The sequence below is a fragment of the Cupressus sempervirens genome, chromosome 9 (genome assembly GCF_028749045.1).
Source record: "Cupressus sempervirens isolate cs-2001-9-10 chromosome 9, ASM2874904v1, whole genome shotgun sequence".
NCBI classification, from domain to species: domain Eukaryota; kingdom Viridiplantae; phylum Streptophyta; class Pinopsida; order Cupressales; family Cupressaceae; genus Cupressus; species Cupressus sempervirens.
In genome coordinates this window covers 45,619,667-45,691,755 of record NC_143126.1, presented here as the reverse complement: position 1 = coordinate 45,691,755, position 72,089 = coordinate 45,619,667, and positions in this window count along the sequence as shown.

Here is a 72,089-nt window from a genome sequence, read left to right as displayed (position 1 = left end):
AATATGGGCTAGAAAAGCGGTGATGGATGCGGAGGGAAGTGCATAATTCTTCCATGTTGAGATTTTCAAAATTACCTCCGTGGTCAGTGAAGATGGTGGATGGGATGCCAAAGCGGCAAACAATGTGGTACAAGATGAACTTGGAGACTTGAACTCCTATAGCTGAGACTAGGGGAACTGCTTCCACCCACTTAGTGAAATAGTCTGTAGCTGTTATTATCCATTTATGTCCATCAGATGAGAGAGGTGTGATAGTTCCAACTAGATCAAGGCCCCAACAAGCAAAAGGCCAACGTGGTGCAATAGGTTGTAGATCCTGTGCTGGAGCGTGCACAAGATTTGAATGCTGCTGACATGGGAGACACTTTCTAACAAAGTCACAAGAGTCTTCTTCAATGGTAGGCCAATAGTAGCCTGCTCTAAGGATTTGTCGTGCTAGGACAATACCACTCGTGTGGGCACCGCAAAGTCCAGAATGTACTTCTTTTAATGCCATCGTAGCCTCATTTTCATCTAAACATCGAGAGAGAGTATCGTGATAACCTCGACAATATAGGGTATTGGCTATGATAACATAGCGGGATGATTTTCGGATAAGGTTCTGGCATTGGGTGCGTGTGAGGTGAGGGGATATGATACCATCGTTAAGGTAAGTGTGAATTTCATGGTACCAAGGGGATTGGGGACCAACCAAGATACAAACATGGTTTGAATCCTCATTCGCATAAGCGGGTGTGAGGAGCTGCTCAACTAAAAATTCATACTGCGTAGCATCTTGGGGAATTTCCAAGAGCGAGCCGATAGTGGCCATGGCATCTGCTGCCTTATTCTGCATTCGAGGTACTTGTGTAAACTGAAGCTTTGTAAAATGCTGGGTCAGCTGATCAACTAGCTCTTTGTAGGGTAATAGCTTTTCATCTTTGGTTTGATATTCATTTAAGACTTGTTTGATGATGAGCTGGGAATCGCCAAAGATTTCTAACTCAGTGATATTCCATTCTGCAGCTATCTTTAATCCTGCTACAAGAGCTTCATATTTTGCTATATTTTTGGTGCTAGGGAATTGTAGCTTGAAGGCTTTTGGAATGTAATCTCCTTGAGGTGTAACTAATAATATTCCTGCCCTTGATCCATGAGAGGTGTATGAGCCATCAAAATAAAGCTTCCATGGGGGCTGTTCTTCAATTAGGCAGATATGCTCATTTGGAAATTCTGTGAGCAAAGGATATGCATCTACTTGAGGTGCATCAGCTAGGTGATCTACTATAGCTTGCCCTTTGATTGCTTTTCTGTCCACATACTGGATGTCAAACTCACTTAGTAGCATAACCCATTTGGCCAAATGGCCTGTAAGTGCTATTCTGGAGAGCATATACTTGAGAGGGTCAATCTTGGAGACTAGTTGGATGGTATGACTTAGCATGTAGTGGCAAAGCTTTTGAGTTGAGAAAACAACTGCCAAACAAGCTTTTTCCATAGGAGTGTAATTGAGTTCATAACCAACTAGGGTTCTCCTGATATAGTAGATGGCTCTCTCTCTGCTATAATCATCATGTTGTGCTAAAAGTGCCCCTAGAGCAGTAGGTCTTGCTGATATATACAAGATCAAGGGACGACCAGGAATTGTTGGAACCAAGATAGGGGGATTGGTGAGATACTGCTTGAGCTGATCGAAGCTGCGCTGACATAAAAGATCCCACTTGAAGTTCTCATTCTTCTTTATCAAGTGTGAAAATGGTGTACACTTATCTGCAAGTTGGGAGATGAAGCGCCGGACAGATTGAAGTTTTCCCTGAAGAGAGCGAAGCTGTCGCAGTGTCTGGGGAGGAGGCATGTCTAAGATAGCCTTGACCTTTTTGGGGTCGATCTCTATACCCCGTTTAGAAACTATGAAGCCTAGAAGCTTGCCAGATGTGACCCCAAAGACACACTTCTTGGGATTTAGCATGAGATAATATTGGGCCAACCTATCAAAGACTTTTTTCAGGTCAGCAAGATGATCCATGAAGGTGTGAGATTTGACCAGGATATCGTCCACATAATCTTCCAAAATGCTATGGATAAGATCATGGAAAATGGCTGTCATAGCTCTTTGATAGGTAGCCCCAGCATTCTTTAGGCCAAAAGGCATCATGGTGTAGCAAAAGGTTCCCCAAGGGGGTAGTGAATGCTGTCTTATGCTGATCCTCTTCTGCAATCTTGATCTGATTATACCCAAAAAATCCATCCATAAGGGACAGGATTTCATGTCCAGCTGTAAGATCTACAATCATATCTATGTTGGGCAAGGGAAAATCATCCTTTGGACAAGCTTTGTTAAGATCTCTAAAATCAGTACAGATTCTGATGTCACCGGAAGGCTTAGTGACAGGGACCATGTTGGAGATCCATTCTGAGTAGTCAATAGGTCAGATAACCTTAGCAACTAACATTCTTTCTAGTTCAGCTTTGACTAGTAATGCCACCTTGGGGTGCATTTTCCTAAGCTTTTGTCTGACGAGCTTGATCTTTGGATCGACTGCAAGATGATGAACTACAAGCTTTGGATTGAGTCCTGGCATGTCCTGATATGACCATGCAAATCGGCCAATGTTCTCTCGTAAAACCTCAAAGAGGAGGTCAGCTTGGTCTTGTGATAGGGATGCAGCAATGTGAACAATTCTAGGGATCTCTGAAGAACCAATGTTGACTTCTCTAGTATCCTCTATTAGAATAGAAGACACCTCTGGTCGATTATCTTGAGGAGGCAATACTAAATCCTCATGTTCTGCTTGTGGCTCTGGATTTTCTTGCTGAGGGGTTCTCTTTGCTGCCTTAGCTAGTCCCAGATTTACCTTAGTTCCAGTTTTGGGTGTATCGAAACTAGGTTGGGGATTTTCTCCAAAATACCCCTTGGGATCTAGCTTGTAGATGTAGGCAGAATCTAGCTTTGTCTTCTTATGAGGAGTTTCAGCTCCCATGAATCTTAGAAGCGCTTCCTTTGATGCGAACTCATCAATATGTATGACACTTGGTTGGTCCCAATCTATGAGTTGTGGATGAGCAAGTGGTAGGTCAATGCGATGGATGGATAGTTCTCGAAGAACAGAGTCTCCTAGGAAGATTTGGTTTGGGATATCGTCGCAGGATCTCTTTTCAACTTCCTCAGGAATGTCTTCGATTTTGACAAGGTCGCGGTGGATGTTCAAAAAAGCGTGACCATTCTCGTTGGTGCCCCCAGTTGTGGGTATGCCAAAGCCAAGACCTGACTTTATTTCCCAATCATGTGCTTCGATGGGACATTGCATGCCCCTTTCTTCTGGGCCTAGTCCACCTCCTTGATAGTTCCATTTTTCAGTAACGAGCTTATGTTGTTGGGGATACTTCTGGCTGAAGTGATCAAGGCGTGCTTGATTTCTTGGAGGTGCATCCTTATGTAGCCAATTGTTGATATCTGGAGTGAGCTCCTCATGAAGAGGGGTTTTTGAGGACACAAAGGTGGTTGGGCCAAACTGTTTGTATCGAGGAGGTGGAATCTCCTTAGCTTTGTGATATGTTGGCCGTCCATGGGTATGTGGATCAAGTGGGATTGCTCCGACAGCAAATGCATCTGATAGACTATATTCTCCACATCCTTTGTTGTTGATCTTTACAGTAGATAGGGTGGAGGCAAGGATGGTTTTTGCATCATTACAAGTGTGGGATGAGCTAGCGATGGCTGTGCCAATGTCTATTCCAGGGCAATGGTTTTTATATGAAGCTTCAACCGCATTGCAGTAAGCAAAGGGTTCTGGATCGGCATGGATGGTTACCTCAGTGCCTTGATGCGGAAATTTGATGCATTGATGGTAGGTGGATGGGACGGCCTTCATAGCATGAATCCATGGGCGACCGAGGAGGATGTTAAATGGTAGGTTTAGATCAACAACATGGCAAACTGTCTCTTGAATGACTGGCCCAACCTTGATTGGTAGCAAAATAGTCCCTTCTGTGGTCCTTTCCAAGTTGTCATAAGCTTTGATGGTGGTAACCTCACTGATCATATCTGCCTCAGTATACCTAGCTTGTTTTATGAATTTTAGGGTGCAAATGTTCAAGGCTGATCCATTATCTATCATTACTCTTTTCATGGCAAAATTGGATACCATGATGGCTATGCGAAGCGGAATGGTGTGATCTGGCTCAACCGCAGGTATGTCGGTGGGTTTGAAAGATAGGGCACATGAGGATGAAAGGTGTCCAACAAGATTACGAAAATCAGTAGCATTGATATCAGAAGGGACACAGGATTCTATGAGAGCACTGTCAAGGATGTCTTTGTACACAGGACTAGTGCGGAGAAGGTCTAAAATGGATATTTGGGCTGGCATATTCCCAAGGTGTTCCAAGATATTGTATCGGCTTTTTGATGGAGCTGATGGTGTTGATGAAACTGGTGGGCCTGTGATGTTAAATTGCGCTCTTCGAGTGGTGACCACACACTCATTGTCTGGTCCTCGGATATTGATAACATTGACAGAAGGCTCTTTCTCAGATATACAACCTATAAGGCTACCATAGTCTATATAGGATGAAGTGTGGTCATTGTTCTTCCCATGCTGTTGGTTTGGCTGGCGGTTATTGGTGTTGTTTTGGATAGGTGCTTTTCTAGGATTTTGGTTGTTGTGTGGAGGAAAAGCATTTTGATAAATCTGTAAGCTTGCATTGGGAGAGGTTTGGGCACCAACAGTGATTTCCTTCTGATCAATGAGGTCTTGCACATAGTCTTTCAGTTTCATGCATCTGAGGGTGGTGTGACCGTTTACCCTATGGAACTTGCAATACTCATTGTCCTTGTACCATGCAGCTTTGGATTGGCTTGGATCAATTTGCTGGGTAGGAGGAAATTTGATGAGGTTTTCCTTAGCCAATTTCTCAAAAATAACATCCAATGGCTCACCAAGGGGTGTATAGTTTCTAGGTGCAGGTTGGAATCTGGGCTTTTGCCCTGCAGCTACATTGATGGCATTAGCTTGATTGTTAGACCCTTGAAAGTTGGGTCTTGTATTGTGGTTTTGATAGCTTTGGTTATTTTGTTGTTGGTAATTGGTAGCTTGTTGGTTGTTTGTTTGATATGGTGGGTTAGACTGGTTTTGAGAAGGACCAACGATATTCACATGTCTGGTGTCAGTAACCCCATCTGTTGCAACATGCTTGTTTTTGTTCCAATACCTAGACTTGTCATTGGAATGTGATTGATTTTGGTTGGCCTCTTTGTAAATCTTTACCACAACATCTTTGATGAGTCCTTGCTCAAGGATCATTCCTTTCTCTTTGATATCCTTATAGGTCTGCAAACAGTTCATGGTCATGTGGTGAGCCAAGCTGGGATGTGCATTATCAATAAAAATTTTCACCACATGGCGTTCTGGCAAGGTACAGGATATGCGGGTGGTAAGGGTTTGCCATCTTTGTAGGTATTCGGCAAGGCTTTCTTCACCTTTTTGCTTGGTGTGGACAAGATCAACTATTGATAGCTCTGTTTCAACAAGATGGGTATATTGGGCTACAAATGCCTCAGATAATTCAGCAAAGTTTTTAATTGTGCCATAGGGGATTCTATAAAACCATTCAAGAGCTGGTCCAGCCAAGCTTTTGGGAAAAAGGCGCAAGAGGAAGACATCATTGTATGCCACGTCCTGGCAATGCATGTAAAATTCTTTGATATGTGTGACAAGGTCTCCTTTTCCTCTGAATTTGTCAAATTTAGGTACCTCAAAGTGTTCGGGAAATGGTGTCGTGGTAATGGCTCTGTCAAATGGGTAAGGACACACATTCTCAAACTTGAATGTCTTTGGATCATTCCCTTCTTGGATGGCTTTCAGAGCTATCTTCATTTGCTCCCACTCTGAATTGATAAGTGATGGTTGGGGTGCCCCCAATGTAGGAGTGCCTTGAGGTAGGTATGTGCTGGATGGGGCCATTGAATATGGATGGTTATGAGGGATTTGCTGATAGGGATTGTACATTGTTTGGGCAGCTGCATGGTGGATGACGGGTTGTTGAGGGGGAGGTGGCGCATATTGCTGCATGTGTTGCGAGGCTTGCTGTTGATATGGGATTTGAGGTTGGGATTGAGGAACATAAGCTGGCTATGGGGTAAACGGATTGCTTTGTGGAGGTAAGGTATAAGATGGTTGTGAGGCTTGGGGAAAGGATCAGAGGGCTTGTGGGGTTTGACCAATATATGTGGGTTGTGCCCCCATTTGGGATGGCATCTACAAATAATTGGTGGTTGGCTGGGGTGGTGGATTACCTCCTAGAAGTGGCATTGAAAAGTAGTTGGTAATTGGAGGTAATGGATTAGTTGGTGGTGGAGGTGGTGGGAATTGAAAGCTTGGGAATGGAACTGATGGGGTTTGATAGCTTTGTGGCTGGATTTGGAAGCTTGGTAGAGTGGTGGTGGGAGCTGGGGTCACTTGGGAGCTTGGTAGAAGATTGGCAGTAGCTTGTGGGTTTTGATAGCTTTGTGGAGTGAAGGTAGTAGCTTGTGGATTTGTGGCTGGTGGTATTGAGCTCCCGAGACCTAATGGAAATGATGGGATTGTGCTTTGGGCTGTGGTGAACAAGCTGGGGGCGATGAAAGGTTGATTACTTGGCCCCATGGGTGGCATCCCTGTTGTATATTGCTGAGGTTGGCCAAAGATGCTAGCACTAATTTGGGAGATGGGTGGATTTGGAAGGCTAGGTGTGGGAGTAGCAGCAATAGTGAAGGGGGTGAACGGTGAGATGTTTTGGGTAAAGGGGGTTTGGAGTGGAGAGGTATGAACCAAGGATGGAGTGGTGGTGGCTGGGTTGGCTTGCGGCATGGAGATTTCAACTTGGGTGGATGATGGTATGTTTGGGTCTGTTGGGTCATATGGATTGGCTGGAGGCTCTTCTTTTGGAATATATTGAGGATAATTTGGATCATAAGAGCCTATGGGTGGTGGTAGCTGCCCAAACAATGGGTGAGATGGATCTGATAATGGAGGGGGTCTTCCAAAGTCAAAGGTTCCTACATTGTCCCTTCGAAAATTAGCCATGATTGTCTCTTTGTTTTTGTCTATAATGGCATTTACCAATACTGCATTTCTTGGTTGGTTCATGAAAGCTTCAATGTCAGTAGGTGATGGCATAGCTTGCTCTGGGCTGAAGGATGGCTGAGTGCTCAAGGGGGGTGAGGCTGTTCGATCCAAATGATAGGGCTCCATTGTTTCTTTCTTCTTGGCTAAGCGAGTGACGGGTGGCATGAAAAATGCTCCTAGGGATGAGATGCAATAATGTTGATGGATGCAAAAGGGGGAAGGCTTTTCTATGCAAATGATTTCCTAGGTTGAGGCAAAGCTATATGACAAAACCTAAGGAGGATTGGGTTGGGGATTCTAACTTCAAAGATATGTTGTCAAAGTACAAAAGGTATGCTTTCCTATGTGCAAGCTTGGTGGTGATTGTGTCAACTTAAGGATAGACTGATGATCCTTTAGGAAGAACACGAGATTGACCACTTGTGAATCCCAACCTCTAGCTCAAGGTGATGAGGGATAACAAGTGACAAAGCTAGATTACCCTAGACAAAGCTCTGTCAAAGGGATAACCTTGGTGAGATTGGTGGATTTGGAAGATTTTAGGAATGGCAAACTTTTAGCAAGGTGACAACAATTTTGAAAGCTTAGATATGCAGAATTTCAATTACTGGCTAGATGGTATGATTCTAAATGATATGGATGAGCTAATAATGCTTAAGGGGATAACTTAAGATGGCTGGCTTTTCTACAAAGATGACTCTAAAGTGAAGCTTATCCAAGAAGATGTGGAGAAACAAGGGTGTCTAATCATAGAAATCATGCCTTGTTGGTAAGGCATAAGCAGGATTAACTCCTGGATGTTGGCTAAATTTGATGGTGCGCTCTAACCAGGCCTCTTGAAGTGCTTCGTCAGTAGCTTTGTCCTCTGCTTTGTGGAGTTTGGAAATTCGTGGGCTTGGTGTTATTTCTTTTCTCTTGGCTGAAAGTTCTTGGTATGCTAGAGATGGCTTGAGTTTGACCTTGTGAAACTTCTGTTTGGGTTTGGGTTGTTCTGACACAAATTATTGAATTTTCTTGGCTTTGGGAAAAAACTCAGTTGTTTTGCTTCAACTTGTTCAACTTCCAAAATAGGCAGTGACTACGCTAAGTGTGCCCTAAGCTAGGATTGACCAAGTTTGGCAAACATTCATTCAACAAGTAAAATAAAAACAAGCAATAGATAGGAACACCCAGATAGAATTTTGTGGTTCTCAGAATGTGATACTTGCGCCAAGGAGTGTGTATGTTCTACCAATGTTTCGATCAGTCACTCCAAACACATTAACATCCTAGATGGTTTTCTGCAAGGCTGACAATTGGTTTATCTAGGGATTCCTCGATATACGCAAGGTACGTGAGGCCCAAATCCGTAGATGAGACCAAAAGGATGTCACACAGCCGAGAGGAGCGGTAACCCACTTCTCCTCTTTCACTTCTCAAGGGTATAAAGTTCCTTGAGGCTTAGCCCGAATGACAAAATCTTGATCCCAAGAGAGGTGTCTTTCGATTCACCTCCCGATTCTTATACTCCACCGGAGCGCTGGAGTTGAGGTCGTCCAAGGGGTGATGAAATCCCCAAGCAAGCCTCCTAAAAGGAAATAAGGTTTTGGATCCTAATCTTATGCACCCAAGATGGCCTCGAAAGACGACAAGGGGAGAGAAGACTCGGATGACCTTGGGCTAAAAAACACGCTTGTTCTTTTACCAACTGACTCTTATGTGTGCTAATCTAGACTTTGCAAGCACTCATGTTTAAGAGACAATGTTCAATTCCAACTTGAAGTGCCAACAAAAGTAAATCGATCGAAGAATGCAAACAATAAGAAGAGTTAGGGTCAACAAAAGCAAACTCGCGCGCCCGGAGGCCCTCCACGTCAAGTATCGATTAATTTTCTTTAAGGCATTCAAGATTGAGTGTGAGTTTGTTTTAAGCCCAAAACCAAAGTGTGTGAGATTCAATTTCAAGTGCGCGCCCGGAGGCTCTCCACGTTAGTTGTTGTTCAATTTTAGTGCCCAAACTTGAAGTGTGATCGATTTAATCTAGAGTTTTGGCCATTTAAGAATTTTGATAAAGTTAAAGCAAACGTTCAAAGACCAAGTGAGTGAGTTAGATTGTGGAACATTTAACACCTTTTTCAAGTAGACCCATCCCCATAAATGGCGCTGAGATTGCAACCAATGGTTAATATTTGATGGGTGATTAGAAAAGAGGTGAGTCCAAGGAACTACTCAAATTAATTTTTGTAAATTTGTATTTTAACTTAACAAAGTTTCTTAAATGTCCAAAAATCAAACTTTACCTAGATTGCATGTGAAAAAGAGATTTGTTTTGTTCAATTTTAGAAGCTCCAAATGAAGTGTTTGATATTGTAATGGTTAATTGATCCTTGGCATTCAAGATTGGATTTTTTGTTTTAAGCATGCATTCCAAATAAAGTTGATTTTAATCCATGACATTCAAGAGTGTGTTTTGAGCAACATTCATTCAATGGAAAATGTGTTTAACCATTCAAGTTTTTTTTTTTTTTTAGCAACATGCATTCAAAGACAAATGGTTAAACATTCAAGTTCATTTTTTTAGCATCATGAAAACCTGCAAGAAACATGGTTAGTGGTTCCATATATGCTCCAACCTGCAATGAGACCAAAAAAAAAGCAATTTAGTTAGTTAGCCAAAATCTTCAAAAATCAGAGCTTAACTATGGGAACATTTTTTTTAACTTTTTTTGTTGTTTTTTTCTACGCGTAAAAATGCTTAAAATGGTCTAAATCCTACGGAACCACTAAAAGTCAAATTTTGATTTATACTCTTTTTTTTTTTTTTTTTTTTTTTAGCTACAAAGTGCAGAAATAATAAAGCAGAAATGGAACATAAGCAAGCAGAGAAGACAGTCTGTCAAAATACGAAGACGCTGAAATACAGAGATGCCAAAATACGAAGAGGAAAAAATAGATTTGCAGCACAGAACACAGGTGACAAGCAGAGACGCCGATTTGCGCGGATGCGGATTTTCGCAGACGACGATTTTCACAGACGCGAATTTTCGCAGATGTCAATTTGCGCAAACGCGGATTTTTGCAGACGTCAATTTTCGCAGACAGAACAGGTTGCAAATGCCAAAACTGCACCAAAAAAGCTGAAAAATGCAAATTTTTTTTTTTAGATGGTATTTCTTCTTCCTAAGTGCGTTCTTTAACCTGCAAAAACAAGCAAAACACCCTCACAGCACACTCAAACAACAACAAACATTAGATGGTTAGAAAAATGACACATAGATCAAAATAGATGATTAAATGACCCATAGTGGGGTCCCACCGGGCGTGCCAAAATGTAGAACCAGAATCAGTATGCAAAGAACATTAACAAAATAAAGTAAACATTCACAAACCAAAAACTAAATCCACATATATGCTTAGACAAAGAAAGGAAATAAGAAGTGCAAACCTCACAAGAAAAAGCACTCCATGCTTTCTTGATTCTATAGATGTGTCCTTTTGCTATGGATGTATGCTCAAGATGCTCAAAAGCTGCTTCAATGGAGATGGGTAATGGCAAATTGGTAGCTTTTTGAGCTCTCAATTTGGCATTATAAGGGTAATATTGATGGCTTTGGTTCTCAAAATAGCATGGTAACTTTAGCGCAAAGATTGTTGATGAAATGGCTTGGGATGGGATTCAATTTATAGGCTAAGGGGTAGAGGGATGGAGGGCTTAGATGCAAGGATGGATGAAGGCTTAAGGAGGGCTAGGATGCACTCAAAGGAGAGCACATGGATTGTGCTTTTTTAGCACCAATGGGAAGGTGACACTTGTCACAAGGAGGATGAGTGTGAGAGGGTAGAGTAAAGGGTTGGTTAAAGGCATGATGAGTGGGGTTGAGTATGTAAGAGGGATGTAAGAGGAATGAGTGTGGAAGAGGGAAGAGTGTGGAAGATGGGTGTAAGAGTCATGAGTGGGCTTGTAAGAGTCTTTTATGTTTTGTAAGAGCACTCATGACTTAGTGGTTGGGCTTTTTGAGGGGAGACTTTGGTTTGGATTAGGAAAGTCTTAAACTTGTTTAAGGAATGTGACAACATTAGGGGGTGGATTAGGCTTGGGTTTAGGATTAGATTAGGGATGTTAGAGATGTGCAAGTGGATGGCATTAATGAGGGTGGGTGAGTTAGTGGCTAAGCTTGGTTAGTATGGGTGGATGGGGTGGATTAGGCTAAATGGAGGATTAGAGATAGGTTAGGGGTTTTTGAATTTGAGGATTTCATTTATCAAATAGATTTATTTAATAAATGGGGATTTTTGGAATTAGATAGAAGAATAGGATTTAATTGATAAATAATAGATTATTTGATTTATCAATTAGGACTATAGATGATTAATTAAATTAATCAACTAGGGGATGACAAAGGATTAATTAAATAAGAATTTAATTAATGATGCCTTTAGAGATGGCTAAATTAGATTACCAAAGCAGTGTAATCAAATTTATGTGTCTACAATTGGTTCTGAAGGTGATGACATAGAGACTAATTGATAAGCTTTTAAGGACTATCTCTAGAATAGAGCTTAATCCCAAGGAATCCAAGAAGAATGCCTAGATACCTAAAATTGATTTGAAGACGAGATTAGTTTCAAAGGTGATGACATGGAGACCAATTGATAAGCTTTTAAGGACTATCTCTAGAACAGAGCTTAATCCCAAGGAATCCAAGCAAAATGCCTAGATATCTGAAATTGATAGCATATAAAAGACTATCTCCAGAACAAAGCATAATCTTTAAGGATCTAGACAGAACATCTAGATACCTAAAATTGAAAGCATTTAGAAGATTATCTCCAGAATGGAGCTTAACCTTCAAGGATCCAGATAGAACACCTAGATACCCAAGAGATTAAAAAAAGATAACAAGGTCCAATCATGAGTCATAGAATCATCCCCAGAATGAGGCTTGATCCTCAGGAGTCAGGGTTTAGACTATCCCAATACCTATCTATCGAACTCTAAGAAGAGTTGTTATAAGGTTGATCAATTGATGAAAAGATAAGATAGATGGAAAAGATGCCAGATAGAAGGGAACAAAATGCCCTGAGTGATGAGATGCCCCAAGTGATAAGGACATAAGATAGAAACCAGATGCCCCAAGCAATAGGTATTCAATGATGTAATCATCCTGCCCCCTCAGGAGTGAAATTGAAAGATGACACACCAGAAATAGATGTGAAGCAATATAGCTATAGATACAGAAGAAATCTGAGATTCAACATAATGTAGAAGAGATCAGAATGATCTGAACAATAAAGAAGAGATCAGAAAGATCAGAAGAAATATGAAGAGATCAGAATGATCTAAAGAAATATGAAGAGATCAGAATGATCAGAAGAAATATGAAGAGATCAAAACGATCTAAAGATATATGAAGACATCAGAATGATCTGAAGAAATATGAAGAGATCAAAATGAGCTAAAGAAATATAAAGAGATCAGAATGATCAAAAGAAATTTGGAGAGATCAGAATGATTTGAAGAAATTTGGAGAGATCAGAGTGATCTGAAGAAATTTGGAGAGATCAAAGTGGTTTGAAGAAATGTAAAATTTGATTCGACGTGATTTCGAGATCCAAAAGACCAAGTTTGAGTTGAAAAGATTCCAAGAATCACAAAGTATCATAAAAATTTGGAATGCACAAGCATTCCATTACATTGGTCCCAAAATTGTAAAATGCATTTTTGAGCGACTTAAGTGTTTCAGATTTCGAATTTGATCTCGAAAATGGGTTTAGAACAACCAAAGTAGCGAAAAGAGTGATTAATCAATCATTTGTGTAGTCATTGAGGAATCTGATGCATGTGGAGTATGAACAGAATGACCATCGAATTGCGTGGTTATGCAAATGAAGTATGTAATGCAAGACTATATTAAATGCAACCCTAGGTTTGGTTACCAAGCCTTGATGATTTATCATCACTGGATATAAAATAAAGCTGGTATATTATACAATTCCCACTGACATTGCAATCATGGAAATATGAATATAACATACATTATTGGTTTCTCAAGATTAAATGTAAGCATTCAAGGCACAAGAAGCCAGAATGACCAGAATATTTGTCCCTTTTAATGTAGCAAGTTAACATAAGAATCAAAGCATAGATGCTAGGATGACCTAAATGTTGCTTGCATAATAGACACACCAAACACACGGGAGATCCATCTTATGCTACGTACTCAATATTTATACTATCCGCAATGATCCTTGCGTTCGTAACCTAAGACAGAAGTGTGCTATATATACTTGCAGTTACCCGTACGTTCACTTAATAGGATGAGTATCAGTATGTACTATAGCATGAAGAGTTCACTCCAACAAACAAGGAGAAGAACCAATGTCATTGATGTATTTGTATAAAAGGAGTTGAGGTACACACGACCATCCAATACAAGATGGAGGCTCTTATAGTGGACACTTCTTTTATAGGAACATATCAACTTGTTGGAACTAAAACACATACAAAAAGCCAAGAAAAGATCATGCCCCTAGTCATTACTTCTCTAGTCGAAGATGACATCATTGAGTTGCTCGAGGAGATATGATAAAGCAAAAAAAAAAAAGAAAATAAAGAAAAATCCCAGCATATCCAAACAAGTATATCATTTTTGAGTTCATTTTTTTCGGGATTGATGTCAAGTATCAATGTCTAGAACATGTTGAAAGAAATCTCTTCAATAGGGTGATGACAGTAGGCAGACATAGTCAGAATTACTAGTGACTGAGGTCAAAGAGGAATCTTCACGATGAAGAACCTAAAGAGGACTAAGCGACAGTATACAGACACAGCCAGGACGACTAGTGACTGATGCAAAAGAGATCTTTCATAAAGGAATCTTTAGACATGACACAAGCAATGGTAGGCAGACACAGCTAAAACAACTGGTGACTGTTGCGAAAGAGATTCTATGAGGAGAATCTCGAAAAGAGAGTGTCACTGGTGATAGTAGGTAGACACAGTGAGGACCACTAGTGACTGTCACGAAGGAGATTCTATGAGGAGAATCTCAAAAAGAGAGTGACACTAGTGGTAGTAGGCAGACGCAGTCAGAATGACTGGTGACTATTGCGAAGGAGATTCTACAAGGAGAATCTCAAAAGGAGTGATACTAAGGGGGACGCCCTCGAGCTATGACAAGACTCAATCCGTGGATACATGAGCAAAAAGTAGGAAAGCAAAAGCATGAAAGTGACTGTACAGAATAGCCAGAAGATGCACTGCAAGATGGAGCATTGGGATCAACAGGCACCTGTTTACCAGGTTTTCACCTTCCTGGCAAGATTCTCTTTTTTTGCTACCATGATGCTATTTCTAGGTTTTCACCAATGGCACTTTTCTATTTTTCAATTTTTTGGTATTTATTTATTATTATTTTTTTTAATATTTTTGAGATTTTTCAATTTTTTTTGGTGTTACCAAGGTGCCTATTGCTAGGTTTCACCAGGGTAACAAATTTTTTTTCATGACTTTTTCTAATTTTTAGATTTTTTTCAGGACATACAGATATATACAAAGAGCTTGCTGGGATTAAATCAAATATAAAACCGCTTCAGGTGGAGAGTGTTGATAGGCTCTTTAAGCACTTCTCCTTCGGTTGTGGAAAGCTGATAAGCGCCAGATCCATATACTACAGTAATGATGTAAGGACCTAGCCAGTTTGGTTCAAACTTTCTGTTTTGCATTCGTTGTTGTTGATTCTTAGGGTTCTCTCTTAGGACAAGGTCACCCAGCTAGAAGTCACGTGGCCTGATTCTCCTATTGTAGCTTCGTGCCATTCTTTGTTGATATTCTCATAGATGATCACATGCCACTTTTTGTTGTTCATCTAGTAACACAAGCTCTTGAAGCCAAGCTATCCTATAGTCATCATCAGTGATAAGGCCTTTCATGGAGATTCTCAAGGTAGGAATCTCAACCTCTATTGGAAGCACAGTATCCGCCCCATACACCAACACAAAAGGAGTCATGCGTGTTGGAGTTCTAATGCTTTTTCTACATGCCCATAGGGCTATATATGATCAATGTTAGTATGCTAATAGAAACCAAATTTAAATAAAGCTTCTACAAACTAAACAAAATTCATAAACTTCAAGATAGACTAAGATGAGCTCTCAATTGAAAATATGAGCCATTAATGGGCTCTCTCAATGAGAAGCTCTCTTGTTGAGTGGCTTTATCTAAATGGATAGGATGTATGCTCAATATGCTTCCAAAGGCTTCAATGGATGATTGTGGATTTTTGGTGTGGATAGATGGCTTTAGTATGGATTTGGCTCTCAAAATAGCATTATAACTTTACTTCATGGATTGTGTTAAAATGGCTTGGGAGAGGATTCGTTAAATAGGAAAAGGGCTTGAGGGATGGAGGGCTAAGATGCAAGAAGAGATGAAAGCTTAAGGAGGGCTAGGATGCACTCAAAGGGGAGCACATGGATTGTGCTTGTTTAGCACCAATCAGGGAGTGACACATGTCACAAGGTGAGTGGATGGAAGGAAGGGCAAGGATGAGTCAACAAAGGAGGCTCAAGGGATAATATCTTCATAAAGACCCTTCATAAATGGCTTGTAAGAGCAATGAATAGGCTTGTAAGAGTCTTTATGGCCTTGTAAGAGCATTTATAGTTGGGTGGTTGGGATATTTTGGAGGGAGTTGAGATTGTTGACTTTGCTTGGCTTAGGAAAGTCTTAAGCTTGCTTAAGGAATGTGACAAGGTTAGGGAGGGATTAGGTTTGGGTTTAGGATTAGATTAGGGATGTTAGAGATATGCAAGTGGATGGCATTTAATGAGGGTGGGTGAGTTAGTAGCTAAGCTTGGTTAGTATGGGTGGATGGGGTGGATTAAGCTAAAAAGGGGGTTTAGAGATAGGATTAGGAAGAGGATAAAGTCCTTCTAGAAGAGTCTAGAACTTCATAACGTTTTGAGGATAAATAAGGTTTATTTATCTCAAGGGTTTGGGTTGAGGAGATATTTATTAAAACATAATTAATAAATATGAGGGTTAATATTTAATCTTAATTAAATATTTTGAGTTGGGATTAAGGGTAGAAAATGATGAGATTAGCCTTTAATCGAAATTAAAGAAGGATTAGAAGATTTTGGAAGAGGTTAGTGGTCATAAGGAAATTGGCAAAGTTTTGGGCAAAAAATAATTTTTTAATTTATTTTGGGATTTTTGGTCAATTTATTAATTAAATAATTAATAAATAAGGAAATAATGTTTAAATAAGATTTAAACATTTTTGGGAGGGATTCCTTAATTAAATATTTTTAATTAAGATAAAGGGATTTAATGGCATAAAAATAAATAAATAAATTAAATAATTAATTAATTAATAAATGATGATGTCATCAGAGACTTTTTTTCAAAAAATAAAAATATTATTTTCTAAAGGATTTTTAGGTGTCTATAAGGGCCAGATTGATCTGGAGATGCCAGTCTCTCCCTGACTTATTGACTGTGCGATGAAGAATTTTAAGGATTGCCTTATTGGATTCCTCAGCTTGGCCATCACCCTAGGGGTAATAAATGGAAGACCAATGTTGTGTAATCTTGAATTTCTTGCATAGTTCCTTGAGGTCTTTATTTTTCAACTTTCCTCCATTGTCAGTAATGATTGAGGACAGTATACCATATCTACAGATGATGTAGTTTGTGATAAAAAGTGCTACAATTTTGCCATCAACAATTGTGAGAGGGACTGCCTCTACCCATTTCGTGAAATAATCTGTAGCAGTGATAATGAACTTATGTCGATTGGAAGAGGTTGGGTGAATCTGCCCCACCAAGTCAAAGGCCCATTATTGAAATGGCCATCTTGTAGTAGAGGGAATCAACTCTTTGGCTGGAGCGTGAATGAGATTCCCATGTAGCTGACATTGCTTGTAGGACCTAGCATATTTAACAGCTTCTTGCTCCATTTTAGGCCAATAGTAACCAGCACGAAGGATTTTGCGAGCTAGTGTCAGGCCATTGGAATGAGATCAGCAAATGCCTTCGTGAACATTAATTAGTGCATGTTTGGACTTGTCGGGTTCTAAACACCTAAAGAGTGTTTTGTCGAGACCTCTCCTATACAAATTGTCAGCAACAATGACATAATGTGAAGCGTTACGGATTAGGTAACATTTCTCATTCCAGGTCAGACCTTCCAAAATGGTTTGATTATGAAGGTAGGAATAGATGTGATGGTAGCAGGATGATTCTTGTCCTATAATAGAATAGATCATCGTAGATGCAGGTGTGTCATAGGCTAGGTAGTGTAACGCTTCCACCAAGAACTCGTGTCAGAGATCATTTTCTAGCATTTCTAGTAGGGAGGCCAGAGTGGCCATAGCATCAGCTGCTTTATTATTGGTGCATAGAACTTGTTGGAAGGTGATGTGTGCAAAATACTTTGTCAAGTCATCAACCATGTGTTTGTAAGGAATTAGTTTCTCATCCTTTGTTTGATACACATCATTTACTTAGTTGATAACAAGCTGAGAATCACCGAAGATATCCAACTGATCTACTCTCCATTCATCTACAATTTTCATACCATTGATCAAAGCTTCATATTCAACAATGTTATTTGTATAAGGAAACATAATCTTGTATGATTTGGGCAATGAGTATTTCTGTGGTGTAATGAAAAGTAATCGAGCACCTAATCCTTGTTGTGTGAAGGACCCATCGAAGAACATAACCCATGTGTGGTGAGTGAGTGTTAGAATTGACTCATCTAGAAAATCAATGTTTATTGGTAGAAGACTCTGTATGGGTGCCTTGGCCAGCTGGTCTGCAATTTCCTATCCCTTTATAGCTTTGCGTTCAACATATTGGATGTCAAACTCACTTAGTATCATGACCCATTTAGCCAATCTTCCTGTGAGAGCTGCCTTACTGAGCAAGTACTTTAATGGATCTATTTTAGCCACAAGCCATGTAGTGTGGGCAAGCATGTAGTGTCTCAAAATTTGGGAAGCAAAGACAACTGCCAAGCAAGCTTTCTCAATAATGCTATAGTTTTTCTCATAAGAGACCAATGTTCGACTCAAGTAATAAATAACTCTTTCTTTGTTGTCATTGTCTTCCTGAGCCAATAGGATTTTGAAAGATTTTTCAGTGGCTAAAATATATAAAAGAAAAGACTTCCCATTCATAGGAGGCGTTAGGATTGGTGGATTGACAAGATATTATTTGATCTATGTTAAGCTTTGCTCACAATCCTGGCTCCAATTGAATTTCACACCCTTATGTAAGGTCTTTGTGAAGGGTTGTGATTTATCCGCCAATTGTGAAATAAACCTGCGAATAGATTGAAGCCTTCCCTTTAGTCCTCTCATCTGACTAATGTTCTGAGGTGGTGGCATGTCCATTATTGCTTTTACCTTTTTTGGATCTACTTCAATTCCCTTTGTAGAAATAATATATCCTAACAATTTTCTTGGTGTGACACCAAATGCGCATTTCTTAGGATTGAGCCAAAGACTGAATTTTTCCATACAATCTAGGATGGGACCCAAATCTTGTAGATGAGTATTGTGTTTAGCACTTTTGACCAAGGTATCATCAACGTAGTCCTCCATGGTTCTATGCATCATGTCATGGAAAATTGTAGTAACAGCCCGTTGATATGTAGCTTCGACATTCTTTAAACCAAATGGCATCACATTCAACCAAAAGGTTCCCCATGCACATGTGAAAGCCATTTTCTATTGATCTTCTGGCACAATTTTTATCTGATTGTATGCAGAAAAACCATCCATAAGTGAGTACATCTCATAGCCAGCCGTCATGTCCATGATCATATCAATATTTTGGAGCAAAAAGTCATCTTTAGGACATGCCAAGTTAAGATCACAAAAGTCTGTACAAACTCTGATATATATATCGTGCTTGGACATAGGGACAATATTGGATATCCATTCAACATAATCAATTGCACGAATGAAACCAGCCTTCCAAAGTTTCTCCAATTTGGCTTTGACGAGCAATACAAAATGAGGATGCATTTTTTGAAGCTTCTGTTTAACTAGTTTGATGCCTGGTGCTATGGACAAGTGATGCATGATAAGATTAGGATCCAATCCTAGCATGTCAGAATATGTCCAAGAAAAATTTATTTTCTTTCCCTTGAAAAAGGCAATGAATTGTTCCTTCTGTTCAAGCGACAATGACTGCGCCAGATGTATCACATGAGGATGTTCTTCTGTGCCTAGGTTAATTGGCTGTGTTAGCTCTATTAACACTGATGATCTCTCCTGAAATTGACTGGGAAGGACATAAAATATCTCATCCATGGGTGCCTCAAAGAGGTTTTCACCCTTGGATACGTCTTTTGTTTTTACTTTTTTGGGATCCGACACTACCACAATGTGGTTTTCACCATCAGACCTCTTGCATTTTTTCTTTTTAATTATGTAACTGAGATATTTGATGTCGGCCTTAGTCATGTTGATACTTTTCTCATTGGTGGAAGACCTTATAGGTTTGATAGCATTTAGGTAATAAGCAAGACCATAGTCATTCTGGAATGTGGGGACTTCGTTAGATGCATTGGGGTTGCAGTTTATAAGCTCGGAATGTGCGAATGAGAGAATAGTGGATCATTCAATTGCATTCACAGTATAGTCATTAAATGCATGGACCAAAAATTAGAGACCTACGATGGCCTCACCCACAGGTGTATTCAAACACCTCGGAATACTAACATCAAGAATTGACAACTCTAGGACACTAGTTGGATCAGACTCCCGTGACCTAACCCTAGACATTTCACCCACTTTGATTTGATTTTCATAGACTTGCACTTGGTCAATGTCTTTATCAGTACTTTCTTCTGAAAGATTATCAAACTCATATTCATGAGAATTGGTGCTACATGGTGAGAGACTATAGAACTCCCCAACAGTGATAGGGACATACTCTCCTTCAGCCTCTGGATTCTTACACAAATACTCAATACGACATGACTGACTAGATTCTCCCTTTTTTGAATGATATTTGAGTTGCTCAATATTGTCCTTAGAAGAATCACTAGTATCATCCACAGTGCTAACATGTGGCATAAAGTCATTTGGCTCAGCAAAGAATTTAGCAAGATCATAAGGAATAAGATGAGGGTAGGAATCCTCATCATCAGATTCTTCCTCTCGAGTATCTAACTTAGATTGTGGCTCATTTTCAGATGAACTCTCAGGTATAGGTATGAATTTATTGGATCCCAAATGGAAAGGGACCTTCTTAAACCCTAGGCTAGTTGTGTCGCTATTGCTTTGATAGGATCTATTAGGCCATTCTTATTGCACCCAATAGGGCCAGTTCCCTTGTAACCAAAACACTTCATAAGCTTAAGACCAGGTCCATATTTCTTAGGAGTGATTTCTTGAGCTTGTTCTGTTAGGTCTACTAGAGCCTCTTCTTTGTAAAGCCATGCAACAATGGCTTTGTTTTCACTTTCATCTTCTAAGGGAACTATAGCTTTGACAAAAGAGCCATTAAACTTGGTCTGAGGTGTCAGCACGAAAGGCTTCTTTGCTTCTAAGGGTCTCCCAAAATGTCGAGGGGACTTTGGAAGAGATGTTAATGACAGCACTGATTCCATGTGGTACTCTCCCATACCAGTTTCTTTTAGTTTAAATGACTGCTCAATTTGTTTTAGCTTATTGTCATGGCAATTAGTAGATTCACAGTTAGCAGGGACGAAAGAATCAGCAGCTTTGAGCATATTACAGGTGTAGCTAGTAGTGGTAGGAATAGTAACTTTGGAACTATGAAATGGAAATTTAATGCATTGGTGGTATGTGGATGGCACAACGCACATCTGATGTATCCATGGCCATCCCAACAGAATGTTGTAGGCTAAGGGAATGTCAAGCACTTGACAAGTGACATCCCTTTCGACAGGACCGACACGAATTGGTAAAGTCACAAGACCTAGTGAATTTCATTCTACTTTATCATGCGCTTTAATAGTGATATTTCATCAAGGATCAACAGAGTCCTCAGAATAATCCAATTGTCTAAGTAGAGCAGTAGAAACAATATTTAGGCCACCGCCATTGTCAATGAGTACCCGAAAAACACGTGTCTGGTGGATCATAACCTCAATGTGTAGAGGTTGATTGTGTGGGTGATTCAGTGAGTTGTCATCCTCCTTGGAGAAGGTCATAAGATGAGGTGAGGTCAAGTGACCTACCATGGATTAAAATCACTCAAGATCAAGATCTTGAGGAACATTTGCCTTAGTGAGGGCTTTGTCCAAAATTTTCCTGTGAGCAGGCAAGATTTTAAGTAGCTCAAATATGGAAATGTGAGCATTAGTTCATTTCAACTGATCTAAAACACTATAACTGGTTGCAGTCAAGTTCGTTGTGTGTTTTGCACCTTTACTGAATGGACCAGCAAGGGCTTTGTCTTTGTGTTGTTTAAGATTTGAAGTAGGAGGTGTAGGGCCTTTGAGTACCAACTTTTTATGAGAGTGAGTAACAACGTTAGCATAGTGTTACGAAGACTCATTAGCCATGTTATTGGAAGTAGGGCCTCTCAAGACAAACGTTGTCTTGGGTTTGTCGTTATCTTGCTTTCCCTTTATGGTGATAATGTCGCAGTATTCATAATCTACAGGTTCAACCATGTGAATAACATTGTCATCATTGAAATATGTATAGTTGACCTTATTGTAGGGTTCTAGTTTTGAAGTCTCTCCTTTTTCATAAGCTGGGAAAGGCTCTTTGAACGCCTTGTGGTCCGAGTTTTTGTTATGTCCATCTAGAACAAGTTCACTAGCATCAATCATGTCTTGGACTTTATGACACAAGTTTATACAGTTGCTGGTTTTGTGTCCCTTGTTTTGGTGATACTCACAAAATGAGGTCTCATTCCACCATGGTGGACGTGGTTGTGGATCATAGGGAAGAGGGTTTTCCATTGGTGAGATAAGCTTGTGTTGTAGCAATGTTTTGTAAACCACATCCAAAGGTTCTCCCAAAGGCATATACTCTCGCTTGGATCGTGTTGCCCATGAGTTTCTCAGTTTGTTTCTAGGCATCTTATTGTCTGGAGGAGGCTTCTTAGCATTTTTGGCCACTTTGAGGCAATCTGTGAGATTGAATGCTGCTTTAGCAGGTTTGGGTGTGACATTATCAACAACCCCATCATGTACAATTTCTCAGTTGTTGTTGGCATGTTTGGTTTTATCCCTGTTGGAAGTGGAACCTTGTTTTGTGTCTCTCTGAAGAGTGAGCTCACCTTTCTTGACTATAAATTCTTCGATATGGATAGCCTGTGTAATCATGTCTTCAAAGGTACATGGACCTTGTAGTTAGACTCTATACCCAAAATTAGGTAAGAGGTTATTAGTGAAAATATCAAGCTTCTCCATTTCTAGGATTTTACGGGAATACTTAGTGTATAGTTGTCTCCACCATTGGAGGAAAGTGAGAAAAGGCTCACCACCCTTTTGTTTAAGGTTGCATAGATCTTGAATATTTACAGGATATTGAATGTTATGAGAATATTGTTGAACAAATGAATTAGCAATTTCATCAAACGTCTTGATACCAGGAGGTAAATGTGAGAACCACTCCAAAGCCTGACCACCTAGGCTTCTAGGGAATAAATGCATGAGGTACATTTGATTGTGTATAAACTCCATAGACAAAGCACCAAATTCCTGCAACTAATCTTGGGGATCAGTAGTACCAAAGTACTTGTCATATCTGGGTAGTTCTACGCCTCGTGGGAAAGGGGGCATGTTTATACTTTTGTCAAATGGGAATGAACAAAGAGCATCCAATGTGTATGTCTTTGTGGGTTTCTCTTTCTCATGCATCATCTAAGCCGATTGGTCTTGCATAATTTTCAATTGTTTTTGGAGTTTGGAAGTCTTAGTTTCTTCTTCACGTGTGATAATGGTTTCCACATCGAAATGTGTGGGCAGTTTAGCTCCCTCTTGGGCAAGTTTGAGAAAGTACTTTTCTTTCTCTTCGTTGAGTAGAATTCCCATGACCTTATGAAAATTTTTGTCTCTTTGACATTTTGCTATGTGTTCAGGAACGATTTCCTCCTCTTCCTGTTCCTCATCAATGTCATATTCTTTCTCTTTCTCTTTGTCATCCCTAGGTGGTTCTTGATATCGAATATGACTACCATGTTTAGGTTCATGATTAGTCATCATAGGAACATGTTCATTTTTTGTACGTTGTGTTTCAAAGGGGTCTATGGAGAAAGGATCATACATTGTGTTTGGGAATGTAGGACCTCTACCTATCTCAGTATCCTCTTTGTAAAAAGGATTCCTAATTTTTTGCAAATTGGAAAATGTTCGTTGAACTTGAGATGACCTGGCAGGTGAGGAAGACCGTGAAGATGCCTCACTAGCCAAACTAGATGCAGATTGTGTAGCGAAAGGTAAGCTACCTCTGTTGTTATTACGACCCTTAGCACGACCATGTCTATGGTTATCAGGATAAAACACATCGCCGCTTCTGGTTGTGATAGTCAGGCAAGGACAAGAAGCTAGAACCTAGACAAAGACCACACTAAGATTGAGTCTCAAAAGGGACAAGATAATAGCAAGAATGCTATTTACTAAGGCACAAATGGTCTGATTTAAAGGCTAGAATAGCTAGAGATTATGACCACTGCGATACAAAGTAGGACAAGCATTAAGACAAAGACCAAAAAAATACTTATGAGATGAGACTTGTCAAGGCGTAAGACACAAGCCTTCAGCTAAGAGAAGTGTCGCTCTTTTAGGACTATTTGTAAATAGAGAGCGATAAATGGACACAAAAAAAGACATCATGCAGGCCGTAGATAGTTAAAAAAAATCCAAATTGGTAATGCTGATACAAAGTCTCACGCGAAAAATTTTTATGGGTTGTGTGAAGAAGTTTTACAGGTTGCGCGAAGAAGTTTCTTTCTCGCGCGAAGGTCAGTGACAACAATTTAATTTCACGCGAAGAAGTTCATAGGGCTACGCAAAGGTACACAACAACAATTTAATTTCATGCGAGAAGAAATTGATTTCGTGCGAGGAGCATATAATTTCGTGCGAGACCAAAATGATTTTGTGCTGAAAGGCATACCAGTTTTGCAACAATGATTGATTTTGAATTTTTTTTTTATTGTTTCAGTACCCAAGCAGATAAACAAGCACGTAGAACAGCAAGCAAGTGATTTCAAGAACGTATGAAAACAATGAGCAAGGACAAAAGCAACCTTGCGCATGAACAATCAAGTGACTTAGTTTTGTGCTAATCCCTGGGAGAGCTATTTGTGTATGTTTTCAAAAGGTTTTTCAATCATGCATACATCCCTAGAAAATAAAAGTTGGCCTCTCTAAGGTTTTTAGTAATAGTTTGACTCTACAACTTTTATGACTCACAGGGGTGACCTCCAATCCCGGCGCACCGAGGTTTTGACACAGTCTGAGAACTTAATCTTCAAGAGCTGCTAGGGAGATCTGACAACCCACAATGAACCACACCCATGGAGATTTCTTCCACCAGGAAATTTATATAGTGGTTGTCACTACCATGGTGAAAATGGCTATTACCGCTTGAGGTTCCGTCATCACAGTTTTCCTTGTAGAGGGATTGTCTGCTATAGTTAACCCTCTCTAAAAGTGACCGACTCACAATAGTATACCACAAGGGGACTTAGCTTCTAGATTCAAGGTTTTGACACCTTTTCACCTTTAGCCCAATCAAAGCAGACAGATTAATCTGACACGCTAAACTGAGATTATCTCTTAAAGATCTATGATATCATCTCCTAGTGATCTCTCCGGAGAAAGGATGCCTTAATCAACAAGTTGAAGATTCATCTATCTGCGAGATGCTCAAAGTATCCTCCCCACCTACAAGGAATCCATCTTAGAGAGGATTTTCACTAGGAACCCACTCCCTCAAGATCCACGAATAGTGTTCATGGGGGCTTAATTACTATGTGTATACAGATGTCAATTTTCGAAAGCAAATCTATCCAAAAGCAATCAAAGAGCACAAGGTGGTACACTTAACGCTTTAACTAATATGAGGTGAGTCCAAAGATGTGGAACATTTAACCCCTCACACAAGCTAACACAAGTCCACAACTCAGAAACTAGTGAGTTCTAAAAAGCACAAAAGGGTTGCCTTGTGGAGCATTTAACACTTATTTCCTATAGACCCCTCCCCTTTAACATGGTGTTGATCTTGCAACCACAGGGTGGAATGAGGGTCCAGTGGATTAGCGAGTCCAATAACCCAAGATAGCTAATTAGATCTATCACTAGTAACTAAGCCTGCTAGATGAAACTAATAGAGATCACAACCTAGTATCAAATTATGCATGTGTTGTAAAACAAGAACATGGAAGGAAATACACACAAGCTTGACACAAGAGATGTTCGTTTTAGCTCCAAATGAATTGTTATCAGCTAAAGAAGGTTACCTGGTGATCCTCGCAACACGCTTAGTAGATTTTACTTGATTTTTAACAATTCTTGTGCTATTTTCGAAGCTAGCAAAAGCGAGATACTTTTTTTTTTAAATTTCTTTTATCATATTTGGATGGGCTTTCTTTCTTCCTTGTTGTTTTCCAAATAAAAAACCTGCAAAAAAAATTATTGATTAAAATTCCAAGATTTGCAGCATGAGTTAATAAATTTTTTTTTATGAAAACACATAAAAGAATTATTAAAAATAAAATTCTGATCCAAAAAATTTGAAATTTTTACTGTAGTCTACAGAAAGCCTCACAAACATTCAATAAAATTTTCGGATTGAAATTCTTTGATTTATATTAAGAATTAAGTTTTTTATGAAAATACATTAAAAAATTATAAAAAATCTTTTTTTGCTCAAAAAAATTCAAAATTTTTTACTGTAAACTGCAAAGAATTTCAAAAATCTACAATAAAATCTTCAGATTTAAATTCAATTATTTGTGTTGCAAAATATTTTTTTTATGAAATAAATAAAAAAATTACTAAAAATTCATTTTTGACAAAATAAATCCAATATTTTTATTGTAAACTACGCAACATGTCCCAAATCTACAGTAAAATGTTTAGATTTAAAGTCAATGATTTGTGTTGCAAAATTATTTTTTTATGAAAATACATAAAAAAACTATTAAAAATTCATTTTTGATCAAATAAATCTAAAATGTTTACTGTAAACTGCAGATTGTATGTCAAATATGCAATAAAAATTTCAAATTGGAATAATGAACAATTTGAACGATATGATCAAATCTCTCAAGAACCCCAAGACTTTTTTTTTTAACAAAAAAAAACTTTAGAACATGAGAAGGAAGAAAAAGAAGAAAAAGAAGAGAAATAGAAGAAGATTAAGAGGAGAAGAGGAAGAGGTTACTCGAATGCTCATTTTCTCATAATTTTTGAATACCTTCTCAAAGTTCTTCAAACCTGCAACAAGACAAACCTGCAAAACAAGATATAAAAAAACTAAAATGCAAAACAAAAAGAATGAGGCTAGAAAATTGATTTTAAATTAAATAAATTTAATCCCATAGTACATTAGTCTTAGGATATAATTTAATTTAATAAAATGAGATATGTTCTCATAATTACCTTTTTCATTTAATTAAATAATTCTATTTAATTAATTAGAGGTACTTTTCTTATATAATTAAATAACTTTATTTAATTAATTAGGAATGACTTCCCATTTAATTAAATAACTTTGTTTAATTAATTAGAAGTAAGTTCTCCATTTAATTAAATAATTTTGTTTAATTAATTAAAATAGGCATATTTATTAAATTAAATAAATTTAATTCCATAGTACATTAGCTTTAGGATATAATTTAATTTAATTAAAGTATAAATACTTATTAATTAAATTAAATATTATTTAATAGGTTTAATGTAACTAATATGAGTAAATACTATAGGAATTAAATAATAAGCATGATGAATGCAGATTAGAGTTTTCTGCATCTGACATTTAAGTCAAGTAGCGAGTAGTAGAATAAGAATTTGTCTAGTGAAATAGGACTTAGGATTGATCATAAATAGACCAGAATTGGTATCATGGCAATGAGCCAATTTTGGGGTATTACAATTATGATAACCAATAATATCATACATGAACAAACATATAATATAAAATGATTACCAATAATATCATACATGAACAAACATATAATATAAAATGATTACCAATAATATCATACATTAACAAACACATAATATATTACGATAACCAATAATGTCGTACATGAAAAAATATATTATATATTAACCAATAATTTCATAAGCCTAATAATGTCATGCATCAAATAAATGTCATACATCAAATATAAAATGTTATATATACATCAATTGTATATCGAATATGTCCACTAACATAAAATCCAACATATATGTCTACTGATGCCTATACATGTATGTATATCAACTATATCTTCTCCTTCCCACTAGGGGAAGGAAACAAATCTCTAGATGTCTTTAGTCATCATGTGGAGGGAGATGATGGCGATAATGGTGTCTTCCTTAGACACTTGCTCGTCCTCTTGTTGAGGCTCTTCTCTAACTCGAGTTGATACAAACAAAGTAGATACGAATAAAAAATTATTATACATTGAAATCAAATATATGTACACACAAATTTTTTTTTTTTCTCATGACCATCATATAGTCACTCTACAAATCCACCTCGAAGGATTGTGGACGATTGGGTGTAACAAGACCGTATAACAATTCAATCAATATAATCACTTATAAATAACATTAAATTTTTTGATGCTAACTATTATAAACAACAACTAAAACCAAGAAAATTCTTTCATACTTTAGTCAATGGTTGTGAACTAGCCATAACTGTAGCCACTCCACGATCGACAAACTGCCAAAAATGAGGAGTCTTAGATGTCAAGAGTTGCATGTCATACAATACATGTTACTTGTAACATGAAACATGAAACAAATGTACCTCTATGAAGCTCATATCACATGTAGGCTCGAAGTCCATAGTGAATATCAACGGTCCTGTAGAGAACTGATGCACATGCATAATTTTTTTTGTCAATCCTTCATATTATTACTTAATAAATATATGTATTAATTTAAATGATTAAATCAATACATACCTCTAGACTCATCAATGGGACAAAAAATGAGGCTGAGAATCTTTATTAGGGCCACCAACACTCTGACCCTAAATTTTGAACAATGTCAATAAATGCTAATTAATTAGTCATTCACTATACATATGAAATGTGATCAAATTAGTTTATTATAATTGTAATTTACTTGTGTGTCAATGCCAAATGCCTCATTCAGGAACTAATTAGTGACGAGCCCATCATCTACACCATCTCTAGCATGACTACCAACTGTGCATAAGGATCTGCATGATGTGCACATATGACCGCAATGCACAAAAGGCTCATCCTCGACTAATGGACTAATGTAATGAGTGAGGGTCTACGTCAAAGGATTAATAGTCCCTAGAGTGCTAGCCTGTACATGTTCCTTCACAACTAAAGGAATAGTCACATGCTCACCCTATGGATTGACCACAGGTGCCCTAACTATATTAGGGTCATGGCATGCCCTCGACCTCTCAAATGATGACTCTGCACCTCTACCCTAAGATTCTAATATATCAAAATAATTTGGGATCTCCCCAAGGACAAACTCAGAATACAATTTCTTTAAGAAATACATTGGGACCTCATGATTATTATAGGGAGGGGCTTCAAAAACCATCCACCATCTATCCCAAAAATTATTTCTAATACCATCATGTATGCACCAATGGATGGGGAACTGTTTAGTTGTCTCTCGAACAATATTTTTTACCAGGCTTTCTAAATAATGCACAAATTCTACCTTTTGGTATATCTTTTTTTTACATCTTAATATGATAATTTGTTTGAATAATATCTTTTTTGCTCATCCCTCTTAACCCACCAAATATCTAACTGACCACTAATAGAACCTACATTGGTCATAATGGAATTTAGGAAGGATTCCAATTGAACTCTCATTGGATTTGTTTGTCCACAAGATTTCAACCTACCAATGAGTGCTCTAATTCATTTTTGCCTCTTTCGATTTCATCTATTATGCTTTCTTGTGTGTTAGGAGGAGGTCTTCCAATTGGTATAGGTTGTAGAATTTCTTATTGTGGATGGTTTTGATTCTCATCTTGTTGAGGGTTTTGGTTTGTATCTTGTTGAGGGTTTTGGTTTTGATTTTGTTGGTGATTTGCCAGTTCATTATTCACATTTCCTAATAAGAAATCAATTGCAATATAAATAAATAAAAAAATTTAAAGAAAACTTGAAAAAACCTGCAAAACAATACAAAATCATATAAAACAATGCAAAAAGAAGGTTAGACAACATACAGCATGATCATGATCTCAAACTTCGATATCAAGGAGGCATATTGATGAGGTGAGTGGTAAAAATCTTCAAATTTCTAAATTTGCATACACACTGTGAGGAGAGGAAGTAGGAAAATAAGGAAAAAATGAATGGGCTTCAAGTTTGCAGCTCATTTATAATAATTTAGGGTTTCTAAAAGTGTGTATGTGCTATAGCGCATATGCCCTATGGCACGTATGTGCTATTGAAAGTTAGAAAAAAATAAATGGGTATCATCTTTTTGGCACCACTACTTGGTGCACTTACCTCCATGTCATCAGGTAACTCAACTTCATAAGCATTATCACTATCAAACTTCTTCAAGATCTTACAAAGTCCAAATTTCTTCATCTTCAACTTATTGTATGTTCAAACATGAAATCTTCATTTCTTTAAATTAACCATCACCTCATCACCAACTTCAAAATTATGATGTCTTCTAGACTTATCATCATTCTCCTTATAATTCTGATTACTTTATTCCAACCTCAACTTCACTTCCTTGTGCAAAGACTTCATAAAATCAAAAAATTCTTCTCCTGTAGTGCTTCTCTTTTCTTCAGTAGCAACATCTCTCAAATTTGATATACCTCTAGGTTACATTCTAGTAACAATCTCAAAAGGTTTTTTCCATGTATTCCTATTCATAGAATTGTTATATGCAAACTTAGCTTGTGCCAACACTACTTCCCAACTCCAACTAAACATCCTAGCAAATTACCAAAGCTTCTATTCACAACCTTTGTTTGTCCACCTGTCTATGGATGGAATGTAGAACTAAACTTCAAGTCAGTACCCATTTACTTCCACAAAATCTACCAAAAATAGCCAACAAACTTACTATCTTTGTCAAAAATAATACTTCTTGGTAATCCATGCAATCTCAAAATCTCTTTAAAGAAAAGTTCAATAGTATGCTCATCATCTGATGTCTTCTTACATGATATGAAATGAGCCATCATAGAAAATCTATCCACTACAAAAAATATGCAATCATACCCCTTCACTACCTTAGGTAATCCAAGAACAAAATCCATACTGATGTCACTCCAAGGTTTCTCAAGAATAATAATAGGTTTATAAAAACCAATATTTTGACTTTCACCTTTTGCAATTTGACAAACCCCACAAATTTTTACAAATTTTAGAACATCCTTATACATTTGTGGCTAATAATACTTATCTTTTAGAAAACTCCATGTCTTATCAATTCCAACATGTCCAGCCAATCCACCACTATGCTTTTCCTTAATTAGATTCAGCTTCATAAAAATTTTAGGAATACACAACTGAATGCCTTTCAACAACATACCTTCTTGAATGAAATATTCATCATACTTACTTATGTGATCTGTTAGATTTGGTGCTCTGCACTCTCTCCATGCCTCAAAAAAATCATGATCAACATCATAGAACTCTCTCATTTCATCAAAACCAAAAACCTCAACCTTCATTTCAGTCAACAATGAATGTCTTCTACTCAATGCATCAACAACTCTATTAGTAACTCCACTCTTATGCTTGATAAAAAATGTAAAACTCTTCAAGTACTCAACCCACTTCATATGTCTCTAATTAAATTTATGTAGACTTCCCAAGTATTGTAAAGCTTTATGATCAGTATACAATACATACTTAGGAATCAAATCATTTCTCCAATTCTTCAAAGCATTAACAATAGCATAAAATTCTTGATCATACATAGAATATTTCCTTTTGGCATCATTCAAATTTTCACTAAAGAAAGCAACAGGCTTACCTTCTTGACTAAATACAGCTCTAATTGCATTACCACTTGCATCACATTCAACTTGAAATACTTTATTGAAATCAGCCAAAGCAAATATAGGTAATTCAACAACCGTTTGTTTCAATGTCTTAAAACTCTTATTAGCTCCACGTGTCTACTTGAATTCCTTTTTATCTCCCCTCATTGTCTCAGTCAGAGCATTACAAACAAAACTGAAATTCCTTATAAACTTCTAGTAAAAACTAGCTAAACCATGAAATGATCTTACCTCAGCCACATTCTAAGGTGTAGGCCATTTCAAAATAGCTTTAACTTTCTCAGGATTCATCTTCAATCCATCAATTGAAATCACACATCCAAAATACACAATCTCCTGTTACATAAAAGAACACTCATTTAGATTAATTAGCAACTTTTCCTCTTCCAACCTCTACAATACTTGTCTAATATGCTCAAGATGTTCTTCCTTAGTCTTACTAAATATCAGAATATCATCCAAATAAACAATCACAAACTTACCGAAAAATCTTTTCAGAACTTCATTCATCAACCTCATGAAAGTACTAGGTGTATTAGTCAAACCAAAAGGCATAACCAACCATTTATACAAACCATCTTTTGTCTTGAGAGCAGTCTTCAATTCATGACCTTCTCTAATTCTAATCTAATGATAACCACTCTTCAAATCAATCTTAGTAAATTACTTTGCTCCACTCAAAAAATCCATTATGTCGTCCATCCTCAGCATAGAAAACCTATATTTCACTATGATTTTGTTAATAGCTTTGGAATCAATACACATTGTCCATTGTCCATTCTTTTTAGGTGCTAATCTAGAAGGTACAACACATGGACTCAATATTTCTTTGATCAAATCTTTTTGCAAGAACTCATGTACTTGTCTATTAATTTCTTTATTCTTTGTAGGTGTTAATCTATATGGTGCTTTGTTTGGAAAACTAGCTCTAGGAATCAGATCCATACAATGAATTATACTTCTCATTGGTTGCAAACCATTAGGGATATCCTTAGCAACAATATCCTTATGCTCATTCAAATTTTTTTTAATTTCTACTGGTACTCGAATATCACTATCTGCTGTCACTTAGTCATTACCAACTTCTGCTGCTCAATCATTACTACCAAATCTTGATCCTCTAAGAACTATGGAAAAAAAAACTTAATTCTTCTTCACTTCCTTTTCAAAATTTTTCCCATTAACCATGCAAATTCTTATTGTAGTACAACTAACCTCATCTAGACTTTCAATCAAAAGCAACAATATTTGCTTCTTCCCATTCACCCAAAGAGTATATTTATTCAATCTTCCATCATGCATAACATATCTATCATATTGCCAAGGTCTACCCAACAAAATATGACAACAATCTTGAACTTCACAAGGCATTTCTCACTTACCAATATCTTATGCTCATCTTTGATCCATGAAACATGATAGGGTTTAGGATGCTTCAGCCTCTACAGTTGCAACTTTGTAGTTAGTTATTTTGATGCCAAATTCATAGAACTTCCATTGTCAATGATCATTTTTTACAACATTTTCCAGCCATCTTACATGTTGTCTTGAAAAGACTTCTCCTTAACATAGGTTCTTCATCACTTCCCTTATTACATAAGCTTCTTCTCACCATCAAATTTTCTCTACCCTCAGGTCCACTTGGTGAACCCTCATCATCTCCTTGAATTACATCATTTATGTTAGCTTTCCCACTTTTAGAGAATCTACATTCAAAAAGATCAATGTCCCTCTTTACCACATTTGAAACAATTACCATGAAATCCACCTCTAGAATAAGAATTACCTCTTCCTTGTTAAGAATTTGTACCTCCTGGGTAAGAATTACCACTTTTCCATTTGGTCTTTCCTTTGCCATCATTCTTCCACTCAAAATTTTCTTTATCCTATACCAAATTGTTAGATTTGCCACCTTCACAATAAGATCTACCTCTACTCTCTAGAATCTACCACCTCTACCTCATTGTCTTTGTTCATGCTTCTTTTTTGAGATCTCCTTAGCCTTCAAGGCAAGATATTTCGTTTTCTGAAAACAGAGTCCGGATGCTCAAGTTATGAGCAAAACACCAAATGTTGCTTCTCAAGGCTTAAAAGGGCATGTAAAAATGATGTCGTGCTGACATCATCAAAGTGCAAGTTTAAATTTCATGGCCATATGGCTGTCATAGGCATAAAAAAAAAGATTTGACCTGCTAACATGGCAGATCCAATGGGCGTGGACATATATATGAATATGCATATTTTTACCAAACTTTCACAAAAAAAAGGTGTACCCAAATTTTATTTTATTTTTAAATTTTTTTTTAAAATTTTTTTTTTTTAAAGAAAATTTGAAGAAGAGAGAAGATGAGATTTCTTTTTTAATTTTTTTTTTTTTTAAAAATAAAATAAAATAAAAAAATGGCCAAGATCCTACAAGAAGTAGACGGAATAGAAGAAGAATATAGACAAGAAGAGGAAGAAGAATTCAAAGTGCTCCGTCCACCTATAAGCTTGAAAAATCTGAAAACACTCTAAATCACGTTAGCATGTTTGCAAAGAACCTATGAAGTGGGTCCCACCGGGCGTGCCAAAATGTATCACCTATTTTAGTAGAGTAAAATGAACACTAATCTATAAAAAGAATTCTCAATACTAAAAAATAAATAAACACTTAAGATAGGACCAAAGAAGACAAAATTGAGGAAAGTAGACCAAAGATGGTAAACTCCTCAAGTGCTTCTCATGATGATGAAGCTATGTCCTTGATGGATAGTGGATGTATGCTCACGATGTGCTCAAGCTCCAAATGGATGAGTGATAATCAAATATGAGTGTGGATGAATGATTCAACAATGAAGGTATGGAGGGTTTTCAGCATTATAATAGTATTTTGGTAGTTTTTAGGCTCTCAAAATAGCATTATAAGTTTGCTTCAAAAGTGGATGATTTTAGTGAAGGGAGAGGCTTCTATTTATAGGCCAAGGGGTGGAAGGATGGACAGTCAGAATGCAAGGATGGCAAGATGGTAAGGGAGGGCTAGGATGCACTCAAAGGGGAGCACATGGATTGTGCTTGTTTAAAGCCAATTAAGAGGTGACACATGTCACAAGGTGATTGGGTGTGAGAGGGTAGGATATGGGTTGGTCAAAGGAGTAATGAGGGAGGTTGAGCCATAAATGGGGATGGTTGGGTCAAATAGAGATGGTTGGGTCATAAATAAAGATGGTTGGAAGGAGGATGAGATTGTTGACTTTGGCTTAGAGGTGGTTGGGAGGAGGATGAGATTATTGACTTTGGCTTGGGTTAGCAAGTATTAACCCTTGCTTAAGTTGTGCACATGATTAGAAGAGGGATTAGGATTAGCTTAGGAGTTGGCTAACCTCATTTAGGGAATGTGACAAGGTTAGGAGGGGATTAGGATTAGAATTGACATCTTCTAGAAGAGTCTAGGCTTTTAGGATGAGGATAAATAAGATTTTTTAGAAAATAAATAAAGTTTTATTTATTTCAAGAGGTTAGGTTGAGGAAATATTTATTAAAATATTTTTAATAAATATGAGGATTAATATTTAATCTTAATTAAATATTTTGAGTTGGGATTAGGGGTAGGAAATGATGGGATTAGCCTTTAATCAAAATTAAAGAAGGAATTAGAAGATTTTGGAAGAGGTTAGTGGTCTTAAGGAAATTGGCCAAGTTTTGGACAAAAAATAAATAAATTATTTATTTTGGGATTTTTGGTTAATTTATTAATTAAATAATTAATAAATAAGGAAATAATGTTTAAATAAGATTTAAACATTTTTGGGAGGGATTCCTTAATTAAATAGTTTTAATTAAGATAAAGGGATTTAATGGCATAAAAATAAATTAATTAATTAATAAATGATGATGTCATCAGGGGTTTTTTTCAAAAAATAAAAATACTTTATTTTCTAAAGGATTTTTAGGTGTCTACAGATACCACTTGAAATAGGGAATGGATGAACAACTATGGCCAAAGGCACACCTAGGTATCTAAACCACCTTGGAAGAGTTAACACAATGGAAATGCAACACATGGAACAACAACCAGAAGAGGAAGAAGAGAAAACACTTGTTGATTCATCAAATAATCAACATACATGCCCAACTGTAAGGCCTTCTCAATTATGGCTAGGTACAAAATATTCAAGATCAAAGATCCAACATCAAATTCTTAGCTCGAGATACATATGCAACAAACTTTGCAAACTTTGTGTTCTGCTCCAGAGTTCCTCTAAAAACTGCCCTAACTCTAGGCCTAAACATTCTATATACTTGTCAAAATGGATTATAGATCATTCTAGAACATTATATAAGAGGAGGACTGACCCAAAAATGGTTTGGACACATCCCAAGAAAATATCTTAACATAAATATCATGATTAAAATAGATCCTACAAGTCAGCTCGTAGAAATCATATCCAAATGCTAACACTCGGCATAAATAAGAAAAATTGACACATGAAGGGTTACTCGACATACACTAGGAAACTCAACACATGAAGAGTCACTATTATACACTAGGTAACTTGGCACATGAAGGAACACTTGGTCAACACTAGATTGCTACAGTAACTCGACACCAACTAAGTGCTACAGTAACTCAACACCAACTAAGTGCTATAGTAACTCGACACCAAGTGCTAAAATAACTCAGCACCAACTAGAGCTATAGTAAATCGACAACAACATGAACAATGAACAAAAATGAGTAGGATAACAAGGCAACCTAGGATGCTTCTCCATCATCACTAGATCATAATAATATTAGACTTGCTATTTGGTGGACATGGCCTAGGGATTGGGTGAACTAGGTTAAATCTTGGTGTCTTGTGTTCTCTTCTATATGATCGATTATTTTTTAATATTGGTTATATTTGTACCTTACTATTATTTCTATCTTAAGTTAATCCTAACATGGCATTTCTCAAAAGTGGTTAAAATAGCCAATTAGAACAATGGTTTGTGAGTTATGGCCTTTCAAATTTAGGCTACCCAAAATATCTAAAATAATTATCAAAGGTGTATTTTGCCAAATCTATATGTATTGCTAGGGTCTATTAGCCCTAGGTATTAAGTTTCAATGTCTAGAACCTTCCTGAGTAGCATAAAATTTCCTATTTAAGAAAGGCCACAACATTGTTTAGAACAACTCTAGGTTGTATTTTATAGCTTAGTATTATAGATTATTGCAATCAAGGCACCCATGTGGCTTAGCATATTGCACTTTTGAATTCTGTAATTTTGCATTCATAGTGCAAATAAGAAGTCCATATTTTGTTCTAGCATTTGCTATTGTTTGTTTATTTTTGTTATGAGTTTATGGTTTTAAGGGGAGCACCCTTCATCAAGTGGTATCAAAGCTAGAGTTCTTGAGTGTGTGGATAGATTGCCGACTCTGAGGTAGTTCATACTAGGACCATGGTTTGGACTGAGCTTGTAGACAAATTACTGATTGTGAGGTAGTTTGCACTAGGATTTCAGCAGAAGTGCAAAAATGCCTCCATAAAGAGAGCATGGCAGAAGAGTTGTAGGTGTTACACTTCAAGATTTTAGAGCCCTCCAAAGACAAATGCAAGCATTTGAAGAACAAATGTATAGAGGAATAAATCTTCCTATAAGAGATGAAAGTGAGGATGAGGATGAAGTAGAAGAAAATGCCGAAGCAGAGACAATTCTAAACTGAGAGGAAGAGTAGATTTTAGGGCCATCTCTAATATTAGAAAAAGACCTAGTTTTAAAGTTCCCATATTTATAGGAAATCTTAACTTGGAGGAGTTAATTAATTGGATAAATGAATTGGAAGAGTACTTTTAGAATGAAGATATTGAGGATCTTGATAGGGTGAAGTTTGCGAAGGAAAAACTAAAGGGACATGCAAAGATCTGGTGGTCAAAGGTTCAATTGGAGCAAAAAAAAGGGAAAGGTCAAAATCACTAGATGCAATTGGATGATAGATAATCTGAAGCAAAAATTCATTCTTGTAGATTATGAGCTTGATCTATTGAAGAAAATGCAATGGTTGAGGGAAGCGGGAAAATCTATTCAAGTGTATATTGAAGAGTTCTACCAAGTTCTTATTAGAACCAACCATGCAAAAGCTAATAAGAAGAAAGTGTCTTGTTATCTTAATGGGTTAAGGCCAAGTATTTAGGATGAACTGAGTCTAGCTTGAATGAATAGTATTGAGGAGGCATACTAGATTTTCCCTAAGAGTTGAGGAGAAATTGAGCAAGAAATTTGACAACAAGAATAGTGGAAGAGGTTGTAGTGGAAGATCTAGGAAACAATCCTATGGAGGTCATAATGATGATTAGAAGAACAAGGATGAGGGTGGGTGTAGTAGTTAGAATGAGAAGGGAAAAAATTCCAATTCTTTCCATGATCAGAACAATAGAGATTAGAGAGGAAGAGGTAGAGGACAAGGATCTAGAAGAAGAGTCTTCTGTGGGAAATGTTTTCTTTGTAGAGAAGAGGGGCATAGAGTATTTGAATGTTTCCAGCATTAAGGAAAGACAAACCAAAGAACAAAAGGGAAAACCAAAGTTGGACATGTTAATGAAAATTCTAGATTCTCATATTCTGAAGATGTTGAAAGAGGAGAAGTCCTAGTTAACAGAAGAGTCATACTAAGTGGTGAGAATGAACTTGATTAAAGAAGGATCTTGTTTTGCAAAAGGTGTAGATGTTAAGATAAGTGTTGTGATGTGATCATTGATGGTAGAAGTACTAAAAATCTAGTGTCAAAAATAATGGTCACCAATTTGAAGCTAAAGAGATAGAAACACCCATATCCATACCATATTGCTTGGGTGTAAGATGACCACAAGATCATAGTCAATGAGTAGTGCTTAGTGAAGGCTATCCTTCAATGGCCTACTTGAAGGAGTGTGGTAGAGGTAAGATCTTTTCATGGACTAGCTAGTTTCTATAGAAATTTCATAAGAGGCTTTAGTAGTATTTGTGGACACTTCACTGAAATAATGAGAGGGGATAGGAAAGAATTTAAGTGGACTATAGGAGCAGATAAGAGTTTTGATCTTTTGAAACAATAAGTTACTGAGTAGCCTATTTAGCACTTCCTAATTTTAACAAGGTATTTCAAGTAGGTTGTGATGCAAGTGGTACTACAATAGGAGCTGTTATGACCCAAGATGGTGGACCTATTGCTTATTTTAGTGAGAAGTTGAGTGATGCAAAAAGAATTTTTTTTTTTATGATCAGAAATTTTATGTGATAGTTCAAGCATTGAAGAAGTGGACACACTATCTTCTTCCAAACAAGTCTATTTTGTATACTAATCATCAAGCTTTACAATATTTGAATACTCAAGGAAAATTAAACCAAAGGCATTTAAAGTGGGTTGAGTTTTTGAAACAAAGGAGTGGGAAGTCTAACAAGTTTGTAGGTGCTCTTAGTAGAAGACAACTTTTGCTGACAATAACATAGATCGAGGTGGTTGGGTTCAGGGAACTCAATACTTTGTATCCAAATAATCCTAATTTTGGTGAAGTGTGGAAGGCTTGCATAGAACCCGTTACACTTGACAAGACAAAGTGGTTGAATTTCATGATCCAAGATGGTATGTTGTTCAAAGGAAGTCAATTGTGCATTCCAACAAGTTCGATGAGAGAGAATCTCATCAAGGAGAAGCATAGTGAAGGATTGCCTAGACATTTTCATAGTTATAAGACCATTTCTTTGGTTGTTGAGAATTAATATTGGCCATAGTTGCAACAAGATGTGAAGAAGTTTTTACAAAGTTGCAAAGTATGTTAGATGGCAAAAGAAGTGAAGCATATAGGGTTGTATTAGCCATTACCTATACCAAAGAATCCATGGGAGGATGTTAGCATGGATTTTTTTCTTGGATTATTGAGGACTTAGTGAGGGCATGATTCTATTTTTGTGTTGGTTGAATGACACATTTTATTCCTTTCAAGAAGACTAGTGATGTTGTTCATGTAGCAATTTTTTTCAGAGAAGTGGTGACAATATATGGTCTGCCAAAGAGAATTGTTTTAGATCAAGATACAAAATTTGTTGTGTATTTTTGGCATACATTGTTGAAGAAATTGAAGATAGAGTTGAAGTTTAGTTCATCACATCATCCATAGAGTAATGGATTGATATAAGTTGGTAATCATAGTTCTGGAAACATGTTGAGATGTTTGGTTGGAGAAAAGCCAAAAGGATCCGATAAGATTTTATCATATGCATAATTTACATATAATAATTCTGTCAACAAGAGTACTTGCAAATCACTATTTCAAATTGTATATGGGAGTATTCATAGAAATTCTTCTTAATTGAGGTAGTTGGATAAAGTAGAGATAAGTAATACTAAAGCAGAAGAATTTACTTAACATTTGAAGAACATCGATGAGGAGGTGAGGAAGCACATCATAAAGATGAATACATAGTATAAAGCTAAGGAAGATGTAAACAAGAGGTATAATAAATTTTAGATTGGAGATGAAGCCATGGTTAATTTGAGAAAGGAGCATCTTCCAGTAGGTACATATAATGAGCTAAAGATGAAGAAGTTTGGACCATGCAAGATAGTGAAAAGGCATGATTTTGGAAATGCTTATGAAGTGGAGTTTCCTAGTGAATTGAATATTTCACCAGTATTTAACATTTTAGATTTAATAGAGTGTTATAAAGGAGGAGATGGAGATGAAGTTGTAGAAGCACAATGGAGTATTCCAGTAGCTAGTTTGGCTACAAAGGAAATTGAGGAGATACTAGATAGTCATGTTTGTAAAAGTAGAATAACATAACTTATGAAGAATACCTAGTCAAATAAAAAGGGAGGATAGTAGAGGATTCATCATGGCTAGAAAGAGAGGAGGTTAATTGTCTTGGTTTTCCTTTAAACACTTGAGATGTGATGGGGTCACTTCTAAAAATTACCCTAGGTGTCTGATGTAGGAACATCCTGGATGTAAGAGCAATCTTGCATCACAAAAAAAATATTTTCTTTTCAGTCTTTTCTATTTTAATAATGACTAGTAGATAGAGTGGTTACTATTTATGGGAACTAGCTATTTTTAGCAAGGTTTTCATATGAGCTTGGAATATTCTCATTTTCTACATGAAGGTTCATTCTAGAGTTATAAGCCTACAATAAAAATAGCATTTCTCCAACTTGTGTATTGGAGAAGTTATTGTTGATTTTCAGTGGAAAAATGTGTACAAAATTGTATAGGCTCACCATTGGAGGCCTTAGAGTGCTTGGATGAGGTCTGAAAACTTGATAGAAGGGCACTACCATGGCTTTGAGCCTATATATTAGGAGCTAGTGTTTCTGAAAAGTGATTATAATAGCCAATCAAAGCATTGGTTCATGAGTTATGGCCTTTCAAAGTTGGGCTACTTGAAATATCTAAAATAATTGTGAAAGATGTATTTGGCCAACTCTATATGTATTGTTAGGGTCTTTCGGCCTTAGGTATTAAGTTTCAATGTCTAGAACCTTCTTGGGTGGCATAAAATTTCCTATTTATGAAAGGCCTAAACATTCTCTAGAACAACTTTAGGTGTTAGTTCATAGCTTAGTATTGCAGATTACTACAATGAAGGCACTCGTGGATTAGCATATTGCACTTTTAAATTTTGTAATTTTGCATTTGTAGGGAAAGTAAAAAGTCCATTTTTTTTCTCATATTTCCTATTATTTCTTTGTTTCTATTATGAGTTTATAGTTTTGAGGGGAGCACCCTTCATTAACATGCATTAATTGTTCAGCATGAACTAAGTTCTAACTTGTAAATAAATTAAGTGTGTCAACATTCATATGTCAAAACCAATCTGAGATCAACAATCTTCCCCTTTGACATGAGTGACAATAACGCTTGGTCATGCATGAATGATCTTAACTTATGAGCATAACCTAGATAATCACTATCTTTGTTTGACATGTGTACAAAATTTTGTAAAACTTGACTTAATAGTTGTTACCATTTTTAATCAGTATGAAAAAATGAATAATGACATTGACTAGTCTCTTTTCCTCTAGGGTGATGGCCCCAATGTATTTAACATCCTTATGTTTGATTTGTTAAAGGCCATGCATGCATGATAGGGATACATAAAAATAATCAATCATGTCTCATCTCCTTTATGCCTAAGTTCTTTAACCTTTTGAAATAAACTGTCTTATGCTTGCACTTAAGATTTAAGTTGTGACCTTGCAATTAATGCTCATTCACATGATCATGAGAAATAATGGTTTAACTCTCAAAATGGTGGCGATGGTATGACATAGTCATCACACAGTTAATTACATGTTTGAGTGGTCAAAAAAAGTCAAGCTAACAAGGGATTAAAGATGGCGATGCTACAAATTTTTTGTTCACACAGTTACAGGTGGTTAAGCTTAATCATGGGTTTAAGTTCCAAAATAACACATGCCTAGTTGCTTGATCATAAGGTTAAAGATCTAGTTAAACTTTCAAGCTGCAACAATGCACTAAGGAAGAAACAAGTCAATGAAATGACTAGTCACCTGATCGCAAGATTAAATGCTAAGGTCAAGATATAAGTCATGAAGCACCAATTCCATTTGATTACAAGGTCCCTTAGAGCTAAAAAGTAATTGGGGTTAAGGCTACAAACATGCAAAGGCCTTTGTTTGCATGTCCACAAGGGTTTAAAGCTAATAACGAGTTAAGCATGTGAAGCGGTGGAGAGGAGACATGTAGCATTGTGGGCCCTATTTTGACTATTGAAAGAGACGATCATGCATCTTCCTAGTTGTGCAATCATAGATAGATCAATTGTCATTTTTATGTCACTAACAAAAGAAGAAATGAGGTTACAAAAAGTGACATAATGAGAAGTTGATAATGTACTAGTGGGCCCATTTTTCAATAGCAATTCATATGCCTTTGTCACAAGATCACAATGAGTGAATTGTGACCTAAGGTTAAGGTTTTGATGTGGTGATGCCTATCATGCTTGGTCACAAGGGTTAATAGTTGAGTCAAAATATAAGTTGTGAACCTATGATCTCATACCTTTTCAGTTAGTAGTCAACATTCAAACTTGGTGCAACACCATAGCTAGAATCTAATGATCACATAATATGCTATGAGGTTGCGACATGGTTAGTGTTTTTGTTGGTCACATGATCATAGTTAAAAACAATGTTAAGGGTTTAACTATGGTGATAAAGTTACTGAGTTGTGATCGTAGCATTGAGAGATCGGGGGTCAATGTTTGAAGTTGACTTTTCAACTATTATATTTGTAATTTCTCTAGGCAGTTAGTTAAGAATTTAACTAAAGGCGGTGAGAAATTATAGGTTCAAGTTGTAGAGCTAGAAAAAGAAAATGAAGATCTAATCCTGGATAAAGAAAAGCTAAGAGATCGAAAGGAAGGATCAGATATTTTGAATGACCCCAGGGAAGAAATGAACATGGTAAGAGTAGTTAGAGATATCATGACTCTATCAACTGATCCAGTTGAGGAATTTCATGATGAAAGGAAAAGACAAATAAAATTGGTTAAAGAACTCCTAGAATTAGTACCACCTTGCATTTTCATGATCATTTTCCTAATTTTACCCAAATACAGAGAATGCAGAATGTAAATTAAAACTATAACTTTCTAAAATATCTGTATTCTTCCAATAGTTTTTTTGACATGTGACCCTCCCATCTAAAGCTGGTTACAATTCTTCTCTTTATAAGGATCTCCCAAATGTGGAAATGGGGTTTGGTTGGTTGAATCATCAGAGTTTTAGATGCAAAACTGATGTTGTCATGATCTCTTATGATTCCTTCATAGGTTTTTGTGCAGGACACCTAGGCATTAGGATATTGAAGAAGATCCCAACGGATATTTTAATAATTTAATGTAAACCCATATGTTTGGGTGTCGTATTCCATGTAATGGAATAAATTGTAATGACCAAGAGAAATAAAATTGTGAAGTTGTCATTTAGTTGTCATTCAAGACCTAGATCAGTGAAAAGGTAAAATTTGTATAAAAAACTTTGAAAATTCTAGAAATCATGTATAAGGTCTTAAATATGTTATTTTGGCATGTCTAGGGTTTTTTAACAAATTGTGGCATCATTATTTATTAAGTTCCACAAAAGTTGTTAGAATGCATAAAAAATGTAAAGCATGAAACAATGAAAAAATGCATTAAAAGTTGTCAAAAGGAAGATGAAAGCTCATAAGGGTAGTTAAGTAGTTTCTAACTACCTAAATTTGTATAAATATTATGTATTGGTTGAACCAAATCATATTGGAGAGAATAGAGAAAGTGGAGAACATTTTGGAACAATTAAGTGAGTTTGAATCTCTCATTCTGTTTTTTTTTTTTTTTGTTAAGTTTCTATTTCCAAGACTTTTATGTCCATGTACAGCCTAGAAACCCTATGTATTTATAATGGTTATATAATATTATGAATCCTATTTCTTATTCTTTTGGTCTGATCAATTTATATTAACTTTGGAGGAAGTTATGAGGTTCTTGGTGGAAGTTAGTATTTGCAGATTCAAGATTTTTGAGAATAGTCATATTAAAATGCATGGTAAAAATGTATATTGAAGATTTAAAAACTCTAATTACATTAATTGAAAAGATATTTTATATTTTATTTCCTTTTAGTTTGGTTCAATTTTATGATGATTTGTGGAATTTATGACCATTTTAATGAAGATTGATTTTAAACCCTCTTCAATGGAGTTGTAGGTAAAGAGTTGTAATTCTATAATGATTTATAGATTATAAAAATAAATGGATTACAGATCATGAAACTAGAATCACAAAGGATGAATTAGAAATTGATTTGGTTTCATTTTAATTTCTTTTGAGAAAGATATCAGATGCCCTAGGCAGGAGTACAAGTTTTGTTACTGGTTTATGACAACAAAAGTGGTACTTGGTACATAGATGATAACTTGTATTGTATTGATTGGATTGGACTAATATTTGGATATATCTTAATATTTCTAGTGTTTGAAGACTCTTTTAAAGGGTTTTTGATGAAAATATCATAAAAAAAAGTTATGAATGATATTCTATGGAATAGAAATTAGACTATGCAAATGGTAAAGAATTGATGTTTTGTGTTAAAACATCATGTGTTTTGCCTCATGAGATGCCTCTATATAATGAAATTATTTCCTAGATATTAAAGGATGAGCATGTATCCAAATTATTTTTTTATTTTTATGATCTCTTTGCATCAAATTGGTATCAGAGCTCAGAAGATTCTAAGCATGTAGATGCAATCTACATGAGGTAGTGTTGGGTTGTTTTGGATTTTTGGTATGAAGTTTGTGGTTGTAGATTGGTGCCGGTTCACTCAAATACAAATGGGTGGGTAGGAAGGTCTACCAAAGGACCATGGGATATGATCCAAGGCTAGATATTGGTCTTTTGTGTGTTTCCAATAAACTGGGGAGAGAGACACGATGGGACTCCCAAGTGAGGGATAAAGGTTGTTGTGATGTGGCATGGGCGCATGGACTATGTAATGGAAAAAGCACAATTGAAGGTGACCAACATAACTCCATTGATGGGACTGATTAGAAAAAGAGGAAGTATTAGAGACATTGATGTAGTGATAATGATGAAGAGGCGAAGATAGTTGCAAATTTTCACCTAAGCATTTCCATGGGACATGGAAAATTTTAAAGCTTAGGAGTATGGTGCAGGAGCACCTAGGCATTTGGATATTGAAGATGATCCTAAAGGATATTTTAATAATTTAATGTAAATACATATGTTTGGATGTGGTGTTCCATGTAATGGAATAAATTGTAATGCCTAAGGGCAATAAAAATGTGAAGTTGTCATTAAGTTGTCATTCAAGACCTAGATTGGTGAAAAGGTCAAATTTGTATAAAAAGATTTGAAAATGTTAGAAATCATGTATAAGGTATTAAATATGTTGTTTTGAAATGTCTAGGATGTTTTTACAAATTGTGGAGTCATTTTTTATTAAGTACCACAAAAGTTTTCAAAATGCATAAAAGTTGTAAAGCATGAAACAATGCAAAAATGCATTAAAAGTTCTCCAAAGGAAGATGAAAGGTCATAAGGGTAGTTAAGTAGTTTCTAATTACCTAAATATTTATAAATATTATGTATTGGTTGAACCAAATCATATTGGAGAGAATAGAGAAAGGGGAGAACATTTTGGAACAATTAAGCGAGCTTGAATCTCTTATTTTGATTGGTTTTTTTTTGTTAAGTTGCTGTTTCTAGGCCTTTTATAGCCATGTAAAGCCTAGAAACCCTATATATTTATAATGGTTAGATAATGTAATTAATCCTCTTTCTTATGCTTTTGGTTTGATCAATTTGTATTAACTTTGGAGGAAGTTATGAGGTTTTTGGTGGAAGTTAGTATTTGTAGATTCAAGATTTTTGAGAATAGTCATATTAAAATGCATGCTAAAAAAACATATGGAAAATTTGAGAACTATAATTATATCAATTGGAAAGATATTTGAGAAATATTTCATTTTCTTTTGGTTTGGTTCAATTTTATGATGATTTGTGGAATTTATGACATTTTTAATGAAGAATAGTTTTAAACCCTCTTCAATGGAGTTGTAGGCAAAGAGTTGTAATGATATAATGATTTATAGATTGGAAAAATAAATGGATTATAGATCATGAAACTATAATAAAAAAGGATGAATTAGAAATTTATTTGGTTTCATTTTTATTTTTTTGAGAAAGATATTAGATGCCCTAGGCAAGATTACAAATTTTGTTATTGGTTTATGACAAAGAATGTGGATCTTGGCACATAGATCATAACTTGTATTGTATTTATTGGATTGGAACAAGATTTGTATATGATTTAATATTACAAGTGTTTGAAGACTCCTTAAAAGGGTTTTTAATGAAAATATCAGAAAAAAAAAGTTATGAATGATATTCTATGGAATAGAAATCAGACTATGCAAATGTTGAAGAATTGATGTTTTGTGGTAAAACATGTTGTGTTTTGCCTCATGAGATGTGATGAGTCCTGATAGTGCCCTATTTTTATTAATATTTTGCCTCATACATTTCCCACTTCTATGGCATAAAATTCCCTTTTTGCTAAACTATTGATAGGAAATTAGAATATTTAAGTACTTCTCTAAAAGAGGGAAGAATAGTTCCTAAAAGTTATTTATTTTCTGAAAATAACATATTGTGACTGATGCTGCTACAGGAGCTGAGAAAGCTAAGGATGCTAAATAGGGTATTCAGCTAGAAGATCCATTTTGAAGATTTTCATTTTGTTACACTAAGAAATTAGTTTCAAATGGCTCACCTTTGGCCATATTTTATTATAATTAGACTGTTGTATAAATTGTTATATATGGCCTGCGGCCAAAACAAACTATTGTCTATGTTTGGGAAATAGGCCAGTGGCCATTCGAGTTAGTTGTCAACATGGTTAAACACTTTATATTATATAAGAAAATGTGAATCAAAAGACCTATGATCGATAATATATGAAATTCCCTATTTTTGCATCATCCCTGAAATACTGAATTGAGAATGTAGAACTCCTATAGCAGCCAATTTTAAGTCAGTTCTCACCCTGCGTACTAGAGGAGGGCCCCCTCTTGGGAAATTTGGTGAGAATAGTGCATTTTATTTAGTAAGTATTTTCATTTTTGATTTCATGTGTTCCTTTCATCTTTTAATTGTATGCATTTTCAAGAAGTCTGCTATATATTTGATTGAATCTATACAGAGCTTGTCGATTGAGTATCGACTCAGTTGTCTGATGAAGTAATTGGTTGTGATAAGTTATAAAGAAATTGTTTGATATTATCCTATCATTACAAAAATCTATTACTATTTGCCACATTCCTCCTACCACCTGCATTCATCCTTAATACTCACAATATCATTTGTTCTATTCCCTTTACCATATCCTTTCAATTATTGAGTTAAAATACTCCCAATATTCATAACCTCCTGTCGCCATCCATAGTATTCTCTTCCTTCTTTATCATACTTCCTACTACACTCATCGGACTCTCTGTTGCACTATATTAAAACCAATCAGTTAAAAACCTCCTGTCGCTACCATACTTCTTGTCGCAGATGAGCAGATTATAATCCTTAATTAAACCAACCTCCAATCAAACAACAACTTTCGCAATAAACATTCATTGAGATTAATTATCTAAAAGAGTGTGATTAATTACTTATAGGTGTGTTAATAAATACATTGTTTAATTGTTAAAAGGTGTGAACTTTAGATGAATTTAATCCATTTATAAAAAGTATTGTTTAAATCTTAAAACTCATTTTGCAGTAGATGTGCGGTGTGTTTGACTTTTAATTGCTTTGTGTTTAAAAGTTCATTTGTGGTAATTTGATTATTAATTTCTTTATGTTCATTTTTAGTGAATGTCTGGTAGTTTAATTTATTAAGTAGTAATTTGCATTCATAAAACCCTTGATTTATTACTTTCACCCCTTGAGCAAATAGCCGTTATATATCTCAGGAGTTTATGAATCTCGGATTGACATTTGTAAGGGTAATTTTGATTCAATTATATCCATAAAAGGCTATCCTAGTAAACCTCAACTTTACCCAACATTTTTGGCGCTGTTGCCAGGGAGAGATATTAAAGGCGTGAAATTATAATAAGTCAAGATAGGAACAGTGAGCCCTTGAGAAATCTTTAGCAATTGTCAACCTTGCTTAAGATAGTACCTTTGATTTCCATTGCAGTAAATCATTTAGGTGCATGAATAGGCCTAGAGATAGTCAAGGTAGAATTGTTAAGAAGGAATCCGTAGGTAGCTCAAATAATCAAAAATCAAAAAAAGAGAAAAATCCATCAACGATTGAAACCAAACCAAGCAGTGAAGTTAAAATCCAATCATTCTCTCAATTCACCTCTCCTACTACACCCTCTGAAACTGCTGAACAATTTGCAAAATCACACAAAATTAGGTGTAGTGAGCCTCCAAAGCCCCAAGAACAAACCTTTAAAACATATTTTACACCTTGGGCAACCAAAGTTCTAGAAGAAGTCATGGTTGACAATGTCGAAAACAACAATGTAGGGGGAAATAATGATGAAAATAATAGGAATGAAATTGTTCAACATAATACAACCTTTGAATTTCCTATTCGGCCTCCCATTGATGATGCCCCTATGAAAAATATCCCTCACTTAGCACTTCCTATATTTTGAGGGTCAACCTCTGAGGATCCTGATATGTTCCTATTTGAATTTGATGTCCTTTGTAATAGCTATGATTATCAAAGTGATGCACAAAAATTAAAGCTCTTTCCAGCTACTTTGAAAGATGCTACATTATGATGGTTTATGAGTCTTAGGGACATTAGGACATGGAACCAAATGAAAGATTCTTTTCTATCAAAATATCAGGAGTACTATAAGACCAAGGAGGTATGGGATGAAATCTTTCACATGACTCAACAAGAAGAAGAGTCAGTTGAAGATTTCTTGGAACATTTTTCCTTTAGCTTACAATGCTCACGACGTCCTGATTTAAATTTAGAAACCATCAAGATGCTTTTACTAAGAGGAATCCACGATGAAACCATGGATGGCTTAAATTTGATTGGAAAAGGTGAAATTTCTAAAATGTCCTTTGAAGATATTTGTGATATATGTAGGAATTATTCACGGTCTCATCGATCTATTCGCGAGAATTCAAGTAAGTTTTCAACTATGGGTAATGCAGTAGGTATTTCCAAGCATGAAATTGGTAATTTACTTGAAGATCTTAAAACTGACTTATTAAATCATATGGGCAAACAGATTGACATGTTGTATTCTCATAGGAAACATGAGGAAACTAAAAAGGCCTTAGCCGTATATTGTCCAACTTTTCGTAAGAAGCATGGACTGGAGGATTGCCCTTATAATCAAACTCATGTAGCATCACTTGAGGAAGCTAGTAAGACTTCAATGCTACGACCTCTTCCTGAAGGGATGATTCCTATGGAATATTTTGAAGAACCAGTTTATTATATGGCTCCACAACACTAGTTTTTACCTCGAGGGTTCTCCAATGAATATTTTTTTGGACCACCTTAGCAATTCTCTAACCAAGGCCCATGGTATGTAGGTTATCAACAACCCCAACCTTATCAGCAATGGCCCCAAAGCTTTCAGCCTAGTACACAACCATGGCATCAAACATGGAGGCCGCAACCTACATATCCACCTCCTCAATCATCATATCAACCTTCACAACTGTATATGCAACCTTATCTTCCACAACAGTCCTTTCCTCCACCACCATTAATAAGCCCCTACCAAAAACCTCAATAATTCCTTCCTCCCATACCTTCATCTTCTTCAAACCCACCTTCAAATCCACCACAACCTCCTAAACCCACATCCATGCCAACTCAACCAAATCCAAATCCCAATAATAAACCTCCTCAACCAATCTATCACACTGAAGTGAATAATTTTCCCACCTATCCTATTAAGTCAGTTGATTTGTATGGTGTACACCTTAGATCTAGGAAAGCTCTTAAAGGACCTACTATCACAGAGATCCCAGATGAACCTGAAGAGGAACCAGAAAAAGAACCACCTTTTCCTGATTGATTCATTCATAAGCCAGAGCCTAAAGAGCCAACACATCATGAGTTTGATATTTTAAATGAATTATGGAATGTTAACATCAAAATTCATCTTTTGCAGGCTCTTAAGGATGTACTAGTATACAATAAGATGATATAGGAACTATGTATCAAACGACCAAAAAAGAAGGATCCAAAAAGTGTTCAGGTTATTGGGCAACTTGCAGAATTAATGTTGGGAAATATCAACATCCCAAAATATGTAGATCCTAGTAGTCTTGTTTTCCAGGTAAGTATCGGTACAATTGTTATTCCTAATACACTTGTGGATTTAGATGCTGCTATAAATGTAATGACAAATTAAACAAGAATTAAAATTATCCTTAGAGGGACTTAGACCTACTCCTATAGTGCTTCAAATGGCTGATCGCTCCTTAGTCAGACCACAAGGGGTTACAGAAGATGTCATTCTTTCCATTTATAGTTGGGATTATCGAATCGACTTCATGATCCTAAAGCCCAAAGCTGAGTTGGGGGGATATCCTCTCATCCTTGGAAGACCCTGGTTAGCAGTAGCCAATGCCCACATTAATTGTCAGTTAGGTAACATGGTTATTTCTAATGGTGAGAAAACAAAATAATTAACTTTATATCCTCCTGCTCAATCATTATTAGATACCGAGGATCCAACCTGGGTTAGCAGTGATTCAGATGACTATGTTCTAGTCCTTACCATTGGGCAAGTACAGTATTTTGAAGACCCAACTGGTGAGGCCATTTTAGTAAATTTTCTTTAGAATAGGTATGAGTCTAATGATATCCTAGAAACTATGGTTTTTCCTTCTCATGCGACTGTTGACTATCCTTTTGGGAATTTTCTTTTAGTTGGCAATCTTATATCCATTCAGCACTTCCTCACGTTACATCAGATTTTGCCACATTGATGTTTATATAGTCCATTATTATCTTTAGAAAAACTAGAAACAACAACAAAACCTACCTCATCCAAACCTATGGAAATCCTACTTGGGCATACCCTTAATGTTAATCCACAATTAACACCAGCTCAAGTTAAGAATCTCATAATTATGCTTAAAGAGCATAAAGATTCTTTTTCATGGGAATATCAAGACATGCACGGTATTCATCCTGAAACTTGTACCCATCACATTTATATAGAGGAGGGGAGTCACCCAGTCCGACAACCGCAGTGCTGACTCAATCTTGCCTTATGTGATATTGTCAAAGAGGAACTCCGAAAACTTTTGAATGTTGGATTTATTTATCCAATTTTGGATAGCAGGTGGATATCTCCCTTGGTTGTCATTCCAAAGAAAAATGGTAAGTGGCATATTTGTGTTGATTATTGAGCTTTAAATAAGGCTACTAAGAAAGATCATTTTCCATTACCTTTTATTGATCAAGTCTTGGATACTCTTTTAGGGAAGTGATTCTTTTCCTTTTTGGATGGATTTAGTGGTTACAACTAGATCCACATTGCTCCAGAAGATCAGGACAAAACTACTTCTACTTGTCCATGGGAAACCTTTGCATACAATGTTCTTCCTTTTGGGTTATGTAATGCTCCCATGACATTTCAATGTTCAGTATTAAGTTTCTTTGCTAATCTAGTTAATGATTGTGTAGAAGTCTATATGGATGACTTTACTGTTCATGGAAATACCTTTGAAGAAGCCAAAGATAACTTAGAGAAAGTGCTTAAGCGATGTATTGATACTAATTTGTCTTTAAGCCATGAGAAATGTCATATGTTGATGACAGAAGGAATTGTCTTAGCTCATTTAATTTCATCAAAAGGTATAGAGGTTGATCCCAAAAAGATCCAAATAATTCAAGATCTCCCCACACCTTTGACACAAAAAGATTTTTGAAGTTTCCTTGGTCATGCAGGATACTATAGGAGATTCATTTAGAACTTTAGTAAAATCAATTCTCCTTTTTTTGCCTTGTTAGCTAAAGATGTTGTTTTCACTTGGACCCCCGAATGTCAAGTGGCCTTTGAAACCATTAAGAACAAGTTAGTAACTACTCCTATTCTTAGAGGTCCTAACTGGGGATTACCATTCCATATCCACACTGATGCTTTCGACCTCTTAATGGGAGCAGTACTAGGACAAAAGGAGGACAGTCTCTTCTATTCAATCTACTACATCAGCAAGAATTTCATTGGTGCTGAGGTAAACTATACAGTAACTGAAAAAGAATTTTTAGCTGTTGTTTATGCTATTAATAAATTTTGGCACTACATTACTGGTTATAAGGTGTTTGTTCATACTAATCATTCAGCAATTCAATTTTTGATGAATAAACCTATGGTAACTGGTAGGATCATTAGATGATTGCTTTTATTACAAGAATTTGATGTCACTATACTTGATAAGCCTGGTCGAGAAAATGTGGTTGCAGATTTCTTGTCTCGGATACCTCAGTCAGATAATGAAGTTGTTCCTATTGATGACTCGTTCCCTGACGGACACCTCTTTGCAATCTCTACCAAAAGTTTGTGGTATGCCGACATTGCCAATTATTTGGTTACAAGAAAATTTCCACTGCACTTCTCCCCTCGTGAGAATCGTAAGTTGGTGGGCCTCAATGTATAGTATACTTGGATTAATGGTCTTCTATTTCGAATCGGCATTGACAATATTATGTGCCGCTGCATTCCTGAGGAAGATGTTTTTGACATTCTCCGTGCTTGTCATACTGAACCTTGTGGAGGACACTTTGCTGCTCAATGGACTGGTTACAAGATTCTGACTACAGGTTATTATTGGCCTAAACTCCATAAGGATTGCAAATGTTATGTTCAACATTGTGACCAGTGCCAACGCATGGGTCATCCTACATGATCAGATGAGATGCCACTTCACCCTTAGCTTTCTATTGAGCCTTTTGAAAAATGGGGCCTTGATTTTGTTGGACCTATTAACCCACCTTCCATAAATAAGGAATATATTCTTGTTTGCACAGATTATGTACAAAGTGGGTTGAAGTAGTTGCACTAAAGCATGCCAGAGATACCAAAGTTGCTGAATTCTTATATTTTGAGATCTTCATTCGCTTTGGTGTTCCACGCAAAATCACTACTGATCAAGGACCTTAGTTCACTTCAGACCTTATTTTTGCATTAATCAAGGAATATGAGATCTGCCACAGAAAATCATCACCTTATCATCCTCAAGTGAATGGACAAGTTGAGGTGACTAATTGGGAACTAGAAAACATCCTTACCAAAATTGTTGCACTTCATAAGCATGATTGGGCCACAGGACTCCCTAAAGCTGTGTGGGCCTATTGTACTATGTGGAAGACCACCATTGGTCTGACCCCTTATGAATTGGTTTATGGTAAGAAGGTTGTACTTCCTATTGAGTTCGAGATTAAGACTCTTCAAACTACACTTGAACTCAGATTGAGTCTCTTTGATGCTTAAAAGGAATGACTAACCCAACTCTACTCCCTTGATGAGTTACGTCAGGAGGCACTTCTTCGTACCAAACTTGTTCAAAATCAATGAATATTGTGGCATGACAAACACATTCATCAACGTTCTTTTCAGCCTGGCGATTGGGTACTTTTATACGACTCCTGATTCGAGGATTTCAAAGGTAAATTTCATACAAGGTGGCTTGGACCTTATGAAATTGAACATGTCTATGAAAATGTTGTGGTCCAACTCTGCACTGTGGATTCTGAACATTGTAAGCTTCTTGTTAATGGTCATCGATTAAAGCTATATAGGAGGCCTCTCTTAAAGGAAACTTTCTTTTTGGAGATTGCCAAGGAACTCTTCATAGTTCCCTTTGGTCTCCTTTAGCATTGATTATATATATATATATATAATTAATTTACAGATCTTCCCCAAATTGTTGAGTTATATTTTCCCACTACCAGTACATGGGTTACAGAATTAAAGACCGGAAAAACCAATTTCCTACAGTGCAATGAGTTCATGGAGGTTGTTAAGGGACAAGGAGCCAAACGCAAAACCCTTCCTTCACCATGGGATTCAGTAACCCAATTTATAGGTCAGTACATTACCTATGAAGGCCACTTTAATTTTGTTCATGGAAATCATTTACAACTCATGCTTCATTTGAGGATAGGACAACTGGTTAATCTTCTGTATTATCTATATTACTCCTTGAAGAGAGCTTCCACTCAGTTTAGAGAAGGTCATGAAAATTCCCTAGCACATCATGGTTTAATCAAGTTACTGGTCATCCATGGTCTTCAGCTCCAGGAAACCCCCATATCATGGGATGCATTTATTGACCCTACATATAATGCCCTTCAAAGTCAGCAAAAAGAAACTAAAACTATGATTGTGGAACAACCCTCTCCAGACCATGACCCAAAAAAAAACCCTGTTGTTGAATCTTTGCAAACACCCAAAAAGGGCCTACACATTTCCTCTAGTACAAAAACACCTAGCCCCTCTCCAATATGCTGTAATCTGCCATGCTTTGCTAGCCGCTTAGAAAACCTAGCCAATGTTGCTCAAGTTTCTATAGGCACTGAATTTGAGGTTTTGACCAGTAGCTCTAATAAGAAATGAAAATAAAAAATGGGTAGGGAACACCGCCATCAAATCAGATATACGAAGAAACAGAGGAATGCACCATTCATAGAAAGTTTGCTAAACCCTGCTAATGAAGAAGATAATTCTTACAAAGGTGATTCTACTGCAAACCAGTGTGACCCTCAAGATGAATTGGAAAATCCTGACACAAACAAGGAAGGATAAATCCTTGAAAGTCAAGCCAATAAGGAACCTGAATGTGAACCCATAGAACAAATGAGCCCAGATAAAGCCACAAAATCTCCAAAGAACTATCTTGATCAAGACATAAGTCAATAGACACTTGATGCAGGAGGTGAATCTGAACCAGGTGTTGTATGGCAAGATGATATAGTGAAAAATACCACCCAAAGGGCTTATGAAAAGGGTGAGGATCATGTGCAAGACAACTCTGAAACACCTCAGAAAGAACCCCTTTCGAGAAGTGCTACAGGAAATATAGAGAGTTCTTGTCACTTGGTGACATCATAATCTTTGATTGTTCCTAAGATGACTACCAAGGATCTATCAGGTGCCTTTAGTCCTCTTCTTCATCCTATTCCATTGACAAAGGCAATACCAAACATTCCTATGGTTATTGTCAATGAATTTCTACATACTTTTATGCAACTTCAACAGGAGCTTCAACAACTCAGATCCAGGGTCATAGAATAGGATAACATTAACAGTCTAGCTATAGTTTCAAAAGAGTCCATGGAGCACCCTGATAGCAATGTTCCACCTAGTTTGTATCCATTGTTTACATGAGGACATGCAAATCCTTCAGTTGGGAGGAGATGATGAGTCCTGATAGTGCCATGTTTTTCTTAATCTTTTGCCTCATACATTTCCCACTTCTATGGCATAAAATTCCTTTTTTGATAAACTATTGATAGGAAATTAGAATATTTAAGTACTTCTCTAAAAGAGGGAATAATAGTTCCTAAAATTTATTTATCTTTTGAAAATAACATATTGTGACTGATGCTGCTACAGGAGCTGAGAAAGCTAAGGATGCGTAATCAGGTATTCAGCTGGAAGATCCATTTTGAAGATTTTTGTTTTGTTACACTAAGAAATTAGTTTTGAATGGCTCACCTTTGGCCATATGTTATTATAATTAGACTATTTTATAAATTGTTATATATGGCCTGCGGCCAAAACAAACTATTGTCTATGTTTGGGAAATAGGCCAACGACCATTCGAGTTAGTTGCCAATATGGTTAAAAACTTTAGATTATATAAGAAAATGTGCATCAAAATACCTATGATGGATAATATATGAAATTCCCTATTTTTGCATCATCCCTAAAATACTCAATTGAGAACGCAGGACTCCTGTAGCAGCCAATTTTAATTCAGTTCTCACCCTGCATATCGGAGGAGGGCCCCCTCTTGGGAAACTTAGTGAGATTAGTGCAATTTATTTAGTAAGTAATTTCATTGTTGATTTCATGTGTTCCTTTCAACTTTTAATTGTATGCATTTTCAAGAAGTCTACTATATATTTGATTGAATCTATACAGAGCTTGTCGATTGAGTATCGATTCAGTTGTCTGATGAAATAATTGGTTCTAATAAGTTATAAAGAAATTTTTTGATATTATCCTATCATTACAGAAATCTATTAATGTTCGCCACATTCCTCCTACCGCATGCATTCACCCTTAATACTCACAATATCATTTGTTCTATTCCCCTTACCATATCCTTTCATTCATTGAGCTAAAATACTCCCAATATTCATAACCTCCTTTCGCCATCCATAGCATTCTTTGCCTTCTTTATCATACTTCCTACCTCACTCATCACACTCTCTTTTGCACTGTAATCTAGAGATTCAATCCTAACCTTGGTATACCCATTGCCTAAGATTGTTTCCATGTTACTCAAAGTGACTAAATCCTTGAATTTTAGCTTTTAGTTGAGGCACAACTTGTAGAGATAACTACAATCATACCTCAATATCTTATAACTCCCCCTGAGATGATTGTGCTATTTTGAATCTAAACCAATACTCTTACTGATTAAATTTGTATATGCTAAACTGTGATGTACTTTTTTTTTTGTCTTTAACTCCCCCATTTTTTGGTCTCCCCAAAACTATGTTCATTCTTTCCTTGAAGTCATTGTATCTCTAAAAAATGCTATATATAATATCTCTGTCCCATTTCCTTATTTTTTCTTATTTCTTTGGAAAACTTATTTCTCCCCCTTTTTGACACTTACATCAAAGGATTATACGTGTATAGTGTGTTTCTCTAACAAATTTTTATGGACCTTAAGTATTATCTTCAGAGCTAAATCCTTGTTATCACATGCTACCTCCAATGCTTTGATTTGGATAGTTAACACATGATGGGGATATTTCTTTATCACTATTTATGCAAAGGGTAGTTTCATCTATAGTATCTCAATGTGTATGATCAACATGGACTGGATGTTGATGAGTGTAGCCCAAATTTTTACATCTTGAGCATGTAAGGCTGCTAACTGACCTTTGGAATTCATCAAATTCTTGAAGTGCTTTTGACTCTAAGTTGGAGAATTGGGTACAGTAGTACCTATTATCTTCTTATCTCCCTCTAGATTGTTAGTATATCTTTGTACTTTTCATGTGAACTAAGTTGTATCACACAACTTGGTGTAAAGAGAGAAAATATTCTCTAATACTTTCTTTATATTGTCAACCCTGGTTTCTAATTCAACCTGACTAAGTGAAATGGAACTTGATATCTTTTCATTGAATTTACTCAGAAATTTCATTTTAGATAATTCAAGTTGTTTAGTATTTGAATCCTAGTCTCTATCATTAATCTTTTCTACTATGTTTTCCAACTTCTCCATGATAGGTTTGTCTTCTTTAGGTGAAGGCAAGCTGAATGCATCAAGAAAGATGTCATTTATATCTTACAATGCTTGCTTCTTCCTATTCTCCCTTCTTAGTAGTTCTTGGTGCTTTTTCTATGCAAGAGCATCCTAAAGTATGCTCATGTGTTCAATAGTGATTGTTGCAAGATCAATTTTTTGAAAAATAATCACCTCATCAAAGTTAACATCACCAAATGATGTAACTTCATCTTCCTTAGATGTGCTAGGACTAGGTCTTGATGACTATAGTGGTGTAGCTTCTACAATTGGCCTACGAAGAGCTTGACTTGAAGGATTAGCAGTTTCTAGCAAAGTAACTAGTACTTATATTGCTAATTGCTCGTTAGGCTTAGTAGTCAATATTGATTCTTAAGTCTTATTCTTTTCTTTCCTTTCAATACCAATTGCACCTTGAGTTTATGTTGTACGTATAGAAGTATCTTCCTAACTTGTTTGGACTTGTGTCACTTCCTTTGCTTTTGTAGCAACTTCTTGTACTAACACATTTTGCACCATTGTGCTGATATTTGTTAGGATTAAACAATAGATAGAAATAAAAAATTACATGCAAACATAAACAATATCTGAAAATAATAGATCACATAGAAAATAACACAAGACTCCAAGATTTAATGTGGTTCACCCAATCCTTGGGATACATCCACCAATGAACAAGTCTAATATTATTATGATGTACTGATTACAACCTGATTACAATCTATAATCCCTTACAACTCAATACCACCACAAGAACCAATTTTTGCATTATAACACTAAAACAATCCCTAACCCTAAGCCCTTTTATAAAATTATTTTTACCACTGAGGGATATAATTAATAGTTACATGTCAACCCAAAATCTTGATAAAATAGGGCCCAAAATTTATGAAGTATGCACAATACTTTGCTGACCAGTCACCAAAAACCAACAATCTCCCACTTGGGGACTAATTAGACTCCACACTAGACAAAAATATTTTTCTCCTTCCTTTGGTATGCTACAATGGGTAATGTGCATTGTACCACTATGAATTGAGGGGTTTGAGTTATGTCTTGTTTTTCCTCCTCTGTGGATGTCTTTTCTACCTTCTCAATTTCATCTACACTCCTCAATATAGGATGACTACATAGTTGTACCTTGGTTATAGTGTCTAGCAATACCTTTTTAATATCCTCCTTTGTTAAGGGATTGATGTTTTGAGGTACAATATTAGAAACGTCCTTGATTTTTACTATCTTTGTGTATGTATTTACCACATGTCATGGATTGACACTCAAAAATTATATATCTAGTATACTTTATTCTATTTGTTTCTCAATTTTAGCTATTGCCTATGTATCTCCATTCTTCTTAGTCCCTTCCACATGTGCATTTTTTTTAGTTTCATCTTTAGTAACCTCAGTTACTTTCTTTTCACCCTTGTGTTCACCTACTTCAATAGGTGTCTACTCAATTGCCTTAGTTGTTATCAATCCATATATTACTTTCCATATCTGAGTGGACTTCTAAACAACATCCTCAATGTCATTCTACAAAATAATGAACACCCTATATTTAGGTGTAAATCTACTTGTGTACTTCTTAATGGCCTTTGACATTGTGGCCTTATCCAATTTTGGCATCACACTTGCTAGTGTAATTTCTTTGATTTTCCTTTTTGTATTGAGATTAAATTGCCATTTTTTCTCAACTTTTTCATATAGAGTCTTCAGTATAGAGTTGGAAAGCTCAATTGGATTCTTCTTGAATGATGTGAATGTGGCATGTATAGAATCTTTCACTTGGTTCATCTCAATCTTTCAAAGTTTGTCAAACTCAACATGTGTGAATCTAGATAAGTCAACATTATTCTTTACATTCTCACACAAGTTATCAAAATCATAAGAAGGGCCATTACTTACCACTTTCAATTAGTTTTTGTCATTAGGTTCTATCCTCTACTCATCTAATTCAGTTGGAGCAATGCACTTTCTCCTTTGTTTCCACTCAGACTCACCTTCTTTTTGAGTTTTCCTAGCTCTCTTCCCCTTTGGCCTTTCTACTTCTTGAGCCTTCTTAGTAGTATCTCTTCTTCTAACCTTGGTAGTGGGAACTATAGGATTAGGTTGTGTAGTTTTTACAACCTTCTTTGGTTTTCTTATTGCTGGAGTTTATATTTCCTTTTCTTCTTCTTTGTAGCTACAAGTGCTTCATTGGCTTCTTGTCCCTCAACACCTTCTTTACTTTCTATTTCCTCTCCACCTTGGTCTTCTCCTTGACCTTGAGTTATGGCTATTTGTGCTTGGTTAGGTACATCTTTACCATCATCATCTTCATTGTCTTCTTCTTCCTCATCTTTTTCTACTCCACCAAATTTTTCTTTGAGCTTCTTAACAATTTTGTTATTCTTCCTTATTACAAAGGCTATCTTCAAGTCCATAGTTATATTAGACTCTGCTACATCATAATTACCAAAGGTTGTAGCCTTCTTATCTACTTCTTATACTAGCAAATTAGTAATTGTTGCAAATGCCTCATCCACATTTATCTCATAACCTAGAGGCCTTAGCCTTCTCACCCCTATAATAACAACCTGAACATATGTGAAGTCATTATCAACTAGAAAGAAAACATCATTGAAATTCTTCTCAACTAGTGTCATTGGTATCCTCATTCTTTTTTAGATTGACTTCTTAAAGTCTTCAAAGTAGGTAGCCATTATAGACTCAAAATTTTCTCTAAGTTTCTTAATATATTCACCTATCTGCACTGCAATAGATCTATTTTTCTTCCATGCAACTTTACCAAAAGAAGGAAATGTGTTCTATACATAGAAAAATATACAAACAAATATTGAACAAAACTTTTACTATACACTCTTATTTTTCCTTATGGCTCCCAAGTTTTTTGATAATTGTTGTAACTATAACTCAACAAAGTCATAAGAATGATCTTTCTTGACTATCTTGTAGCCTACATCAACATCAATACAAGGTGAACTATTCAACCTAATAGATTGAAATTATTTGTGTGCAATTATCCTTATTGAAAAAGCAATTAGGGGATCTGCGATGGTGTCAATTGTCATTCCTCTCTTATTCTACAATGCCCTTGTGTTTTTCTTAATAACCTCTTTTGCACCACTTGTCATGGTATTAGGTCTATCTAGGGTTGGATATCCTACTACCCTCTACACAATCCTCTTGGTAATCTTGATAGGTCCATTCTCTAACCACACAAATTTTTCATGAACCCTACTCAAAACAATCTTTATCCACTCTATCTTAAAAATGTTTGGAAAATGTAGGGCACAGGTTAACACTTTCTTTCTACCATCTTATATTCCTCCTTCAATATTCCATTTTCACACAATTTTCTATATAGGTCTATAATATCCATCTCACCTATGATACCCACCTTACATGTGTAAAAAAATATTACATCTTGAATGATTAATACTTGTGGTGGTATCATTAATAGCTCACCAGATGGGCCTTGCTTGTATGAAATATAAGAAGTTGCTCTAAAGTTTGGTTGTTTGATTTCATTATTAATTAATTGAAAATTTAAAACTTCCTTTACCTCTTTAACCTTAGTATAAGAAGAACTAGATTCTATATTGATTACCTAGGGTTTGCAAAAATTCAAATAGTGTACCTTGATAGATGATAAATACCTTTATAATTCTCTTGAATGGCATTAAAAAGTGGTTGAATCCAATATCCAAATGCTTGGAATGATCTCTTAAATTCACCTTAAGTTCTTCATGCTCTCTCCAAATTTGAAATGATGTCAATGAATCTAAAGTCAATCATATAGCCCTTAAAACTTTATAATTAATGCTCTATGCTTACACCGCTATAAGCTCGGCTTCAATAGTATTTCAAAATCACTCGACTTACATGTAATTTTCTTCATGCTCAACAACCACTATGAACTCAGCCAACACTATCACCTATTATAACTTGACATCAACTAGATTTCATTTAGTAGCTTATGTAAAACTAACAAAACTTAAATATTTATTCTAGGTTCTAGACAAAACTTTGCATATTTCTTCATGCATATATAATCTTTTTAGAACTAAATCCTTGGAACTAATGTATGGTATATCATTTAAATATTAGTCCCACACATACCTCTTGATTTCTTAATTGGGGGTGATGTGATCACCTAACCCATTAGGTGAAGTGATTCGATGTGAACTTGTTGTACTGCAAACTTCCTTCTACTTCCATGTTTTGTTCACCTACACTTTGACTTCCTTAACATATAACTTTCCTCTTCATTTCTTAAAATCACTACTAGGTGCCTTTGACTTTTTTGGACATTTTTTTCTTATGTGATTATTCTTTAAGAAATTAAAACATGAAATCTAACTTAACCATCTACTATAATCACTTTGAAGATGTGTTCTTATGAAATTCTTAGGAACATGTCCATACTCTTGACAATAGTGACAATTATAGCTAGTATTATAATCCCAATTATAAGAGTTTCCATTATGCTTTACTTTTTTTTCTTATTTGATGACCACTTGGGCTTGGATCTACACTCATATGCTCTACATCTATACTTCTCATAGTTATAGTAGTATCCTTCAAATCTTTGTTTGCTCATGGTCTTGGTTTTGCATTCATGTGCTTGATGCCCTTTCTTGTTGCACTTGTGCCAGTGACCCATGAACTTCTACTTAGGATTTTGATTTGCAGTCTTGCTCCTACAAACATTAGTAGTTGGTCCTAATTTTCTACAATTATGAAAAGTAGGTTTGGAGTCCTTACCTTTGTTACTTCTTTCCTCAACACTTTTAGATGATTCTCCATCTTTAGTGCTAGTGAATCTTAATCTACTAGTATCATTGTTGGATATAGGAGATCTTATCAATTTTTCAAAGTATTGGATGGCTTCACTTAGTTTGTTGAAACTTTTAGCAAAACCTTTTTCTCTTTTTAGATCATTTCTCAATTGTACATTTTGCAATTTCATTATTGTGATTTCAATATCTTTTCCATTCAATTCATGATTGGCAATCATCATTTGATTCAATATTTCCAATTGCATGTGAGTAGTTCTATTCACCTATGAAGTCTTCTCTTCCAATTTGTTGTTCAGTATACTTTTGTCATCTTTAAGCATGACTTTGTATTGTACAACATTTTTTTGTTCAGTTACCTCATTGTCATGTCCGCTATTCAAATAATTTAAAAAAAAAAAAACTTTGTTAAGGCAGGCAGGCTCCAAAAAGGTGAAATTTTGAAAAAAGGGGTTAATATTTGGAAACCAATGGACTAATAAATAAAAATTATTATTAAATTATATTTTATTAACCCCTCTTGGATGCGAGTTAGGGTTATGCCCTCTTTAAAAGGGGTTTGGAGGCATTTTGGGCTCATTCTACATCTTGATTCTTGCTAATTTTCTTGTTGTTCTTCAGAGGCTGCCAAACCTGTGGAGAAGGAGACCCAAGAATGGGAGTTTGCAGGTTTCTATGAAGTCTAAGGATGGGAGTTTGAAACCATTCCATGTGCATGCTCATACAGAGTTTGCCTTTGTGCTGGATAGTGCCGATTTGGGTGTTTTCGGGGTTGTTTTTGGTTTGAGTTTGGGTTTTCAGTTGAGTGTTTCATATCAGTTTGGTTTGCTGCTGTATTTCAGACTTTATGATGTTAAAATAGATCTAAATATATGTATTGGGTCATGATTAAACTTCTGAGATAGTTTATGAGTGTTTTGTGGTGTTTCCAGGCATTTTTTGTGTTAATTTCGGGAGCCCGATTGAGCATAGTTTTGCCCTCCATTTGTGAGCTGTTGTGTAAAGGCTATAAAAATTTGGAAATGTCATTTTTTAGGCTATTATGCTGCTGAAATTTATATAAAAATGTCCATTTTAAGATTTATTAATAATTTGTGAAGTTGTGAAGTTTTTGGCACTAATTTGGACATACCCGATTTGGGTTTTTTTGGGAAATTGGCAGATCTTTGTAATATTGGTTGTTTGATTTTAAAGTTCTGATTTGAGGCTGGAAATATCAATAAAAATCAGTAAAGGGACATTTCAATGGTATCAGAGCCGTGATCTTGCCAGCCTGAGGGTTTGTAGAAGTTGCATGTCAGTTTTAACAACTACCCAGATCTTGCATGTCAAGTTTTGATAACTACCCAGATCTTGCATGTCATATTTTATGATTGCATGCAACTAAGTGAAAGAGAAAAAAGATATTTTCAGCGAGAAAATAATAAAGAAATTTTGATCAAACCCCCAGTTGAAAGCAAAAGTACAAAATCCAAGGAAGAAAAAAGTATGACTGATCCAGATGAGATGGCAAAGAAATTCTTCCAAGACACCCAAAATACTTAGAAGCAAACAATGGATGGTTTGGCGGAAACTAGAGAGGCTTTGCGAATATTGATAGAAAAATTACAAAGAATTGCATCTATTAATGAGAAAGGGAGCACTTCAGAGGAGCCGAGAAATGGGAGATCCACACCATCTAAATCAACCAAATCTATTTTCTTTCCTGCAGATGAGCCACCAGTACCAAATCCAGCCATTAATCCAGTGGAAGAGGTTACAGGTAATTTGATTACATTAAGAGCTACTTACAATGGCTTAGATGATGACTTTTGTAGTTCAGTTCCTTTTAGAGAATATGTGGATATGATGAACGCTTTGATGCCCAAGAAAGAGAATAGGAGGGAGCATGACACAAGTGGAAGAGAGCTCAAAAATAAAATAAGCAAGTTTACAGCACCTACTTTTGATGGAACAAATAAAATTTCAGCTAGAGCATGGCTACAAAAATTACAAACTTTCTTCACACTTAACCCCATGAAAGAGAGTGATGCTATTCAATTTGCAAGTCTACACTTGGAAGATGCAGCCTATGATTGGCGGTATCATGGAATGACTACTCAAGGTCACGATCAGGTAACTACATTTGAAGATTTCAGTCAAAGGGTGATAGATAGATTTGACCTCAAGGATGATGAAGAGTACTTTAAAGAATTGTCAAAGTTGAAGAAAACCAAATCAGTTAATGAGTATATAGAAGAATTTCAAAAAGTGGCTGTTATGGTACCTGATATGAGTGAAAAGAGGATCGTTTATCTTTTTCTTGATGGTTTAGAAGATTCTGTTAAGGGTTTGGTTAAGGCTTTCTCACCCTCAACCTTACAGGAAGCTATCAAAAGAAGCTTGCAACTTGAAACTTGCGTGCCTATGAAATCAATCACTAATCAAAAACCCCCAAATCTTTGGCAACATAAGGGAAATTTTCAGAAAAAGACTTTTCCAACACTACCACCAAAAGATGTGACAAATGTGGCAAAAAAGAAGGTAGATGAAGAGACTAGGAGTGAATTACGAAGGAAAAAGCTTTGTTTTACTTGTAGAGAACCATGGGTTCCAGGACACAGATGTTTGGGGAAAGGTCAAGTGCACTATATTGAAGTTGGTTCAGAATCTGATTCAGATGAGCATGAGGAATTTCATGATACTAAGGAGGAGGTAGAAGAAGAGAAAGTAAAAGAAATCAGCAAGGATGGCACTTTAGCAGCATTATCAGGAGTCCCAAGATACCATCCCTTCCGAATTCGAGGGGTACTAGCAGGGCAAAGGTTGACTGTTCTTCTTGATAGTGGGGCGACTCACAATTTTATTAATGAGGGATTTGTCATGAAAAGAGGGCTTAAAGCAGAAGATTTTGAGGGATTCAATGTTACTGTAGCTGATGGATTTACTATGCCTTGCACACGGGTGGTGAAACAACTCAAGATGACCTTAGGAGATTATGAGTTATGTGATGACTTCTATGTGGTTGGTATTGGGGAGACAGATCTTGTATTGGGTGTTCAATGGTTGCACTCTATCGGAGGCTATTACATGAACCATCAAACTATGGAGTTTAAATTTCATTCCAATGGGAAAGAAGTCATATTGAGAGGGTTATCGAATGGAGCACCTAAGGCGGTCTCTGCAAAGAGGATGGAGAGGACTTTTCGAAGAGGACAAGTAACATGGGCAGCAGGAGTCATAATCCAACCAACAAGCTCTCCAAAGAATCAAGGTAATTTCCATTTTGAAATTCAAAATATTCTTGATAAGCATAGTATAGTTTTCAATGACTTGCCTCCAGGATTACCACCAAATAGAGGTTTTGAGCATGTTATAGAGTTAGAATAGGGTGCCAAACCAGTTATAACAACCCCATACCGCCATCCAAGAGGTTGTAAGGAAGAAATTGAAAAAACTATTAAAGAACTCCTGGACATGGGATTCATAAGGCCTAGCTCTAGTCCATTTGCATCATCTGTGGTACTTGTCAAGAAAAAGGATGGTACAATGAGAATGTGTATAGACTACAGGGCTCTAAACAAGAAGACCATAAAAAATAGGTATCCCATACCACGCATAGATGAACTCATTGATGAGTTACATGGTGTTGTATACTTCTCAAAAATTGACTTAAGATCAGGCTACCATCAAATCCGAATGAGGAGTGAAGATGTAGAAAAGACTACTTTCAGATGTCACTATGGGCACTTTGAATTTCTTGTTATGCCATTTGGACTCACTAATGCACCTGCAACATTCCAATCTTGTATGAATAAGGTATTCAATCAGCATCTTCAAAAATTTGTTTTGGTATTTTTTGATGATATCTTGATATACAGTAAAACATGGGAAGAGCATCTAAAGCACATAGACACTATTTTGGGAATCTTGGAGCAGCAATCCTTCTATGCTAAGCTATCTAAATGTGATTTTGGTTTGACAGAGATCCTATATTTGGGACATATTATAAGCTCTAAAGGAGTACAGGTTGATCAACAAAAAATCCAGGCAATTTTGGATTGGCCTCCACCCACTAATCTTACACAGTTGAGAGGTTTCTTCGGGTTGTGTAGCTACTATAGGAGATTTTCCAAGGGATTTTCTCAGCTTGTTGCCCCCTTGACTGATTTGACAAAGAAAGGAGCTTTTGTTTGGACAGAAGAGGCACAAAAAACATTTGATAAGCTTAAGGAGGTAATGAGTTCATGCCCTGTGCTTGCAATTCCAGATTTCTCTTTACCTTTTGTTGTTGAATGTGATGCTTCAGGAGAAGGTATAGGGGCTGTCCTAACTCAAAGGGGACATCCAATAGCATTTGAGAGTCGAAAATTAAATCAATCAGAGAAAGGGTACTCCATCTATGATAAGGAAATGTTGGCAATCATGCATGCACTTTATAAGTTTAGACAATATTTGGTATGTGAGAGATTCATTGTAAAGACAGACCATAATAGCCTCAGGTTCTTCTTGAACCAAAGGGATTTGAATGATCGTCAACAAAAATGGGTAAGCAAATTGCAAGCTTATGATTTTGATATTGAATACATGAAAGGAAAGAATAATGTGGTTGCTGATGCTCTCTCAAGAAAGCCCACTTTGTGTTCCTTATCATCTATCTCTGCTGATTGGAAAGTCTCCATAATTTTAGAGTATGCTAAAGATTCATTTTCCACCAAGATTTTGGATAAGTTAGTGGATGATAAAAGGTACAAGGTTGTTGATGAATTGATTTATTACAAGAACAGGATCTTCTTAGTGCCAGGGTCAAAAACAAAGGAGAGGATATTGAGGGCCTTTCATGACACACCTTTGGCTGGTCACCAGGGATACTTCAAGACATACAAGCAAATTTGAGAGCGGTTTTCATGGAAGGGTATGAAGGAGGATGTCCTTAAACACATTAAGGAATGTATGGTATGCCAACAAAGCAAGAGTGAGCAAAATTTTCCTGCAGGGTTGTTGCAGCCACTTCCTATTCTCGAACAAAAATGGGAAAGTATTTCCATGGATTTCATCACTGGGTTGCCCAAGGTTCAAGGTAAGGATTACATATATGTGGTGGTAGATAGACTAACTAAGTATGCACATTTCTTTCCTATCACATCTGATTTCAAGGCATCACAAGTGGCCGAATTGTTCTTCAAGGAAATTTTTAGATTACATGGTTTTCCTAGAAACATTGTTAGTGACCGGGACAGTAGATTCCTCAGCTCTTTTTGGAAGGAGCTCTTTCATTTGGCAGGAACTAAACTCACTCCCAGTACTAGCTATCACCCTCAAACAGATGGACAAACAGAGATAGTTAATAAATGGATAGAAGGATATTTGAGGAACTATGTTTCAAATCAACAACATGCTTGGTTGAAATGGTTACACCTAGGGGAGTATTGTTACAATACATCTCATCACATGTCTATTGGTATGCCTCTTTTTTGTGCTCTTTATGGTTACAATGCCCTTTCCTTTGTTGATCTAATACTTTCCGATAGCAGAGTACCCGCAGCAAGTGATTTCATCAAGCAAAGCCAAGACATAATAAGGTCCCTCAAGGATAATCTACAACATGCACAAAACCAACAAAAGATATATGCTGACAAGAAAAGGATTGAAAGATCTTTTGAGGTGGGAGATTTGGTATTTGTTAGGTTGCAACCATATAAGCAAAGCACCTTGAAGAGAAGTGGGGCAGAGAAACTCAAGCCAAGGTTCTATGGGCCTTATAAAATCATCAAGAAGGTAGGAGAGGTAGCTTATGAATTGGAGCTCCCACCAAACAGCAAAATACATAATATTTTTCATGTATCTTGCTTAAACAAGGTTCTAGGCCAGAAAACCATAGTATCTAAAGAATTACCACCTCTTGATGATGAAGGGAAATTAGTTTTGATACCAGAAGAGATTTTGGATACAAGAGAGAAAAGGTTGAGAAATAGGAGCATCATAGAGCATTTGGTCAAATGGAAAGGATTACCACTAGAGGATGCAACTTGGGAAGGAGAAAATATTCTTGAGAATTCCAACCTTCATTGCTTGAGGACAATAAATATTTGGGAGGGGAGGACTTGTCATGTCCCCTATTCAAATAATTAAAAAAAAAAAAAACTTTGTTAAGGCAGGCAGGCTCCAAAAAGGTGAAATTTCGGAAAAAGGGGTTAATATTTGGAAACCAATGGACTAATAAATAAAAATTATTATTAAATTATATTTTATTAACCCCTCTTGGACGTGAGTTAGGGTTATGCCCTCTTTAAAAGGGGTTTGGAGGCATTTTGGGCTCATTCTACATCTTGATTCTTGCTAATTTTCTTGTTGTTCTTCAGAGGCTGCCAAACTTGTGGAGAAGGAGACCCAAGAACGGGTGTTTTTTGGTTTCCAAGAAGGCTAAGGATGAGATTTTGAAGCCATTCCATGTGCATGCTCATACAGAGTTTGCCTTTGTGCTGGATAGTGCCGATTTGGGTGTTTTCAGGGTTGTTTTTGGTTTGAGTTTGGGTTTTCAGTTGAGTGTTTCATATCAGTTTGGTTTGCTGCTATATTTCAGACTTTATGATGTTAAAATAGATCTAAATATATGTATTGGGTCATGATTAAACTTCTGAGATAGTTTATGAGTGTTTTGTGGTGTTTCTAGGCATTTTTTGTGTTAATTTCGGGAGCCCGATTGAGCATAGTTTTGCCCTCCATTTGTGAGCTGTTGTGTAAAGGCTATAAAAATCTGGAAATGTCATTTTTTAGGCTTTTATGCTGCTGAAATTTCTATAAAAATGTCCATTTTCAGATTTATTAATAATTTGTGAAGTTGTGAAGTTTTTGGCACTAATTTGGACATACCCGATTTGGGTTTTTTTGGGAAATTGGCAGATCTTTGTAATATTGGTTGTTTGATTTTAAAGTTCTGATTTGAGGCTGGAAATATCAATAAAAATCAGTAAAGGGAAATTTCACTCATAGAGTAATATGGCTTGTGATTCTTACTCTATTTTAGATTTTTGATCTCTTCAGCTAGGGTTTCATTCTTTTCCATCAAATCTAAAACTGTAGCATCAAATTCACTTATGTTTCCATCTGCAAACAATTTAACACTGTCAATATCTTAGTATTGTATGTCATTCTCTGTAAGAGTTATCTCATTCCTTCTCTTCAATGATCACTTCAACTCATCTCTTTCTTCATTCAACTGATGTAGGGAAAGCTAGATTTTAATCTTCTAATTATCAATAATCTTTCCCAACTTGTAGACTTCCATCTTCAAGATCTTTTCTTAAAGTTGCAAAGCTTTCCTTTCTAGAGAACCAATGCTTTGATACCAATTGTTAGAAATACAATAGGGAAAGTGAATTCTAAGATGGGGGGGGTGAATCAACCCTTCAAAAATTTAACCATAAATTCATTCACCACACATACATCTTACAATTTGGATGTAAATTGAAATACCAAATTAAGCATATACATCCATAACATGAAAGCAAATACACATTCACACATTTGAAACAAGATATGATTACCTAGAGACCCTACAATGAGAAGGTAAAACTGGCATGGGGATGACACCCACAAATTTTAACTACTATAGTTGTAAAGTGTATCTAATGACGGTTAAAATGTTTGACCATGAAACTTGATCTTTCATTTGAAAGGTCTACCCTATTAAAGGCTTGTAAGATTGTTAGATCTTACCCTATTAAAGGATTTTGACACCCCGTTAGAAGTGTTCTTGGATAAAGGACTTCAACTTACAATGAAGTAAGCACCTTGTTAAAGGATTTACAACAACCTATTAATACTACTCTATTAAAAAATTTATCTGATTCAACTTTTAGAATGTCTCAGCAATGATCCTATGATTAGCACTCTGCTTCTAGATAATAGATCACCTCTTTTCATGTATCCTTGATCCTATTTTTATCAAGTGTATCACTTCTTTCCTCTAACTCCTTTCCTCTATTCTCCTCTAACTAATTTTGCAATTCATACACTATGATCACTCTTCCTTAATCACACATAAATGCTTTGTTTGTGCATAAAAACTTCTCTCTTCACTCACACCATGTTTTAGGGTTTACCTTCCTTAATAAGATCTAGGTGACTAGGGTTAGGTATGAATCAACGATTGTAATTCATCAATCTAGCTGCTCAATTCATCCCTTTAATTGATTGGCTACATGTACTACATAGGAATTCTCAATTAAGATGTGTTCTTATCATCTAGGATCACAAAACAATCCTTAAGTCAGCTCCAAAACAATTTACATAGTAGTTTGTACTATTACAAACAACTATGTCAAAACTATTTTAGTCAACATATGAATTCCCTTATGCTGGGCATCAACTGCAACTTCAATGTTGTCACTCGACATCTAAATGACTCGATACATATTAAATACTCAAAATTTGAGTGACTCGACACTAACTATTTACTCGACACTTACACTATCTAACATTTTATGCTTGGTATGCATTTCTATTAAAAAATTTATCTGATTCAACTTTTAGAATGTCTCAGCAATGATCCTATGATTAGCACTCTGCTTCTAGATAATAGATCACCTCTTTTCATGTATCCTTGATCCTCTTTTTATCAAGTGTATCACTTGTTTCCTCTAACTCCTTTCCTCTATTCTCCTCTAACTAATTTTTCAATTCATACACTATGATCACTCTTCCTTAATCACACATAAATGCTTTGTTTGTGCATAAAAACTTCTCTCTTCACTCACACCATGTTTTAGGGTTTACCTTCCTTAATAAGATCTAGGTGACTAGGGTTAGGTATGAATCAACGATTGTAATTCATCAATCTAGCTGCTCAATTCATCCCTTTAATTGATTGGCTACATGTACTATATAGGAATTCTCAATTAAGATCTGTTCTTATCATCTAGGATCACAAAAAAATCTTTAAGTCAGCTCCAAAACAATTTACATAGTAGTTTGTACTATTACAAACAACTATGTCAAAACTATTTTAGTCAACATATGAATTCCCTTATTCTGGGCATCAACTGCAACTTCAATGTTGTCACTCGACATCTAAATGACTCGATACATATTAAATACTCAAAATTTGAGTGACTTGACACTAACTATTTACTCGACACTTACACTATCTAACATTTTATGCTTGGTATGCATTTCTATTTGGCATCGACTAAGCTCTAACTTGTAAATCACTTAAGTGTATAAACACTCATAAGTCAAAACACATTTCAGGTCAACACCTACTAGCAAGAAGGTGTATCAAAGATCACTAAGAAATGGTTTCTAGTGTAGTGATATATCTCATCAACAAGCAAAGGATATGGAATTTCAGTATAGTGATGAGTGATAAGTCTTCATTTATCTCTATATGTTATAGTGATCATGATCTATCACTGAGAAGTGAGAAGATAAAAATGATATAGTGATTAGAGATGAAACTTGGAGATCATTGTAACTTATATCAATGGATGGTTATATTATTAAAAGGTCATCATTGTGAGTTACATAAATAAGTTGAATGTGATCATTAATCACATTTTGTGTTACGGAGATATATTGGTCAACAATGAGCTACAGGATATCAATATATGCTATAGCGATATTTCAAGTACCAATATCGAAGGCCAAAGTTTTGATAGCAAAATACCTAATAGCAAGAAGGTGTATTAGATATCACAGATGAAGGATTTCTAGTATAGTGATAAGTGATGGTAATATCACCATTGTTATAGTGATAGAAATGAAGTTAAAAGCAATTTTCTATTTGTGAGAATAGGCTTTAGTGATTATAATTTCATATATTTATATCGATGAAAGTTGTAGTGATCAAATATTTGAATATGGTTCATCACTAGGCACAAAAATAAGTGTACAAAATGACTCCTGACAACCAGTTCATGATAAAAAGGGCTTTATGTTTCAATTCATGTGGAAAGTTAATACACAAATATAGTCTGTTTCATAATGAAAGACAATCATTACTAGTTTAAGCTCATGAATTCTTAAAGGAAAA